General features: G+C 41.6%; 1 protein-coding gene, 1 long non-coding RNA gene and 1 pseudogene across 2 annotated transcripts; 1 reads left to right on the plus strand and 2 right to left on the minus strand.

Annotated features, from left to right (window-relative positions):
* Positions 1-1,252: 1,252 nt before the first annotated feature.
* On the minus strand, positions 1,253-18,721 carry LOC103788359 (ropporin-1B). The gene is made up of 6 exons (XM_078351538.1): positions 18,511-18,721; positions 12,809-12,927; positions 9,898-10,009; positions 8,417-8,578; positions 2,821-2,993; positions 1,253-1,982 (listed from the first exon to the last, which is right to left on the minus strand). The coding sequence occupies exons 2-6, from the start codon at positions 12,922-12,924 to the stop codon at positions 1,916-1,918; spliced, it is 630 nt and encodes a 209-aa protein (XP_078207664.1). The 5' UTR covers positions 12,925-12,927; positions 18,511-18,721; the 3' UTR covers positions 1,253-1,915.
* Positions 18,722-18,870: 149 nt separating this feature from the next.
* Positions 18,871-44,689, plus strand: LOC118148054 (uncharacterized). The gene is made up of 3 exons (XR_004734835.3): positions 18,871-23,123; positions 23,778-30,816; positions 31,209-44,689. It is a non-coding gene; the product is annotated as an uncharacterized LOC118148054 (long non-coding RNA).
* Positions 26,172-26,284, minus strand: LOC118148218 (small nucleolar RNA U13; annotated as a pseudogene).
* Positions 44,690-59,767: the final 15,078 nt, after the last annotated feature.

Below are 59,767 nucleotides of genomic sequence, written 5' to 3' on the forward strand. Positions count from 1 at the left end.
TAGAGGAGGAATATGGTGCACACCAAAGTGGTGGCTTAAAAGAAGAGCAATTGGCATTGCAACAATGGTATTGCCAATTGTGCTTAGTCTTGGTAAGCACAGATAGCTACAGCACCAGTAACTTCGTGTCTGTGTCCAGTATACACTTTGTTGGAATTTTATTAGCTTCACTCTTGAGTGGTTGTGTTCCAAGACTACCAGGACTTAGTTTCTGATTTCAACCTGTTTTCCCAAATGCACAAAGGACTCTTTTGCTTTTGTTACATTTATGATCCTAATTTGTTATTTTACGGTATTTCAAATTGGACTGTCTCTTCATACCCCGTCATTCCCTATTTGCAGACAAGACCATATGTCAGTTCTTTGGCCACAGTGAAGGAGAAACTGACAGACACCAAGAATCTGAGGCAGGTTAAAGGATTTCACTCATTCTCTAATCCTGATTTATTATAGTGCCAGGTTTCACCTGTAGTGCTTCAGCCTTCTCAAACAGCCTCAGGTTCCAGAGTAGATAGAAATGATGGGCCGCTTTGGCTAGGAAGTTAGACGGCCAGTAGGATTAGTTGTTGCCCATCCCCTGCAGGTGCAGCCCAGTGCTGTGGGGGAAGAGTTTGTTTCACTCCCTTTTGTTGTTTCACTCTAGTCAGAAATCGAGGACCATGGTAACATCTAATCACAATCTCCTCTCACCTTTAGACACTAATAGACAAATTTCCCCTCAATTGATGTAGAGAGATATATGCATATAACATAACATGATTTTTGAGCAAAAGCAACTTTTAAGAGGGGACAGTGTTATAAATAGAAGGAACTGACCCAGCCACTTTGGCACACCTGACATTAAGAACCATAATCACAGCTGTTAATCTCATCTGTTTCCTTTGAGAAAGGAAAATCAGACATTGTCAGAAGGTCTTAGGCTCATGTAGGGGATCTTCTCCGGTGGGTTCCATGACATCTGTATATGGTTTCAGAAAAGTCCATTGACACTGACACTTTCTGGAATACTGTTAGTTCTTCTCAAAGCCATTTGCATGAAAGTGATTTATGTTACATGTCTTTTTTTTTTTTCCTTTTTTTTTATTGCATTTTAGGTTTTGGGGTACATGTGCAGAGCATGCAATACAGTTGCATAGGTACACACATGGCAGTGTGTTCTGTTTGCTTTCACCCCTTCACCCACATTTGGCGTTTCTCCCCAGGCTATCCCTCCCCACCTCCCCCTCCCACTGGCCCTCCCTATGTTCATGTCTTATGTTAGCATTAGACTGTGAGCTCCCTGAAGGCAGAATTCAGATATTATTTATCTGTATGTGCTCAGAAGCCTGCATAGTTCCTGGAATATTGCCAGGTTTAGCAAAAACCAAAACAAAACATATTTGTTGTTTGTCTGAAATTCAAGTTTAACTGGGTGTCCTGTATTTTTTCTCACAAGCCTATTCCTGGCACATAGCTAACTCAATAAATGTTGATGAGTGAGAGGATGAATGAATGACTAGCACAGTACCAACAAATGGAGAAATAAACTGGTAAAAACTTCAATTGGCCGCATAAAAGACACTCATCTAAATGATGCCTAACAATCACGGAATAACGCACTGTGTCTGGTTAACAGTCTACCTTTTAAAATCGGACTGTCTGGCTTTGATTGGAGACGCATCTTCTATCCATGCTTTGTCAGCCCCTTTTACTCAGTATCCACGTGGGAGGAATACTAATCTCCTGGGAATGAAGAGGTTTTGTTCCAACCATTTCATGTTAATTCCACACATTTCTGATTTCATATGTTTGTTTAATTGTTTATTCATGTGTACCAGTTGTACAAGAAAATTGATTTTGGAGGGTTTATGAGTTTCAGTCATTCTGAAGTACAATCATCTCTGCATCTTCCTTTAAAACTGCCAAAATTGTGCTTTTACTCCAGCTGAACCCTAGGGTTTTGGGTAAAGTCATTCACTCTGATGATACCATCAGGACCAATTCTGTTTGGAAAAAGGTTTATCTGCAGTTAGTTCATTGACAATGAATCTTAAGAAAGACAATATACAAACAATTCTCTCATTTCAAATTCTGCTGTTGATCTTTTTTCTCTTAACTTTGTTTTTTCTGAGTCAGGCTCTGGCTCTGTCATCCAGGCTGGAGTAAGTGGTGCAATCTTGGCTCACTGCAGTTTCCACCTCCTGGGCTCAAGCCATCCTCCCAATGAAATGCTACAGGCACACACCACCACACCCAGCTAATCTTTGTATTTTTATTAAAGACCAGGTTTCACCATATTGCTCAGGCTGGTCTTGAACTCCTGAGCTCAAGCCATCCACCCATCTTAGGATTACAGGTGTGAGCCACCGTGCCTGGCCTCTTTTTCTCTTAACCCTTGACTCCCTGCTGCTGCTCCTCCTCATCATCATCATCCTCTTCCTCCTCCTCCTCCATTTCTGTTCCACTGGTCATAGCAAAGCATGAGTCAGAGTTACTAGGGAGGCTTATAAAGACACAGGTTTCTAGGCCCCACCCCTAGAGTTTATTATTCCATAGGTCCAGCGTGTAGCCTACAATTCTGCATTTCTAACATGTTCTCACAGGTGCTGCTGCTGTCACTACTGTTAGTCTCAGTAGCACTCAAAGAATTATTGTCCTATATAATTCTTTTCCTTCCTCTTCTCCTTCCCTTTCCCCTTTTGTTTCAGATCCATGTTTCATGTTCCTCACAATACTTTTCTGTTCCCAGAGCAGAATAATATAATAATCTCACTCTATCTTGGGCTGTTAGATTTGTTATCCTGGTATTCTTTCACCTCTCCTTTGTAAAAGTTAACTTACGCTTCCTGCTCAATGTAGCTTAGCATTCTGCTGACGTGTGATGCAGAGATCTCACCACGCACTTTGGCAATATACGTGTAGAGAAACCGGAATGTGCTGAAAGGTATCCGGGGTGGCCCACCATCATGTTCACATAAGACCTCACACAGTAACGTGAGAGTGTCGGTGATAGTCTATAAAAGTTAGATAAAATGAGGAGAAAGTTACTCTTCCAGGCAATAGTCCTGAGATCTGTTTAGATACAAGAAAGAAAACAAAAATATTGCTCTTATAAAATGAGGTGGAACAATTTAAGATTCTAGAAAGCTTGAAATTTTTACATTCAAATGTCACTAATTCATTCTAAAAAATATTAAGTATTGGGTGTCTTTACTTTTTTCACTCCTTTGTTGGAAGACTACTCAAGGAATTAAATTTATAAATTCCTAAGCACTTTAAGATATTTGTTACTTTAGTCCAAATAAACTCACTAAAGGAGGGAAGTTGATTTGCATTCTATATAATTAGAATTATTTCTTATTATTACCCTCCAATCTTATCTCTAAAGGGCTGAGATAAATAGCCTAGCCTATATACTCCAGCAAGATACTTGTGGCAACGCCACAGTAGAGGAGAAGAAGGTAAGAAAGAGAAGGGTAATTTCCCCAGTAAGAGAGAGTCCCAGGAAGATACTGGAAAAATGGTCTTCAACATCAAGATAAATGTTCTTCTAAAACACATGGGTCTATCTAAATAGAATCACCTAGTGCTTTATTTTATATTACATAATACTAACCCTTTTGTTGCTGGGGAAATACTAGTAGACAATGAGTGCCAGGAATTTTAATAGAAGGGTTACTACAGAAGCAAACCCTCCTTACAATGAAACTTGAACATTAAAAGGTCATGCTCAGAACTAATCTCATGTCTTTAAATAAACCCACCCTTGGAATAAATTTTACAGGTGAAAGAGTTGTGAAATGAAGGTCAGCATATAGATCTTGGTGGTTTACTGAAATTGAAGATGTACAGATCATCTCGACACATACTCTTCCAGGAATCAGTGAAAGAGCAGGCCTGAGTGGTGACTCAGGTGTGACTGGGTGAATGAAAAAGCAGCTGCTGTATCTTCCCACATGATTGCTAGAGGACACTTGTCCTGCCTTAGCAGTTGATGTTTGCTGTTCTCTCACCCACTCCCAGAATAGAATGATTGCCTAGACGGTGCTTCTCTAACTGTGGTGTGTAATAATTATTAATTTTAAATGAGTTAATATTTAAATTTTGTTGATTTGCATTTAATAAGCATGGTTATTTTATAAATAGATTATTCAGTAAACCACATGATGTCAAAAAAATTGGGAGTTTGCAGCAGGCCACCTTCCTTTCCTCTCCCCTGGCCCTGGGGGTGCTCTCATGGAAAGTGTTGTGTTACACTGCATCTTCTAGGCACTTCCACTTAATTCAGAGTGGGTGAGAGGGCAGGCTTGGGGCTATCTAGTATATATGAGGCTGTCTGGGAGGATGGTAAGTCATGCATGTGAGATGAGGTCAGCCGGACAATGGTTTGGAGCAGATTTGGAAGCACACTCTGAACTTCATTATTTCCACCCAGCTCACCCTCTCTGTTTCTGTTTTTAAAAAAATCTGCACACCTAGTGCTTTGTTCTGTTGCCCTGTCCCATGGGGTCTTGGTATGGGCTGAAGTGTTCACCCTAAAATTCAGATTCCTTAACCCCAGAATCTGAGAATGTGATTGTATTTGAACATATGACCTTTAAAAAGATAGGTTAAAATGAAGTCAGTAGAGTGTCTTTATATGAAGAGGAGTTAGGACATGAAGAGAGAGCCACCAGACATGTAGGCACAGAGGGAAACCGTTCGAGAAGCTGGCCAGTTTTAAGCCAAGGAGAAACGCCTCCAAAGAAAGCGATCCTGCTGACAGCTTGTTCTCAGAACTTCTGTGCTCCAGCACAGTGAGACAGCAAATTTCTGTTGTTTAAGCCACCAAGTCATGGCAGCCCTAACAAACTAACATAGGTGCTTTCTCAACACTAAACATCATCATCTTTTATTGATTATTCAAACAACAAACCTTCAAATTCTATTGCTCTCATAAGATTTTTAGATATTTTTAAGATTTAATAAATGAATGAGTGGATAAATAACTCTTTGGACTGGAGCTATTTGGTAAACTGACATAAATCTAAAGTAAACAGATCTTCATTCTCCTGCACAATATTTTTTTGGGATCCACTTCACAGAGGTAGTCTTTAAGCATCTTGCGAGCTTCATTTTCAGTTGGAGGTGAAAGCCTTGAAATGTGAATCATTTGCTAACAAAATATGTCATTCCTTCCAGTGAACATGATTATTTGCTACATATGTGATCTCTTCCTTTTAAATCAGTTCAGTGGAATAGGAGGTGGCATAGACCAGTCCAGAGGAAGGAGTGCTGAAGGGAAGAGGAATACAGGTCTGCATGCCATCACATTCTGAATAATGTCTATTAGACCCAGAGAGCTAAAGAAGAGTAAATGTGCCTATTACCGATCAGAGTAAAAAATTCCTGCCACTAGACTCTTCTATAAGGAACAAACTGGCTTTTCTAGATGGCGCAGAGATCCTGTCTTGCTGTTGAATTGGCAAAGGAAAGATAAATTCTTAGCTTTCCTCTAAGGATATATGAATTGACTAGGAGGCAAGATCTCCACCAGATGGTGACCCCTGACTTGGTCTCAGCTATAACAAAATACCTTAGACTGGGTAATGTATAAACAACAGAAATTTATTGCTCACAGTTTTGAAGTCTGGAAACTCCAAGACCAAGGTGCCAGCAGATTTGCTGTCTGGTGAGGGCCTGCTCTTCATAAATGATGCTTTCTATGTGTCCTCACTTGGTGGAGGGGGGAACTTTTATAAAGGCATTATTCCCATTCATTCGGCTCCACCCTCATGACCTAATCAACTCCCACAGGCCCTACTTTTAAGGCCATCATCTTGGAAGTTGAGATTCCAACATATGAATTTTGGGAGGACACAAATATTCAGACCATACCACTGACCAGCCCCACATTTAAGATCCCAGAAACAGTCCAATGCAATGCAAATTAATATAATGATTACTAGTTTCGTAGGGCACCCTTTATTTACAGACTTAACTTCCAGGCTGACTTTATTTCTAGGGGTTCTTTTTTTTGGATGGAGTTTCGTTCTTGTTGTCCAGGTGGGAGTACAATGGCATGATGTCTGCTCACTGCAACCTCTACCTCCCGGGTTCAAGTGATTCTCTGCCTTAACCTCCCAAGTACTTGGAATTACAGGCATGCACTACCACACCTGGCCAATTTTTTGTATTTTTAGTAGAGATTGGAGTTTCTCGATGTTGGTCAGGCTGGTCTCGAATTCCCTACCTCAGGTGATCAACCCCCCTCGACCTCCCAAAGTGCTGGGATTACAGGCATGAGCCACTGTGCCCTGCCACTTCTAGGGGTTCTTTGACATGGGGATGATGAGGAGCAAAGTCAGATATCTCAAGGCCTCTTGGAATTGAAAGAGCTAACTGTTATTCAGAGGTAGGCCTTAGGGTATCTCAGAGGAAGCAGAGAATTGAGGATAGAATCACAGAATGTCAGAGGTAGAAGAACCTCATGTAACATTTAATCCCACCTTCCTGTTTTAGAAGAAAAGTAAAAAGATACAATTCACCTCATGGTTTCCCCTTTCCAGTCTGGGAGACAGGTACATCAGAGGAAACTTAGAATCTACACAGTGGGCTAAGCAGAGGGAGGGTTAGAATTGACTTTCCAAAGTCACTCTTTGTTACTGTGAGGTATGGGGATAAGGGAAGGATTCAGACACATCACTAACTAGTGAGGGCTGTAAAGTAAACCACCAGAGCCAGGGAGCAGATAGGTGAGTCTGGCAGAGACTCAAGGAGGCCCTGGACACCACTGAGAACTGAAATGAGCTGGTGGGGGAGGCATCGTCAGATTTTCACCAATCTGGGAGAGATGAGACCAAACACTTAAGCTACAAGTAGCTAGCGACCAAACAGATGGGCATTGCCATGGAGACCAGAGATGCCAGAGAAGACTGAGGATGTGAGAAACCCTTCACTTAACTGCTCTGTGGTCCTAGAGTCACCTCTCTCTATCTACATTCAGCTGCCATCTTGGAGAAGAGAGCATGGTGAAGAAAAACCTGAGACACCGGGAAATTTACCTTTAGGCTGTTTCAGTTACTGCATTAGACTAAAGTTTCAGGACTGGACTGAATTTATTTATTTTTTTATTTGACCCTTTGTAGGTGAGGTAGATCAAAAAGATCAGAATTAACTACAGATAAAATTTTAAAGGTACATTTCCCCTAAAACGTCTCCAAATGTTGTGTGAAAAAAAATCTGTAACCCTATGAGAATTTAATAAAATATGTCCACTTTTTTATCTTCCTGTTTGTGATTTTCCCCAGTCCTGATTGAAAACTCACAGGCCTCTGCTGCTTACTTTCCTTTCCTCCTTGGAGGATAGTGATTTATTCATTATATAAATGCTATAAAGAACAATGAAGAAAAAAAGAGCCACAATGTCCTCTTGCTATTCCTCTCTAAAGAAATGATTATGATGAAGGCTGGAGGGGAATCTATAGGAAAAGTTGGGCTACAAGATTTCTGCTAAATTTTCTCAAGAACAAACTGTCAAATATGCAATCCAAGCATATTTGAGAAGAACAAGATGATGTTTAGAAATGCTGAATGATTCGAACTACCTTTATATACCATTTGGTTTTGGCAGAGATAATTATTTTCTCAATAATTTTTAAACTTGTATGTATCTCAGGGGTTCTTTTACAAAAACATGTTTTTGATTCATTTTGTTATTTTAACAATGTCTAACAATGTAAGTCTACATCTAAGATACCCAAGCTTTAAATATCTATACATATAAACTAATTTCAGCATATTTTGCTTCAAAACAGTAAAATGGCTTTTCCAATATCAAACAAGTCAAATTTGAAAAAGGCGTGAATCTGTATGAACATCCTGCATCCATGGAGATGTCAGGACTAAATTCAGAAATCGTCTCATCTCTCCTGTTTTTGCTTCCTTATGTCTGAGTTTTGCATACAATTCTGTTTATTACACAGTAGCTTTCTATAAGATTGTACCCCTTTTAAAAAGTGTCTATTAATATATATTCTAGGTGTCTGGAAGTCTTTTTCTAAAGCTGGCTCTTGGTTGTCTTTGGGAATATGAATGGAGGGAGTGGAGTTAAAATACATCTGAGGGCAAAAAGTATAAAAAAATAAAAAAAACAAAACAGAAGATAAAACAAAGAAAAAGAAAAAAAGACATTTGAGGGCAATATTGATAAATAATCCAAAAGTTACACTGTAGTCAGTTTTCCCCAGAGCCTGTTTCCCCCTCTCTCTCCTCCTCTTAAACGCTGCTTCTGCCTGACGAGCACTAAAATGACCTTGATTTAGAGAGAAGGACAAGATGAGAAAAGGCGTGTTTATAATCAGCTCTGGAGAGTAGACCGTGTGTACAGATGCACTGCCCTTCCAGGCCTAGAGGGAGTTTTCCCCTTCAGGAACAAAAATCAGTCAAGCTAACTTACAACTCCCAGAGCATTGGAAGTGAGGGCTAAAAACTTCAGCCACTCGATCTCCTCCGTGAAGCGACCCATGTTCATCACACTCTTAAACAGATGTGTTGGGAGATTCAGCGCCTTCCACATCTGGGCCAGCTCATCTGCACGGACGATCAGTCTGCCAGCAACCTGCAGGGCAGGGGACAGATACAACACAGTGGATGTGGGAGAAGTTGAGGCAAGACCCTGGGGAACACCCTGCCGCCAGGCCAGGTCCACATCTCCCAGCACATGGCAAGGGGCGGGAAGGGGGTGTTAGGAAGGTACAAGATGGCTCTGTGTGGCAGTTATCTTTGCAAATCCTAGTGCTGAAATATAATTTATTGATTTTTAAACTTTAGGCATTAGAATTATGCAAAAGATATACATTTATATTATATTTTGATTTCCTGTGATGCTTTTATCTCTTACTGTATTCCTAAATTGTTTTATTCCTTATATGACAGATAGAACAGCCTGAAAACAAAACCAAGAGGTAGAGTGCTTATCTGAGACCACTAACTAATGGTAAAACCAGAACAAGGCATAGGTCTCTTTCTTCCCAATTGCGCTGAGTTCTTAGCTCTAGACTTCAAGTGCATCCCTCATGCTTTCCCAGGAATGATATGGGGTATGTGGCTGACCCACGGGGATCTGGTCTGGATGCCTTTTGTTGCTTGATCCCAGGTACTTTACAGTTCTGTCATGTTCACTGCACAAGGTACTTGGTGGATAAAGAGCAGGAGGATGAGTGGCTGTTGGCCACCAATGCAAAAAGGGCACAGATGCCCCAGTGACGTGCTCCAACAACTTTCCTGACCCTCTGATTCTAGTGAAATGCTAAGCCTCTGGGACTAAGGCAGTTAGTCAAGCTAGTCCTAAATCACTCCAAACCTCTCTGTCCTGGATCATAAAGCAGGGTATGGTGATGCTCAACCATATTTTCTGGGAATTGGCCAAACCACAAACTTTCTCAAGCCAGACCCTCCTCATGCATCCATTCAACAGGCAGCTCCTAGGATGATGTGGCTGTGAAGAGGCTCACAGCCTCTCCCTAAAAGCTAAAAACTATGTCTGGACCTGGGATAGCTGGGGAGCTAAAATATGCCCTTCCCTAAACTGTGGCTGGCATCATATCTTGGTCTTGATCAGGAAGGGAGACACTGTCGAGTGACTGAGGACCTATACTTTTCTGGAGAGGTGGGATTAGCATTGCATTGAACCCCTGTACATTCTCCCAGGCTTCAAGGAAATCTGGGATGACCCCACCAACGACTCAGCCAACAGCCTATTTCAAAATTATTCCCATTTCTCTAAGGGAAGATTTACTTTCAGTCCATGGTTTAGTGTATTTTATGGTGGTTCTAAGTGGTCAGCTGACTGGCAGAACAACAGTGGGCTTTCATCTGTACCCACCCAGCCTCAGCACTGTCCCTACATTCCCCTCAGTGCTGCAGCAGGGCCCTTACCTGACAATGCAGGATCTTTAAAAGCTCCGGTGTTAATTGTGCCCAGTTACCGACTTGCTCAGACTGGTCTCTCACCGGAGGACTCTCTCCACGGCACAGGGCCCCAAAATAACTACAAGAAAAAAAGTCGGAGAGTAGGAAGAGCATCCTGTATGCCAGTGGCCTCTGGCTGTTCTAGCAATCCTTCCCCCTTTTTCTGAGGGAATGAGGTAGAGAAGGGAACCCTTGTTAAGTGGCTTCTATGTGTCAGTGTGTTTAGTTCATTTATATCTGGGAAAAGCCTGAATATGTTACTTTCCACTTAGGGCATAGAGAATTCTTTGAGAATACAGAGCTTTGTTCTTCTCTAAGGATGAGGAAGAATCAAAAGTTTGGGTATGTAATTCCTGGAGCATATTGGGGTCAAGTTTTTTTTTTTTCAGTCATTTCTGAGTGTTTTCTACACACAAATAGATAATATATTATATATGTCTATGTAATCTTGGGAAGAGAAGTTGGAAGAGAACTAAAGTAATGTACATAAGAAAGGGGAAGACAGCACAGGAATGGTGGTGAGGGCCTGTAATCCGGTGACTCTGAGGCTGAAGCTGGAGGACCACTTGAGCCCAGGAGTTTGAGGCTGCTGCAAACTGTAATTGTGCCACTACACTCCAGCCTGGGTGACACAGTGAGACCTCCATCTCTGAAGAAACAAAAAAGGAGGGAAGGGGAAGAGATGGAAGTGTCCTAGGGGTGAATCAGGAAGGGTTTCTGGCTGGAGATGATGAGACTCGGGGCTTCAAGAGGGAAGGGAGACAGGGTTGGTAGGGCACTGTGTGAGGCTCAGGAGAGAAGACAAGCCAAAGAAGGTTTGAGACAATCTTAAGTTACGTGGGTCCTATGAAATAAAACTATTTATCTTCCCTCAAAACTTTCAGTCAAATCTGCCTGCTCCTCAATATTTTGTGGAGTGGACTTTGTTTTGGGGCAATGTGGAACAAATACTGAATTCTGTTCATTGACGTAAGATGAAAAGAGGTTTCCTGCAGCAGGGAACAGACATGAGCCGTTAACATGGGTCACCAGTGTTGTATGGCAGGGTCTGTCTCTATCAAAAGCCTGGTTATTGACGATCCGTGAACCACACATGCCCACCAGAGGACAAATAAGTACATGTTCTGCCGATGGCTGATCGGAGGTTTCTTCATTGACAACATATATGTAGGGAAATTCTTACTTGCAATCAATTAAATACATATTTTGTCTTGGAAATACTTTGTAGAGTTTTATTCTCTAAAATGCTACAGGTTTTAAGTAACTCACCTAAAACCATCTGAGAGGTGCTTTTCATGTCTGTATAGAATGGAGGGGCTCTTAGGTCATGCTCTCCTTTTTCATTGTGGTTAAACTACAAATGAAGTTTTCATAGATGTCTAAAAAATGTATAGCACATGATACAATATGCGGGCAAGCAAGCTACAATAGTGGAATGCCTTCTTACATCAATGTCAGGGACAATACTAAGCAATGTCGTTTTGTTTACTATAAAACAGCAGCACAAGAACAATGAAATAGATTTGAAACTAATGGATAAGATAAAGTCTGTCTATCTGACTATGCCAAAATAAATTAGTCTTCTGATGCTAAAGTTCAATCTTAGAGGCAATATATAAAATTTAGAAAGGAAAACTAAACAGGGCTCATTACTAGGCAAAGCAACCCCCAGTTAGGTTTCTTTTTATGAGCACCACTGGCTTGGTTTCCTTCTGATTGCAAAGCTGCCTCCTAATCCAACCCAGGAACACAACAGCACTGGCTCAGAGACTCTGAAAGGCCCCTCTGAGGTGACATTTTGTGTCTTCTCAAAGGTATCCACACTTTCTCCCTACCATCTGCGCAGTGCACCCACTCACAACCTCAGGCTGAGGGCATCTTCACTTCCCCAACTCACTGGCTTTCTCTCAACAGCCTCCCTTACTCTCCCTTTCCCACTGAAACCCCACTAAGCAGGGAATCATCAAACAGTAAAAACAGCCTGAAAATGGTCCGTGAGGTCTAGTGATCTTCCGACTACTATCTCAAGTCCTTGTTCCCCAGTTTCAAGCAAGCAAGTTTGTCTAAGAAGCAGTTTCACAGCTGAGAAGCCTTCTGCACAAAGCTGCTTCAAGCCAGGCCTGTAGCAACTGTTGTGTAAGCTCCATTTGCTAAGCAACCTTTGGAGGTCTCTCCTGAAATAAGGCACCCATGTTTGAGGCACACTGTTTTCAGCCATGCCTGAGGACCTCAAAACTCTGCTTGGCCTTTCTCCAGAATGCAACGAGTACTGTGTGAACATCTTGATGTTGGCAGAACAAATCAGTTGAGAGAAACACTAAATAGCAATAATTTCCTCAAAGACAAGATTCAAAGTGTCTTTGGTTGGGTCCAAGTATAACAGCAGGGGAAGAAACGTCTCCTTAAAAGGGTGAACTAGCTGGACTGGTCCCACTCAATCCACCTATCGCTGTCGCTTCCCTTCCCAGGCTTCACTGCTGCCATCCAGTGGTGAGAGGAGAATGAAGAAAGGCAGATTAAGCATTGGAGATTCCAGCCCTTCTTTCCACCGGGACTGGGAAAAGGAGAGCAGGGAGGAAGTGGGTGTGCATATGCTGGTGTGAAACGGTCATATAACTCTTGCTGCTTGCCCCAGGACACGGCCTATTGACCTGGAGTCCTACTGCTCAATCTGGCTCGCTTAGAGGATGCATCCCATCCTCAACCAGTTAGATGTAGTGGATTTTAAGGCATCAAAGCAATGCAAGACCTAAAACCCACAAAGATGATGCCAGTTAGTCCCAACCCTAGGCTGCAGCCATGACAACCTCCGCGGTTGTCCAGGACCCTTTTTCCTGGCCGGTCCTCTAAGGAGTGAAGGAGAGAAAGGAGCACTTACTCAACCCCAAACTGGAGGAGGTCCTGCGGCTGCGCCAGGATGGCGGCTCTGGCAAACTTCTTCAGCATTTCTGGCAGCTCCCGCGGGATGCATCTTTGCTCCTCTGCCTGAGCCATTTTCTTTCATTTGGAGGAAAAGGAGGATACCATAATGATTAATTTTAGACTTTGCAAAGTATTAGAAAAGTTATAACAGTAATATAACCACTAAATCTATAGAGGAAAAAATGAATTTTTTAAAAACACAAACAAAAAACCTTAAAAAGAAGGCAAGAAAGGAGCAGAGAAAACATAGGAAAAGTGGACAAATAACACAGTAGAAAATAATGCATGCATACATATCAGTAATCACACTAAAAATAAACGGGCTTAAATGTGCCAGTTTAAATATAGGTATAGGTACGCCTGAAAAAAACAAAGACACAGAAAGACTCAAGGTAAAAAGGGTATAAATAAGTAAATAATAACCAAAAAAAGTTTAGGTGACATACTAATACCAGGCAAAAATACTTTAAGGCAAAATGCACAATTAGGAATAAAGAGGGTCACTACAGCATGATGAAAGCTTTAAGTGTTAAGACAATAGCAACAGTTCTCAATGAGTAATGCCACAGACATCCCTGTGGAGGAGTCTAACCATGTGGAAAAGCAATATTTTGTTTATGGTGACATATGTATAATATTATGAAAAAGAGTAAGGAATGATAAATACAAATCAGAAAGGTGGTTGTCATTAGGGAGATACAAGGGTCTCAGGACTAGTAGTAATGTTCTGTGTTTTAAGCTGGATGGTTGCTGTCTAGATGTTTGTTTTATTATTTTTATACATATACTTACATCGTTTATCTAATTTTGTAGGCACGAAATATTTCATAATTTAAAAAGTTACTCGTTTGTTTCTGATGACTTTTCAACCCATTTTATCTGTCAAAGTGCAGTGCTTTATTTGCTCATATTGTCTGCACATATATAAATGTATATTCTTTGACTGTGTTAGAAATACATAACATTTACCATTTTAACCATTTTAAGTGTATAGTTCAGTGGCATTATAGCACATTCACATTGTTGTGCAACCATGACCACCATCCATCTCCAGATCTTCTTCATCTTCACCAGCTGAAACTCTGTACCTGTTAAGTACTAACTTCCTATTCTCCTTCCCCACAGTTCCCGGCAACCACCATTCTTCTAGCTCCATGAATTTGACTACTCTACATATAGAATCATATGGCATACAGTATTTGTCCTTTTGTGTGTGGTTCATTTCACTTAGCACAATGTCTTCAAGGTTCATTCATGTGATAGCATGTGTCAGAATTTCCTTTTTCTTCTGATCCATCATCAGATGTGTTATCTATTGCACCCCCAGTCCTGAGCTGAGAATTTCTTTATTCTTAAGCTAAATAATATTTTTTTAGATGTACCACATTTTATCCATTCATAGGTCAATGGACATTTGGATCGTTTCCACATTTTAGCTATTGTGAATAATGCTGCTATGAACATAGGTGTACAAATGTGTTCAAGTCCTGGATTTAAATCGTGTTGGGTATATATACACCCAGAAGTGGAATGGATGGATCATATGGTAATTGTATTTTGAGTTTTTGAGGAACTACCATACTGTTTTCCAAAGTGGCTGCACCATTTTTTGTGTCCATGTATTTTGGCAGGATCTTTTAGTTGTTGTGCAATTGTTTAATTTCTCTCCTGGAGTCTCAGATAATCTCATATAAATGAAAAGATGCCCCAATCCTAATTAAAACACCTTCCATGACAACAATAACAAAGTTAACCCTTGGTCATATAACCTTGCTTATGTATCATGCTAGTGTTACCTCTTGAAAGCATGAGTTCTACATGTGTATTATTTAACAAATGAATAGGTACCTCTTTTGACTTAACTTAGCCATGCTCATATTTCAAAGATTTCCCCCACGTTTACCTCATCGTCCACAATTCTAGGAACATATGGCTTATTTACAGACTGGCATGTAAACTATGTCCCATAAAGTTGCACAACATGATTCCCTGATTTGGAGATGTGGTGTACACAATTGGGGGTCACCTTAGCCCTGTCTTATATAAGTGTATGAAAGTCTTTATTAAGAGTGTCATAATAGCCTACACCATTTTCATCTTTTACTTGTCCTTCCCACTTTTTTTTTTTTTAATGGAGTTTCGTTTGTCACCCAGGCTGGAATGCAATGGTATGATCTTGGCTCACTGCAACCTCCACCTCCTGGGTTCAAGCAATTCTGCCTCAGCCTCCTGAGTATCTGGGACTACAGGTGCATGCTGCCACACGTGGCTAGTTTTTGTATTTTTAGTAGAGATGAGTTTTCATCATGTTGGTCAGGCTGGTTGTCCTTCCTACTTCTGATTTCATTGTAGCACTCCCATGATTCAGAGATTCAAAACATACAAACAAGGGCTCTGAGGGGTGAATCCACCATAGTTTCCAATATAAGATTAGGGCTGTGTTTCTCTTGAGTTTCCACTACCATTCCTGATGATATTCAACATTGCGCTGGCCTTTTCCAAAATAAAACACAGAGCTGCTATCCTTCATAGCTAGTTATGGCATAACATCCAGAGGGCAGATGAAGCTATAGTGAAGAAGCACTCCTGACTGTGAGGCTGGAGTCCAGAATTTTGTCCTTGGGTCTATTTTTGACTAATCATGTGATCCTTAGGAAATCATTAATCCAACAAAACCTATGTGTTTTATTGGAATTGTGTTGAATACTGGGATATCTAAATAAATAAGTCACATACTCTGCTTCATGGAGCTCACAGTCTAGTGGAAGAGAGTGACAGGAAAATCAGTAATTCAGATATCAAGAAGCCTACACTAGATATAGAAGAACACAAGAAAAACTCTTGGATGAGGTATCTAACATCTGGAGGTAGGAAGAGGTCAGAAAATACTTTTCAGAGAGTGGTGATATCCGAACTGAGACCTGGAAAAACCTGGTTTGTTCATTGCTGTATTCAAGCACCCAGAAAAGTGCCAGGTACAAGGTAGGTATTCAATAAGCATATGCTATATGCTTGCTTGTGAGAGTAAGGAGCTAATTCCATGAAGCTAGAAAGACTTAGGCAAAGACGTGTGGTTGTCAGAAACGTGACGAGTTCAGGGAACTGTAATTATGGAGTTCTAAAGTGGGCAAAGCAGGAGTGGTTGGGCCTAAGGCTGGAAATACAGCTCAAGGCTTGGGCTTTGGAACTTTTTTTGAAGGCAATGGGGAGCCACTAGAAAATTTAAGCACAAGAGTCACACAATCAGTGTTAGCTTGAGGGGCCAGTTATCAATTTTTGCCTCTCAGCTCCAAATTCACGTTGTGTTGCCTCCTCTGCAAAAATTGAACTAGATCCTTTAATATTTTTCCCTTGCCAGCCACCACAATGATAAGCTTTGTTAGTACAGGGCACTGGAAGGACTGGAGGAGGAAGAGGTTTCTCTTGGGAATTTAGGAGTGTTCTTCTTGCTAGGATCCAGGAACTTGTAGTTTCTCCCGCGCTGGGATTCTGTGGCACACAGCTTTTCCAGCATCTGGTTCATGCAGTCTATGATCTCCTGAGTACCTAACTGCTGCAGTACACAGTGGCCAACAGTGCTCCGTGGCTAGCAGTGCACCCAGCACCTCTTGGGTAGCTCTGTAGCAGAGTGCTGCCAGTGAGTCACCTTTGTGTGAGTGGCTTCTCTGGTGTTTCAGAGAGTAAATTTTGCCTGCCTGGCACCTCAGCAATTTCTCTGCTCCCCAGTCAGCTGTGGCCATATCCTTTGCACCAAGCTCTGGGAAATGTTTCCTCCTTGGGTAATCTTCTTAGGGGGAGGGATTGCTCCTTATATCTGTGATTCCCATATATTTTAGATCTCTTCTGACATATTAACCAATCCTTCATTACTCCACTCCCATCATTAACAATGCTTTTTTTTTTTTTAACCAGGAGAAGCTAGTCTTTCAGGATCAAACAATTCTTTATATTGAGGTTGTTAAAATTACTATATGCTCAAAAATTACTGCATGATTTATTTCTCTTTGTTGAACTTTGAAACATAAGTTGACTGATAGCTGTGTGGATAGGCTGAAGAGAGGGTGGTGAAGCTTCAGGCAGGGAGCCAGGTTAGGAGAATATGGCAGCACTTTTGACAACTCTCAGGAGCTTCACTGCCTTGAAAAGTAGTTGTCATAGAGAGAGATAAAAGAGACAGGTATTTAGGAGATAGGATCTACAGGATTTGGTAACTATGGAGGGAGGAGGAGGAAGAGAAGATGGAAGAGGAGAAGAAAAAGAAAGTGGAGGAGGTGGTAAAGGACAGAAGAGTCTAGAGTGACTATCAGTTTTCAAGCTTGGATGACTGGGTGCATGGTAGTGCCACCCTTGTAGTAATGGAAAACATTGAAGTGGGGCCAGGTCAAATTATCCTCCCACATTCCCATTTACTTTCAGGAGTTCCATGCACTTTTCAATCACTATGAATTGGAATCATAGATTCTCTAAGTTAAAGAGGCATCAAAGCCCAGCTTTTCTGCCTTTAGGCAGTATGGGCCACTTGTTCACCTCAAAGAAGTGGGAGAAAGATCCATTCTAAACATTCCTCAATTCTAACATTTCTTAAAGTTCTTTTCCATTTTTAAATCTCTTGGATGGTAGGCCTTTTTCAATTACACAGAGCTCATCCATACCCCCAACTCTTCCAATTCAATAAATTTCCTCTTAAGTGGAAACTACATGCCTCCCAATGTGAAATGACAGGCCAACATATACCTGCCAAGTGCTGAAGAATGCAGGTCTTAAAATAGACTATAATCTTGTTTCTGGAATATCTCACTTGGTTTTATTGGTATGGGCTAAACAGGGCTTCTGTTTCATAAATGAAAGTCTCCAGTTACATGAATGAAAGGCTCCAGGCCAGAATTTCAGAGGCAGTTTCTATGAGCAGCACTTGGAACCAAGCACCAGGCAGCTGCACATCCCTGTTTGGGTTTGGGATGCGGTTGCTCTTGTTTGGAATGCATTCTCCTCCTCTTAACAGGTTAATTCTTCCTTTGGAGGGCTGCACAGCCTTCCCTGACCACCCTGTCAGTTCCACTGTACATACCCTATCAGAGCATCACTTACCTATTGTTGGTGTGATTCTTTGAGTAACATGTGCCTCCCCCAGTAAACTCCATGGCAGGAAGGGTCAGTTTTTGCTCATTACACCATCCCAATGCCTGACCCAGTGCCTGGAACTCAGTGTTCAATAGATACTAGTAAAAATGAACGTGTGATAGCAGTCTATGAAGTGCTAGCTATAAAATGTATCAGTGATAGTAGTCTATGAAGTGCTAGGTATGCCCACTGGTCCTCATGACAATTCCCCCAAAGCTATTTCTATATCCATGTTTCTGATGAATACGCAGAGGCGTGGCTCCTCTGTGTAGGGCTCTGTTTCCAGACTCTTGAGTCTCCCAATCAGTGTCCTCCGGTTAAGAAACCGTATAATAGTAATCTAGGTACAAAATACGCACACAATTTGACCAGAAAGCCATAATCCCCCAGTCACATTCTCTTAAAGATCTCCTTGCCTTCCCTCCCCCTGCTCTGTGAACAGGGAGAGGCTTAGAATCCAGGGGCGTTGGGCAGGACTCCTCCCTCAAACCCGCTCAGAGCCCTGCCCTCCCTCCAGTTCCCCTCCGTGGTGGCTACCTCAGACTCGTTCCCAAACCGGCTGTCTGGCTTCAGGGGACACCTGGCGCCTGGCCTCAAGGGAGAGATGTGGGGAGAGATCCAGTGCCTACCACCCTTGGCAGAAGACCAGTAGAAGCTAGGCGGGGAGGGCAACAAACGGCCGGGGGGACAGCAGCGGGGGGGTACGACGGCCGTTAGCGTTAGGACCGTTAGCGCTCCGCCTTCTCCTGGCAACCCCCACGCGGGCTCCGCGGCCAGGTCTCCGGGGGCGCGCCGGGTGTGGCGTCACAGAGCCGCCCCGCCCCCTCAGCAGAGGCGCGTGCCCAGGGTCGTCACAGAGCCGCCCCGCCCCCTCAGCAGAGGCGCGTTCCCAGGGTCGTCACGGAGCCGCCCCGCCCCCTCAGCAGAGGCGCGTTCCCAGGGTCGTCACGGAGCCGTCCCGCCCCCTCAGCAGAGGCTCATTCCCAGGGTCGCGCTACGGCGCTGCTGGGGAAGCGGAAAGCTGCTTTGGGCTTTGCTGGCGGTGGAAGGACCAGATGGCCTGGAGGGTGTAGGATAGGGCTGGGGGCGTTAGGTAACCCGGGCTGGGGGCGTTCGGGGTGGGGCGGAATGTGTAGCCATATACTGTGAGCTTCTGTAGGTGAGAGAGGGGAAGTGGAGCTTAACTTGATCTTTTGGCTTGTGGAAAGTGGACAGGTGAGAAGTCCTCGAGAAACATAGTAACAAAGACTTCTTAAAACGCATTTTTTGGTGCCAGGAATTGTTCTGATTGCATTACACACATGAACTCATTTCATCCTTACTGTCATGCCATGAGGCAAGTACTATTGTTATCCCCATTTTTACAGATGAGGGAACTGAGCACAGAGAGGTTAAACTTGTCCAAGATGACAGTCAGCACGTGATAGAGTCAGGATTTGAACCTGGGTTGTGTGGTCCCAGATTCCTCACTCTTGATGGTAAGTAAGGGGGATGGAGTGGGAAGGAACAGAGCCTGAGATACTTCCTGGGAACAACAGGGAAAGACAGAAAATATTTACTGGGTAGAATGTGGTCACTGTGCTGGGCACTTTTACCAACATGATGAGAAAGTCTCACAGTAACTCTGAAGGTAGGTATTACCTTCCTTTTAGAAACAAAAAGCAGGCTCAAGGCTTTGAGTAATTTTGCCTGTGATCAAACAGCTGGCAGTAGGGCCCAGGGCCCAGCCTGACTCCAGGGCTTCTGATTTTAAGACTGGGGTGTGTGTGTGTGTGTGTGTGTGTGTGTGTGTGTGTGTTTCTGAGACAGGGTCTCGCTCTGTCACTCAGGCTCACTGCAGCCTCAACCTCCCAGGTCTAAGCAATCCTCCCATCTCAGCCTCCCAAGTAGCTGAGACTACAGGTGCATGCCACCATGCCAGGCTAATTTCTATATTATATCTTTATAAATGGGATTTTGCCACGTTGCCCAGTCTGGTCTTGAACCCCTGGGCTCAAGTGATCCACCTGTGTTGGTCTACCAAAGTATTGGAATTACAGGTGTGAGTCACTGCACCCGGCCTCAGAACTGTTCTTTTTAAGCACCCAAGGAGACAAGAAAAGCCCCATCTTTCTCTGCTACAACTCTTGTCACTTCACACCCATTTAAAGGTGCCCATTGCATCATCAAATCCTTCAGTCCTTTTATACAACAGTGTGTATTAGTCTAAATCAATTAGTTCACCCAGGGCCTTCAGAGCTTTTTCTGGTTATGAGATGAAAGCCTTTGTCTCTCCTTAAAGCAATTTTAAGCATCAGTGAACAAGTGGGGGAACTAGATTTTTGGTTTATGCATGCAGAAAGCTTTTCACAGCCTGCTGCTATTCATTTGTAAAGAGACCACTCTGCTGGCATTTGTCAAAATCCTGCAGTCCTTGCACACCTGGAGAATCCTGGATGATCTGGGGATGGCCACTGTCCACAGGCAAGATCTGGGGATGAAGGAATTCTAGTCACTGGCTTTCAGCTGCCTGTCTGAGGCCTCTGTGGAGGGGCTGCCAGGTGTTGGTGTAGGCACCGACCAACAGGGTGTGCCTTAGGATGGGAGGGGGAGGCTGGAGGCCTGAGGGCTGCAGGTGCATCTTCCAGGATAACAAGAATGCTCTGGCCACTGAGGTCTGTTCTGTGTATGCACATGGGACGAAGGTGTGCCAGTCTATTGCTGCTTTCGTGCAGAGTAAATAATATCAACAGGAATGAATAATAATGATCTTTGGGTAGAAGAAGGGGTTTTCAGACAAAGCACTAGCAGCTGGAGATAGAAGATGAAATAAAATAGAATGTTAATGTAGCAAGTTAAACACAAGCGAGGAATTTCCTGACACTGTCTGACTGCGGTGGTTTGAGTAGGAGGCAGGTCGAGAGGCATAGGTTAGATTATCCTGGATCTATCAGTCAATAAATATAACAGATACAATCGAGAGAATAAAATTATATTGATTGTATCCTGAAATGATAATGACACAATTCAAGAAAGTTGCTTTCTTCTAAAAGAGCGGTAAGAGTAGGAAAGGGAGGAGCACATAGACGTTACTGGTAGTGGTCTAGCCCTTGGGGTGGATGGTGGTTACATGGGTGTTTATTATATTTCAGTAAAAAAAACCTGACTTAAATACTACAATAAAATCTTTTATTGCATAAAATCTTTTATCAAGTAGGTTACATTGTTTTCTGCTATTTTCTTGTACAAATAAAAATTGACTATATCCTTTCTCATCATTTCCTTTTTTCTACTGGATAATTCCCATCAGCATACAAACATTTTCCTCTTCACCTTTGACCCATTTCTCTGCTACCCTTTATTGCAAAGTTCTTTAAAAAGAGTTGCCCACACCTGCCATCTCTAATTTCTCCCAAATCTCTCTTGAATATACTTGAAACAGGCTTTCATCCCCATCATTCCACTGAAATGACTTGTGTCCGGGTCCCCAGTTACATGCTGTTAAATCCAACATCATCTCTCAGTCTCAGCTCAACCTATCAGCAGCATTTGACTCTGTTGATAACTTTCAAATAATTGAAACACTTCCTTTCCTTGGATTCTAGGATGTCACACTCTTGGTTTTTCTCCTTCCTCATTGGCTGTTCTTTCTTAGTCTCTTTTGCTTGTTCTTCCTCCTCTCCCTGACATTTTGATCTTGGAGTGCCCCAGGATTTACACTTGGACTTCTCTATCTATATGCACTCTCTTTTTGATCTCATCCAGTCTCATGTTTTGGATATCAAATTTTTTATGTCTTCAGCCCTAATCCTTTCCTAAACACCACAATATAACATCCAACTGTCTACTTTGCACCATCGCATGTCTAATAGGCTTCTCAGGCTGAATACCCCACTACTGCACTCCAAGATTCCTCTCCAAACCAGCTCCTCCAGGCTTCCCTGCAGCAGCAAATGACAACTGTAAATTCCAGTTGCTCAGGCTAAATAACCTTGGCATTATCCTGGACTTCTTCTTCTCCCACACCTTAAATCCAATCAGAGCAAATGCTATTGGCTCCATTTCCAAAAGGCATTCAGAATTAGAGCACTTCTCTCCACTTCCATCACCTTGGTCCAAGGAAATCTCATCTCTCACCTGGACCATTACAGTGGCTTCCTAACCCATCTCCTGTTTCTGCCCTTTCCCTCCTGTGGCCTGTTCTCATCAAAGCTGCCTGATCACTTTTTTGGAAACCTAAAACTGATCATGTCATTCCTCTATTTAGAACTCTCAGTGGCTCCCACCTTATGCAAGTAAAAGTGGAAGTAACCCACAAGCCCTTAAACTCTCTGAACACATCATTTTCTCTTTTCTCCTTCTTCACTACCCTCCAGCCAGCTGGCCATCTTGCTATCCCTCAGAAAGGCCAGACTTCTCCCACCTCAAGACTTACACTTGCGTTTCCTCTTCCTGGAACATGATTTCCTCAGATATCCACATGGTTTACTCCTTAGCACCTTTGGTTTGTATCCAAATATGACCTTCTGAGGGAGTTTTATCTGACTCTTTTAAGTGGAACACCAGTATCCCTTCCGATGCCTCCCTTGCTTTACAATCATTACATACTATGTATTTTTAAATTTTTGTTTTATTAATTTCTCTATATTTCTTCACTGGAGGGCATGGGGTTTTGTTTGTTTTAGTCACTGCTATATTTCTGGAGCTAGAACAGAACTATGCACATAATGGGCACCATAAATATTTGTTTACTGAATTAAATTCTCTTTTTTATTCTCTCTTTCCGCCTTGCTTCCCCTATCTTCCTTATTCCAAGAGGCCCTTCTGAAAAATTATGTGTTCTTTCAGCTTTGCATGTTCAGTGTCTTAGAGACTAAAGTTCTATTTGACCAAATAATGACAGGTGTGGCACCAGAGAGTGGGAATCCTGATTGCCATCTCTACTATCTCAGCCTTATAATAAATATCAACTGTCTCATACCAGCTATGAGATCAGAAAGTCACTCTCCCTATCCCATGTGGCTTATACTGTGGCTCACTTTCCCCAGATCTTCAGTATGCCGTTTCATAGGTGGAAACAAGAGCAACCCCGTCCCAGCTGCTGCTTGGATCATGATGAGGCTGGGCTGAGCAGTGATGGTGGTTATGCCACAGTCGGGACCTTGGCTCAGGTTCAGCACAATTCTGGGATTTAGCTGTGGGGTGTGGTTGTTAGGCTCCCCATGGAGCCAATCTACCTGTGTACACAAACTCCTTTCACATATATATTTGTGGGGTTTTTCTGCTGTGTAGCAAATTACCACATACTTAGCAGCTTAAAGCAACACAGATTTATTATCTCAATTTCCATGGGGCAGGAGTCTGTGTAGGCTAGCTGGGTCCTGCGCTAAGGGTCTTGTGAGCCTAAAATCTAAGTGTTGGTTAGGGCTGTCCTCTCATATGAGCTCTAGGGTTCTCTTCCATATTCATTGGTTGCTGGCAAAATTCAGTTCCTTGTGGATGTAGGACTGAAGTCTCTGTTTTCTTGCTGTCTTTTGGCCAGGGACTGCTTTCACCACCTAGAAGCCACCTTCAGGTCCTAGTCCTATTGCCCTGTTATGGCAGTTAACAACATTAATGTTTGCTTTCTTCCAGGACAGCAGAGGTATCTGTTGTTTCTTTTGTCTGTTTTTTAAGGCTCACCTGATTAAGTCAGATCCACCCAGGATAATCTCCCTTTTGACTAACTCAAAGTCAACTGATTAGGAACCTTAATTACATCTCAAAGTTCTCTTTTGCCACATAATACTAATCACAGGAATAATCATACCTCCTCATATTTGCAGGTCTCACCCACACAGAGAAGATGAGCTTATACAGGGCACGTACAACATGGGGTGGAAATGTTGGAGGCCGTCTTAGAGTCCTGTCTACCACAATATGCCTCTTTGTGAGAGAAAATGATAAGAAGGTCCATCATCTGTCTTCAGAGTTGGAACCAGTGAGGTGACAAGCACAGCCACTCATTGTGGTTGTAGATTCCCACCTCTTCCTGCGACCTCTGTATGTAGTCTTTTTCCAGAATTTAGGAGAGGAACACCTCCTATAACTCAATTATGAAGAACAAACCACAAAATTCCACAAAAATGAAAATGTCTACCCAATCAAAGTCTACTTCTTTTTCTTTTTTTTTTTTTCTTTTTTTTCAAAGTCTACTTCTTTAAGGACTTGAGTGATTGGGGGAAGAAAAGAGAATATTTACCACTGGGAGGTGGGGTGAGTTGTGTGGACAAGATTCCTCCCTTCTTAACACCTGTGTCTTCTATGGCTGCTCTGCTTCTCCTTAGTACTGCCCTGCCCCTTTTGCATACATTAGCAAAGGGTGGTTGCTCAGGGGTAGATGTAGCCCCTTGGTCATATGACCTGACAAGTAGGGTAGGAGCTGAACTTCAGCCCACTCTCACCCTCAGAAAATTGCTTGGTTTTCCTGCCTCCTGAGCCTTCTATTTCTATCACACACTATTCATCTTCTAAATATGCACAACACTCCCTTGCTCCCCACCATCACCAAAGGAAAAAGAAAACCTCAGTCCTTGGTTTTCTCTCTTATCTTCCCTTCATGAGAATTTCTATCCTCCTATCAATGGAAGTTTTCCTGCTGGCTCTCTGTGTGGATGACTCCAATCTACACCTAAAGTCTCAACCTCCCTGCTCAACTCAGTCCCTTGTCCAAATGTCCTGGACCTCATTCAAACAAGCTCACAATGGGCACATTATTTTCCCCAAGGCTGGCCCCATAGTGCTGTCATTGGGGACATCCTCCTCCCTGTTATTTCACTACAAACCTAAGAATCACCCTTAGCCATTCCCTTCTGCCTCTTCTCACACAGTCCATCTGCTTCTCACCTGCAGGCCCCGTGCCTTTGTCTGTTTCTTGCCAGTCTCACTGCTCCACACTGATCTAAGCCCTTAGTATCTGACATTCACCTTGTGTTTCAACGATTTTCTGATCATGGTCTCCTCCGTTTCCTCTCCTACTAGTTCTCAACCTGGGGGTAGTTTTGCAACCCTAGGGTACATTTGGCAATACGTGATGACATTTTTTATCAACACAACTGGGAGTGGGCTGCTGTTAGCATATAGAAGGTAGGGACCAGGGCTGTTGCTAAACATCCTACAAAGGAGAGGACAGTGCCCCAAACAAATAATTATTCTACTCCAAATGTCAGTTGTGCTATGACAAAGAAACTCTGACCTATGCCAATTCCTACAAGCTTCTTGAATGTTACAGCCTTACTCTTCTTAAGAAAATGCACTGTGTACATATTGCCTCCTCACTGGAAAAAAAAAATATTTCCCATTTCCTATATCCACATGTCTACTTCTGCTTAAGATGATCTCCCCCTTCCTTTTCTACGCTGGTGTGTCCTCCCTTTCTCTTAAGGCCCATAGCAAGCTCTCTGGCCTGTGTGCTGGGCTAGTCTCCATTTGTCTTGCTAGGTCCACTCTCTAGTCTCCCTTCTCTAGCCTGGTGTCTGCACCAGAATTGTATCCCCTGGGCTTCCTTGCTCTCTAGTAGCTGGTTGGATTTGGCCTTTTGGCGGTATCAGCAGGTGATTATACATTGGGTATGTATTTCCCAGCTCCCAAACTGAGCTTCTTGCTTTGCCTCCATAGCCTCAGCTACTGTCTAGCACTCTGTCTTCCATGGAACCAGTTCTCATGTGGCTCCAATAACATCATTCCCTCCCTTGCCTTGTGGGTAACGGCTTCCCACAATTGCTAGTCCCTAAGTCCACCACTATGATTGGTTCACTCAACTCTGCCAATTCTCTGGTAAATATTTCCATAGTCAAACTCTTTTGAGTATGCCATCTGCTTCCTGCCAGATCCTCAATGATGCTCAGTCACTTAAGAATTCTCTCTTCTCTTGGCTCTCATACAAAACTTACAGTTGGGACCACTCCTCTCTCATTCAGCATGTATACCTTGATACTGCTGTGATCCACTTACATCTAGTATTTTCATGGTTTCTAACCATGTTGCAAACTCCTGTAGGTCAGGGCTATCTAATACAACATTTCCACTCTCCTCACATAGTGTCTGCTCAATCAATGTTTACCAATGAAAATTATAATTAAAATATGTTGGAAAATTACATTATTTTATAAACAAAGTGACTTTACATGATTTATTTTCTTTTGTACCACAGTTATTTGAGGTGATTCTTTTTCTTCTCATGTCAGATGGGTAATGTGACATGAGAAGAAAAAGTTATAACAAGGTTTGAGGATGTCACATCTCATACACGTATGTGAACACCCAATCAGCACGCTTAAAACTACAAGAGGAATGAAGTGATTTTGAACACAGTAACTTTTCCATGACATTTGTAAACCGGCATGTGCTTTGGGACTTGAGTTCCGCTGCTCCAATGCTCTGTTTTGCTTACTTCCTGGTTCTTGATGGCATGCTGTGTATTTGTGGCGGCTGCATAAGGAACTCTGAGTAAAACTGGTAATTTCTCTACTGGCTTCCTTCATTGAAACCAGTATTCTCTCCCTTCAAAGCCCCTTGCTGCGTTATGCTATACCTAGTCTGCAGGGAGCAGATATTCCATGTGCTTCCTATGTCTAAAGGCTGCTGCTGCACCATGCCCAAACATGTGCTTCGTAATGCCTTTCTGTCCCATGATTCACTTCAATGAGTTTTTATTTAAATATTTAATGATGTAAAAAGTGGTGTAAGTGCCCCCTTAGGGAATCTTGGTAAAGTACAGGGATGTAATCAAATGGTTTGCAAATTGTTCTTATTTCTTTATAACTCTAATTTTAAAAGGACCAGAGTTATAAAAGGGATGTTCACATTTCACAGAAATGTTATCCTAAGGAATGAGGGACAATTATTCCTAGGAAAAGGGGGCAATGCCAGATCATTTCCTAGAGTTATTGTGCCTTATCCATCAGTGTTGTAACAGTTTTTGTGGGAGTGATTTGAAAAGCTTTTCCTTTTGCTCTCTGCAAAGATGTCTCTGTCTGCTTAATTCTGCTGTGAGGGTCTCAGTTTAACCTCATGGCTCTGGTTATTTTCATGCCAAAATGTACACCCAAAATCTGTTTGCTCTTTACCAGAATGATGAAGACGATGATTAGAGAGGAATAGTAGGCATTCTGGTTCACAATCCGCCTTGATAATTTCATGGAAGGGCTTGGAAAATATGAAGCTGAAATAGAGGCTAAGTGCCCAGGGCCATGCTGTGATTTTTGTGGGCAGTAGGAACTTTTGCCTTTTTGGACCCCTTCCTCCATTAAAAATATGAAAAATTTATATTTTATGACTGTGTTGGCATAATGGTAAATACATGAATATAATATGTTAAAACATTTTTTATACCCCAACAGTATTTTGGTCCTTAGGTACTGTGTCTCCTGTGCCTAATGAATGAGTTGGCCCTGTTTGTGAGCAATGGGAAAAGAATGTATCTTAACTCCTTTTTTAGGGTTCAAAGATACAAGGTTCCAGTCTGTTCGGAATGATGGCTGAGTTGGGAGGTTATAATCAAAAATAAGGCAAATTCCTGTTCTTCCTCTGAGCGGCTTTGGAGGGCTTTGAAGGAGTGGGCATCTGTGGACCACAAAGCTTGGCCACTTCCCAGATATGGGCTGCTCTTCACCTTGTCCTAGAGTGACATCACCTTCTCCATAGGTGACAGATAGTGTGATAGTCTCTACTCTGGGAGGGTCCAGGGTGACTGTCTCCATCCCTTAGATGGAGAGCCTCAAGCATGGTGAGATGAGCCTGGGTAGCTTACTCTTCTTCCTCTGAATCAGATTCTAATGCCTTGCTGCTTCCTTGGCAGCAAGAAGGAAACATCTTTAAAATGTTTTTTTTTTTCCTGACAATAAAAGTGATACTAGTTTATTATGAAATTTTTAAAAATATAAGAATTTGAGAGATTTTTTAAAAAAGAACAACTCCTTTGATCCTGCCTCCCAGAGCCAACCACTGCTAACTGCTTCATGAGGTTGTATAAATGGGTACACCATACCACAGGTGGGACAGCACTATTTAAGCTTCCGGGAGCCAGCCAGAAGTACCTGTCATTGCTGCTATTTCTGATGTCTCTCTCAACTGTAAAATGGCTGGATTTTATAATATTCTCCCTTCAAATCCCTACAAGCTACAATGTTAGCTGGAAAAAGCAGATTGCAAAATTTTTATACAGTGAGATACAAGTATGGAGAAACATGCATAAAAAATTGAGGAAGGTAATAGGTAATTGTATCAACAGTGGTATTAGCTGTCCCTCAGCCATGAGAGCTCCTATGTGGGTGAGGAACAGCTTTTTTGGGGGATGGTAGCTTTTCAGCGCCACGTAACATCCCCCAGAAGACAATTTCCTCATTTTCCTTTGAATAAAATTGCTCCTGTTTGCACTCCTCAGAAGAGGGCAAAAGGAACTGTGATCTCTCCATGCCTGAACTTCAGACCTTTGGAGGTCGTTGTCCTCTTTCATTTCCTCTTCCTTGTGCCCACCCATGAAACAGCAGTTTCTTCAGGCTTCTATTTGTGTTCGAGGCTGGCAGTGGGTTTTCCCAGACATCTTCCTGGGAACATCAATCTATTCTCTACATAAAAGCAAAGATACAATTAAAGCTACACGTCAGAGAGCAATGAAAGGAACTAACAACTCCACATTACCATGGAGAGGATGCTACTGAATAAGGTCAGTTTCTGCTAGAAGACACTTCTTACTGTTGCCACAAATGCAGAAAAGCAGCTCCTGGTGCCTATGCAGCCAATCAAGCCTAGCTTATCTGAGAGACACAGGCATCTGCAGACAAAAGTATTTTGTTTTCCTCAGTGGCTTGATCCAGTGTTTTACCATGTTTCCCTTAGCTCTTACCTAATCTTGCCTACTTAAGTCATCATTGCATGTCTATTTTTCCTGATGAAGACAAGACAGAGAACATTGGCTTGTGCATCCTGACACAATAACCTTTGAAGCTTGATGCTGGGTTTTCTTCTAAAGTGTCTATATCATACCCTGAATATTAGAATACCACCAGATTAAGGAACTTTGAGTCTAGATGGTACATTCAATAATTTAATTCAACACTATTTGTTTGAGCATACTGTGTGCTCAGCAGGAAAGAAATAGTCAAGGGGAACACAGTCTGCACCAGAAGTCATTAGCATGTGCTACATCAGATGCTGGGCGCCAAGATCCCAAGTCCTCTTTTGGTTTTCAAAGTGAGCTTTGAAGTCAGATAAACTTGGGTCTAATTCATTTTTTGCCACTTCCTTCTTCTGTTACCTAGGCTAAGCTACTCAACTTGCATGAGTCTCAGTTTTGCTACCCACAAAGTGGGGACAATAATACCTATTTCACACGTTGTAGAATAAGTGAAATTATTTAAGCAAAGCACAATTCCTAAAGTGTAAGTTACTCTGTAAATGTTGCTTCTTCCTTGAGGTTTTATGATGATTTGGTGATGGGGACATCAGAGATATTGAGTATCATACAAAATTAGTTTTTAATTTGAAAATGTAAATTTGTACATGTATTGTCTACTTTGTGGATTAACTACAAATCCAAATGGGCTTCCCACAAACTCAGGTTATAACTTATCATTTAATATGCCAGCATTCATTTGTTTATCCAACTAATATTTAAATATCTTTTATGACACAGTCAATGTATGTGTGGGGAATAAATGCTGCCTTTAATATAAGCTTAGTCCAGACATAATCAGGAAAGGAAATCTGCCATAAAGAAAATCCTGTATGGAAGGCATTTTTGGGACAGTGGAGCATAGGTTCAGAAAAGCACAGCTACCAGCAGAGACACTCCTCAAATGCTCGCAGAAAAGAATGCTAACAAATGCCTGACTGCAGAAGAATCTTGGGAGCCTGGACTTGCCTCTCACTCTTGAATTGCATTTATTCTGGGAACTAAGCTGAGTGCTGTGTCAATCTGCTATGACGGAGGCAGAATTATAAATAGAATATGTGCTAGAAATAGAAAATAAGGTAAAAGATGGCATTTTTGGGCTTTCACAGCTTCCCTCGCCCATCTCCTTCAGCAGAGGGAGAAAAGTCATCCAGTTTTGGTGAAGGCATAAAATTCAGAAGCCATCATTCCAAGAGTAGTGGAAGGGAGGGGGGAACTAGAAAGTATGAAAGTGGTGAAAAGTATAGAACTGGGAAGAGTTGAGTGATATGTGAACAGAAGGGTGGGAGGGTAAATTGGCCTCCTGGGCAGATGAGAGAAAATCAGAGAGAAGAACCCAGGGCTAGGACACAAAATGAAGATTTACCCAGCTGGAGAGAAACTTGAAATAGCAAGATAGTAATAACACATGGCCAGACAGGGATTGGGTTGGAAAAAAGCTTAAGCCCTAAAAATGGAATTAGGTGGGAAGGCTAATATGACTGTGACATAAAAGACCCAGGCCTGATCAGTAGCATTTCCAGGTAGCTCCATTTACCCTTTTCCCCAAAGCAGACCTTGACCTTCAGCTTTCAAGGTCAATATCTTCAAAGGTATTTTTGAATCTGTAATGAGGTGTCATTCCATCAGGTATGGGGAAGGGTGTTCTAGCTATGGTTGAGGAAAGCTTAGTGGGAAAAAGTCTTGAAGTCAGAGGTGGGTTCTGGTCCTAGCATTGCCATCAGCTAGACATGTGACCTCAAATAAGTCACCTGACTAGCCTCTGTGAGCTGGTTTTGGATATCATCTCTACCATGAACTACCTGTTTGATTTTGATCTATTTACTTCCCTTATCTTTGAGCTGTCATAGCTTTCTTTCCTTCAGCAGAGGAAGAAAAACCATCCATCCAGTTTTGGTGGAGGCAAGAAATTCAGGAACCATCATCCCAAGGTAAGTGGAAGGAAAGGAAGAAATTAAAAGTATAAAAGTGGTAAAAAGTATAGAGATGGGAGTGAGACATAAACATAAGGGTAGGTGGGTAAGTTTGTTTCCTGGGCCTTTCTAGCTAGTCTTCATTTTTTACAAATCCATAAAATGATGGGTATTAGACTCTATGTCTTAAAAGCTGCTACCTGATGAAATTGTACTCTTTAATACTTGAATGAATACTTAGGGTGAGAGAGAATAGTGATCCCTAACTTGTTCTGCAATAGGAACAGCTCTCATAGAGGTCAGTCAGCTGAGATGCTGCATGAATGACAGCTTTAAGTCCTGCTATAGTCAGAATATGTCTCCTCTTCACCTGGCAGAGATCCATGCCTTCCACCATTGCTCTGTTGCAGGGGTACCAACTTTGGATTTGTGCTGCTTGAGTGGGGGAGCTCCCACAGTGTCTGTTCATACAAGAGGGCTTTTAGCAGCTACTCACCCAGAATAATTTGGGAAGAAGTCCTATAGATGCCATAAAATGGAGGTTTCTCCAGGAATCCTCAGGAGAAATGTTATAACAGCACTCTGCTAAGGATATGAGATGCACCTAGTTATTCTGTAAGTAGAAGGTATGGAATTGCAGGTATGGTTCTGCTTTTTGCCCCAAAGTGATCAAAGTTTTGCAGCCCAAACAAGTTGCAGTTCAGAGAACACGCAAGTACATTAATGTTCAAAAGTATAGTATGAAGTGGTACTGCCCAAATTCATTAATCAGGAAGAGCCACGTGGTATATATAGGAACTTGCATTCTTTTATCTTACAAATTACATTATCAATTCACCTTGATGCAATAATGTGTCCTCCCATTGATCCTTGAGCTTTACTAAGGTAGTTTCTTTGGCCAGAGTTCCTTTGAGGTCGCTATAAATGGAATCCAACCTACCTATGGAGATGCTATGGCTTCTGCTCTGTTTTCTTCTCATCTATTTCTCAGCCCTGAAGGAACTAGTATGCAAAATCCCATCCCCACTAGAGAGATAATGTTGAACCTTATCAGCCTTTATGACTTTATCTAGTAAGATACTTCTCAAATAGCTCAGATAATCTGTCCCAATGTATTCCTGATTTTGCCCAATCAAATACACTTCTGACAATATATATAAATTTAGACACTGGGCCAGTGGGTCACACTGTCTGGGAGGCATCAGTATTGGAGGCTAGGAGTCCTGGCCAGGGGAAACAGGAGACTTGCTGTTTTATTAAGGATTGTATACAGCACACTTATATCTGGGAATGAATGTGGGTCTTGGTCAGAAACCATCTTTGTGGGAAACCGAGGGCATTTCCAGTATGCAGTGTCCTCTCTGCTGGGGTATTTTGTCACAGTGACAAAGTGTGGTGTTTTGCGAAGCTGATCAACTACCATCACCTCTTAGAAGGAGGTAAATCCATTATAAAGATTGATTGATAGCAGGGTCAGACTGACTATGGCTTGCAATTGGAGCCCTGTTTGGGTTAAGGTCTTGCTCCCTAACTCAAACAGAAGTGCAGCCCTGGACAGGTAGCATTAGCATCATCTGAAAGTTTGTGAAAAAGCAGTCAAAGGCTTCATGCCAATCCTGCTGGATCCAAACTCCATTTGACAAGATTCCCAGGCAATTTGTATGCCCATTAAAGTTTAAGAGGCCCTGGGTTAGGGTGCTTCTTTTGAAAAGAATGTAAATATCTCTTCTAGAGGCCAGTCATTTATATTGTAATAAGACAGCTTAATCAGAATACTTCTCATTTTTCCCTTAGCTAAAATACACCAGAATGGGAATTTTTGTTGCAAGGAACAGAGTATCACCAAACTCCCAACTTCTGACCACTACTGTAACTTCAGCTTTTACCATGGGGATCTAGCAAGTAGTAGGATCAACTCTTATTTTGCCATTTGGCTGAATAACTGATTTGCCATCAGAAAAAATGTTTTGCTCAGGTGTGGTGGGCAGAATAACAGGTCACCAAATGTCCATGTCCTAATCCCTAGAATCTGTGAATGTTACCTTACATGACAAAGGGGAGTAGAGGTTGCAGAAAAAAATTAAGGTGGCCAAGCTGCTGATTTTAAGATAGAGAGATTGTCCTGGACAATCTATCCAGGTGGGCCCCATATAATCACAAGAGGCCTGAAAAGTGGAAGAGGGAGGCAGAAGAAAAGGTCAGAGTTAGAGTAGGAGATGTGAGAAGGACTAGCCCTGCCCTTGCTAGCTTTGAAGACAGGAGAGCCATGAGTTGAGAAACGTGGGCGATCTCTAGAAGCTGGAGAAGGCAATGAAACTCCCCTAGAGCCCTCAGAAAAGAACACAGTCCTACCAACACTTTGATTTTTGCCCAATAAGACATGTGGTAGATTTCTTACCTACAGAACTGTATGACAATACATTTATGTTTTAAGCTATTAAGTGTATAATAATTTGTTAGGGCAACAATAGAAAACCCATAATGCAGGAAACAGTTCATTTGTTTTGAATATGAAAAACAGACAAAATGCTAGAATTATATCTAGTTTTTTCCTTGTTTATATCTTTTGGAATTCAGATGCACATGTTTGAGGTAATCCTCCTTCTCAATTTGTGGAATATTATCACCTATTCATAGAAGAACTAACCTTTCTCTGAAAACATGTTTTAAAGGTTTATTGTTTTTTCTCCTTCATCTATCATTCCTAATCCCACTGCCCTCCTCCCATAGGCATCCACTCTAATACATTTAATGTAATTCTTCCAATCCATCCAACATATGTTTATTTAGGTACATGAGTGCCCCTACAAAAATATACAAGGCTGCTTTATGTGTGTGTTTGATACATGAATGGAATTGTGCAATAAATCCCATTCTGTTTTTGCTTTTTTCCTCTGAACTCAATTTCTGAGATCAATCCAGGTTTCTAAATTAAAACATAATTCATTATCCTATTGTATACACATACTACATCTTACCTGTACATTCCTTAGAGATGGACACTTAGGTCACCTCCAGCAGGGTGGTAGTGAAGCTTGTTAGGAACATCTTGTGTTCCCAGGGAAGAATTTCCCCAGATGTATACCCAGGAGTGGGTTTGGTGGATTCAAGGTGCACAATTGTCCTTCAGAATGGCTGCACCTGCAGTGGGTGAGGATTCTCTTTCCCCACCTTTTTTGCCAATGCTTGGTAATATCTGACTTAAAAAGTGATATGCAATGGCAACAACTACCTATGAAAGGAAGTGCTACATAAGTGACTTAGTAGAAATCATGTCATAAATGCAGAATGAGCAGGGAAAAGTTTAAAAATAATTCTTAGAGGAAGAGAGTCTTACAAGCAGGACAGATGTGGCTGGGAAGAGGAAAGCCCTCCAGGCAAAAAGGATGTATGTGTGGCTCACCATTGAGTGGTCTTTATCACCACTGAGATCACCCTTCTTCTGACTACAGCTATATGGAACTGTCTAGTCTATTTCCAGCCTGAGATTTTTGCCTAACTTCCCTGGGCACATGAGGAGCTCTCTTGACTCAGCTTCCAACTCCTTCTCTGCTTTAACTTCCTCTTTGCCACTTTACAAATTTGTGTGATTTAATGACTTTTAACAGATGCATACCCCTGGGAAACCACCATTATTAACACGTGAAACATTTCCATCATTCCAAAAAGTTCCCTTGTATATGTTTGCAGTTCATCTTGCCTCCTGCACTTAGCATCACATAACTACTGATTTGCTTTCTGTTACTTCAGAGAAGTTTATATTTTCCAGAATTTTATATAAATGGAATTGTTTAGTATGTACTCTTTTGTGTCTGGCTTTTTCTACTCAGCATAATTATTTTGAGATCTATTCATTTTATTGGCATATCAATAATTCATTTATTTTTATTGCTGAATAGTATTCCATTGCATGAATATATGGCATTTTGTTTATCTTGTTGAGGGATGTTTTGGGCTATTATTAAAGCTTCTATGGATATTCATGTATAAGCTTTTGTGTGGACATATGTTTTTATTTTCTTAGATAAATACTTAGGAGTTCAATGTCTGGGTCATATGACAGGTGTATGTTTAACATTGCAAGAAACTACCAGCTGGGTGTGGTGGCTCATGCCTTTAATCCCAGCCCTTTGGGAGGATGAGACAGGTGGATCACCTGAGATGAGGAGTTCTAGAACACCCTGGCCAACATGGCAAAACCCTGTCTTTACTAGCCATACCCTTTTTCAAAGTGATCATTCCATTTTACATTCTCAACAGCATTGTAGGAGAATTCCAGTGGCTTCCACATTCGTGTCAAGGGTTGGTATGGTCAGTCTTTTAAATTTCTTGCCATTTTAGTGACTGTGCATTGGTATTTCTTTGTGGTTTATTTGCATGATGATTAATGCTCAACATCAACTAATCATGTTGAGCATTTTTAATGTTCTTATTTGCCATTCATATATCTTCTTTGGTGAAGTTTCTCTTCAAATATTTTGCCCGTTTTAAAATTGTGTTGTGTTCTTATTATTGAATTGTAAGAATTCTTTCTATTCAGATATAAATCCTTTGCCAGATATGTGTATTACAAATGTTTTAAGCAGCTGGGAATGCAGGTGTGCACCACTACTCCAGGCTTTCTTGTTTTTTTTTTTTTTTTTTTTTTTTACTGTAGAGACAGGGTTTTGCCATGCTGCCAAGGCTGCTCCCAAACTCCTGGGCTCAAGCAATCCTCCTGCCTCAGCCTCCCGAAGTGCTGACATTAGAAGTACGAGCCACTGTTTCTGCCTAACTTTTCATCTTTTAAAGTAGTATCTTGCAAAGAACAACATTTAAAAATTTTAATGAAGTCAAATTTATCAACTTTTTGATTCATTATCCATGCTTTTTGCATAGTAAGAAGTCTTTCCCTACCTCAAAATTGCAAAGCTTTTCTACTATGTTACCTTCTAGAAATACTATTAGATTTTTACATCACTTGTGCTTATTCTTAACTTCCTCATTTGGTGTCTTGGATCCTTGGGTCCATGGAGCGATTCTGGAAGGGTTAGTAATATGTCTTTTTGCTTGCAATGGGAGCAAACTTTAGGACCTAACTGAAGACCTTTGATTACATGATCAGCCATTTGGGCTTGCAATTACATAAACATAACGAAGAAAATTTCAGTAGGAGAGTTCTCTCCTACTTAGGTACTGTAATAGAGAATATGACTAGTTGTCCTTTTGGGAACCTAAATTGAATCTATATCCCTCTGAATAAAAGTGGGTGGGATGCAAGGAGCTGATTTGGAAGATGTTCTTGCTGAAATACCTGGGGAGAAAAGGGGGCCCAGGAGGGAACAATGTGTCTGTCCTGGATATTCATGATGAGCCCAATTCTAGCAAGTCAAGCAGAAGCTGAAGGATGTGATTTCATAACTGATGTGAGACAGAAGAGTACAGAGGCACTGCATTGGCACCTGGGAGGAAAGTGTCTTAAGGGGGAGGAAGAAGACACTTTTCCCCACTTCAAGTAGACTCAGCATGGTTTTAGCCAGAAAACACCCTGGGAAGTCTAGGGCCACTTTGGCATTGTGGGAGTTTGCAGCTCTGTTTCTTCCAAGAGCACAGATATTAATGTAGCACAGATATTAATATTAATATTAATTAGCACAGATATTAATGTCATCACAGAAAGCAAAAGAGATGAAAAAAAGACAGGTTATTCAGTGCAGGAGAGATTCCCTTTGGGATTTCTCAAAAATGCAGAAGCAGAGGCTGTAGCCCAAGCTTGGAATATTGCCAGGAGCAAGGCAGAAAATGAGGCTTGGGTAAGCTGAAGGTATACTTACAATGGAAATGACTGGCCCAAAGGAGTGATACAGATTACATAGAAGAGGGACAGGCAAATGGAGTAGGCAAGACATGTTCTCTGAGTGTTGCAGCCACCGAAAAGCCAAGGTACAAAGGCAGGGAGTTATCTGAATTGCCTTCCTGGAGGGTCACGCATTTAGGATCTGACTCACTGATTCTTTTCCTTAATTTTGCTCTGTAGGTTTCTCTAAGAGGGCTAATCTGTGTCAAGGTTTGATAATATCTGAAAAAGCATTCTGGTGCCAAAGTATCATCTCACAAATTATTTAGAAATTGCAAAGAGACAGTGTACTTTATAATCCAGATATCTGGCAGTTAACCACATGATCAAATTTAGCATCACTAACAGTAGGACAACTAGATATTATATAGCTCTTGCTGTGATAGATTATGAAGTACACAACATCAACTATGAAGTATTCTTTTTTTTTTTGATAGGGTCATGCTCTGTCACCCAGTTTATAGTGCAGCAGCACAATCATAGCTCACTGCAGCTTTGACCTCTGAGTATCTTTTCTCAGAGTCAAACGTAGACAGATTGAAGCCCTTAGATAGTAACTATGAGATGGCCACCCTCCCACCCCTGTAAGCATTTTGAGCACTGCTATAAATGATGTGGAAACCATTGTTTTCAGAGGATCTGCAAAAAGGAGAAGCTCCAACTTGGAGAAGTTAGTACTCGATAAAGCAGTATTGTTGCTGACCTCGCTAAGGCTGTGTCCAGCAACCAAGACCTCAGCTAGAAGTGGAGGTGTTGTGAGCTATAATAAAATGCTTAGGCACTCAGAGGAAAAATTACAAGTACCAATGATGGCTTTCATTAACAGCCAAAGAATCACATGATGAAAAGTTAAAAGAAGCACAGCTTACCTGGAGGAATCATCTACTACCTTTCCTTCTGTTTAACTCGTTTTTTTTAACCTGACAAAACAGAGGTTCAGATCATAGGCATAATTCAGGTCCTGTAATTTGGAGTGTTATGGAGACAAAGTAACTGAGATTGCTTTGGCATTATCACTCCCAATTTAACCACTCTGTAAACATTTTATAATACAGATGAGCTCAGGGAAGGGCCAGGGTAGAGGTGAGACTTGGGGATAAAGAGAACAGAAAGTAGTAATCTCTTGAAGTAAAACAGAAACCTCTGGCTTCCGACTTAACTGGATGTTGGATGAGTCTCATGCTGAACCAACAGAAGCTGAGCCACTTGCAACTTTGCAGCTTCTCCTGAACTCTGGTCTTTGGCCAACTTCCTGAAATAATCAAACCATCCTTGGCACATAGTTAAAACTATTTCCTTTGATGCCTCACTGTATCTTTTCAAAAAGGTTTAGAAAAGAGGCATGGCCTTTAGCTGAATAGTTGTTTGTTTCAGAGGATATTGACCTACTGCATCTGATCAGGAATTAGTTTATCCTATATTCCTATTACCACTCATTACAATAACCTAGTGTTAAGGGACTTAGCATGATGAGGGAGTGAGGTAGTTGTAAATATGTATTTTAAATATAGACTTTGTCCTTACATTTGGATTCTCATCTATCCCCTAGAGTCTTTAAGGAAATACAGCTTCTCCAATACTTTCTCAAACAGTTGTTGAGAATCATTCTTTGCAGTGAGAAATATTACTGATGTGGATCCAGAAAACAGTCTGATAGCCACTGCAGTAGGGGTATGAGGAGGAGGTGGTGGTTGTGTGTGCTCTCAGCTCAGTTATCTGCTTAGCCTGGACTGTAAACTCAAGCTCATGTGCAACACAACCTTGCACCTCAAAAATACCTGGGACAGTTGCTCAGTGAGTGGTGGTACATTTAACTTCCTTCCAATTTGGATTTTCTCATCTGGAAATATGGAGCAAGTATGACAAACACTGAATGCACATCCTTCAGGCTGCCTTACCATTTCGGTGTTTTCCAGACATCTCCCATCTGCCCGCATTTGCATCTCGGTGCTTGAGGACCTTACCTGGACCCCTGGAGGGTCACAAGGTTTTAAGATACATGGCAGTAAAGAAGCGCTGGAAAATTAACTGCTCTGTCCCCCAGGAACATCCCTCAACCAATGAATGGTGGGATTTGACATACAAATATCCCAACAACCTCATCCCTTGGGTGGAATAATTCTGAGGTGTGTGTCTTATACTGTTTCCCAGAGTTTCTCTGCAGGATTAAGCTATAGTTGTCCTCTGTAGTTGGCTTAATAATTCACATTTTATTGGCTGTCTTCTGTTCCCTGACTTGCTTACTCACTCTCTTGCTGGTATTTCCTTGGATTATCTCCCAAACAAACTACTTGTTCTCAAATCCTTGTTTCAAAGTCAGCTTCTGGAAGACCCCAAACTAAGACTCCAGTATAAGTTAGCATCATTAAACACACATTGCTGGAGAGCTGCTAAGGGAGAGAGATACTTTCTCCTCTTCTTACTTCTCCCTCCTCACATCCAAGGCAGTGGGGCTTGTGCTGAGATCTGTGAGCTGTACTGGACGTTCTCTCCCCCATGTAATCTCTGCCCTGTGAAGACAGACCTTAGGGAGGCTTTTCCTCTTTGTTATACTTCAGGCACCATACTCATCACATGACCCAGCAATTGCCAGGCCTTTGCAGTCTCGAGATGGCCTTTTCACATGTTAACCCTCACAACAACCCCAAAGACAGGTCTTATAGGTCCCTATTCAGTAGGTAAGGAAACTAAAGTTCCAATGTTTTCCCAGGATCACTTGGTGGTATATCCCTGCAGGCCAACTGGAATTTGAAGCAAGTGACACAAGCTGGAGACTCTTATTTTCTCTACATGGACTGAAGTTTCAGTAAAGACTCAGTAAACACAGTAGATTTTTCTGCGTTTGGGTTTTGAAAGGTCACTGGACCAGGCCAGAAAAGAGGAAGCAGAGAACACATCAATTCTCAGAGTGTTCAGATATGTGGGATTCTTCCAAGTTCTCTCTGGACTGGGTCTATTGCCCCACAGAACATAGATGGCATCCTGAATAAGATCAGGTCTTCCAAAGCAGACTCGGGGTTGGAATTTTTGCTCCATCATTACCAGCCATGCTACTTTGGGTGAATTACTTAAGCAGTCTGAACCTTAGCTTCCTCATCTATAAAACAGAGATAATATTTCTCATGGGGCTGCTGTGAGGATAAAATTAGATTATGTACCCAAAACTCTTCATACAGAAAAGCTTTCCCCCCTGGATCTCTCATGCACTCCCTGGATTTTCTAGGGGAGTCTGGCTTCTCCAATACCTCCTTAAACAGCTGTTGAGAATCACTGTTTCTAATGAGAAATATTATGACTGTGGAGCCAGAAAAAATCTGACAGCCTTTGCAGCAGGGGATGAGGAGGAGGTGGTTGTGTGTGTCCTCAGCTCAGTGGTAGGTGCCTGGCATGTAGTAGGAACAAAAAAGAAAAGAGAAAAAGTAGCTATTATTAGAATAGTATTCATAACTTCATTTTTTTGGCATAAATTAACAATTTAACAAAAAACAGACATTATTTTTGTTGGTGCTTTACCAGAAACATTGCTGTTTTCTAATTGCTTCTGGTAGTAGTTTGTTATTATTTTTTTCTTTTTGGTTTATTTTGCGTAAAAGGACTAAGTGAGATGGGTCTTTGCAATGTTTTTTCTTTCCCACTGACTAGCTGGTCAATGCTCCTTTGAACCCCAGCCCACCCCCCTGACAAAAAAAGGAAAAAGAACAAATTGAGAACTTATAAAACCACAACCGAGAGACCTGAATGTTTTTCATTTTAGCTTTTCTTGGAAAAACTTGATGAAAAGCCTGTGCTGTGGTTTTAAATGGCATTGGGATGCCCATCTCCTATCCCTACCCCTAAGCTCCTGAACGTGACTTATATTTCCCTATTTAAAGCTTCTGCAGATTTATGAGACTTTAAACACCATGGTTGGAGTTACTGGAGGTTTAAAGGGATTAGGCAGGTCCAGCAGCACCTGGAGGTGTATAAGTTGTTTAAAGGATCTATCCGATTTTGCATGTTAAAATTCCCTTCTCAAGGATTCTCATATCCTGGATCTGAATCTATTTTGGGCAGAGGAGTACATTTTTAGGAGGTCTCATAAATGGAGAAAAAAACCCTCCCTCAATTGCTTCTTGCTTTGTTTTTCGGGCTATGCCTCTGCCCCCTCACCTCTCTATCTTGCATGTCTAGGTAGTTCTGACTCTGGGGTTTCCCTTCTCTCTGTTCTGTCCTTTCTCAAGCAGTTGATCTCTTGGTGTTCCTCTGTGTTCACAAACTCAGCCTCTGACCCATGAGCCTAACAGCAGCCAGAGACAACTGAAGCTTTCTTGCCTGCCCTTGGCTCCTTTCAGTCTAGGGAGGGGCACGGTGGGTGGGAATGCCTCATGACACAGGGTGACAAATCTCTGTGTTTACACCAGAGGGAGCAATGACTCCATGGCTGAGAGGGGCTGGCTAGAGTCTGGAGTTTCCAAATGTCCATTCAAGGCAAAACACACACAATTCCTGGGCAGTTAAACTTAGGGGACTCTGTATTGAATGACCTTGAAAATAGGTTCAGGGCACAACATGGGCACACACACTTTGTCATATTCTACAGACACTGGCAAGAGCCAACATTCTTCTCATTGCCAATAATTATGCTCACCAGCCTCCACGTCTTGCCTCTCACGTCTCTTCCACGTACCAGCTCTGCCCACCCTGTTAAATCAGGGTAGATGTAGGGAATGTGAGCACATTTTAATATCAGCCTGAACCAGACATCACTGGGAAGGAAATTGGAGAAACCATTCCAAAGTCAAGTAAAAATAACTTTTGTGAATACATTCTCATGGTTCCATTTATGTGACATCCTAGAAAAGACAAATCTAATCTATAGTGACAGAAAGCAGACTAGTGGTTGCTAGGGGCCAAGGTAGCGGCAGATTGGCAGAGATGGCACAAGAAGACTTTTTGTGATGTTGCAAGTATGCTATGCCTTGATTGTTGTGATGGTTGCACAGGTATATAAAGTTATAAACACTCACTAAAATGTACAATGAAAATGGGCGTGAACTATACCTTGGTTTTTAAATGTCTCTGTTGTACATCCACCCCACCCTTTACCTCCATTAGCACAGACGATAGGGAGCTGTGTGTGAATCTTAGAACACTTCCCAGTCCAGGGGTGGTTGTTCAACCAGCCTATGCTGTGTATCCATAGAGGGCACAGATAACGCAAAGCAGCAGATAAAACACCTAATTAGTTATAATTGACTCTGGACTTTTTCTGTGCATTTGCATTCCTGAATACAACCTGACTGACAGGAGCAGGGAGAGTAGGCAGCCAAAAACCGTGGCAGGGGAGGCCAGATCAAACAATTACAAGGAAGGAACAACAAAAGGTGACTGACCTCACAGATGATAAAGAATTGTTGACTCTGTAATGTGAACTGCATATCGCGCAAAGCAATTGGTGAGGTGGAGCAGGTGCACATTAGAAATCAAACCAACCACATGGAATAGTCAAGGCTTCTGAATGACAGGAGAGCTTCATCATCTCCATCTTTTCCACATCTCTAATTAAAATGTGGATATTACTTAAGTCAGGCACACTGCTCTATTGATTCCGACATCCAACTATCCATTTTAAAGTTGGCTAGGCTCACCCAGAGGATGATATGAATAGATTCAGAGATGGAGTGAGGGTTTAGAACACTGGATTTTTGTCCCTGTTTGTGTGACCTTCTGGAAAATCACTTGTTTCCTTTATTTGTTCCTTTATTCCCTTATTCAATAAAATTATTAAGGACCTATTATAAACCAGGCAGTTGGCAAGACATTGATGATATATCATTGTAGGCTTCATTTTCATCATCTGTAAATGCTCATTCTGGGATCCATGGATTATCTTGACCACTGTGCTAACGGTGGATAGTGATGGGGCCAGGCTCTGAGACCTTCAGTGCTGTGCCTCAGTGTTGAGCCTGTCTCAATATAAAAGGTAAGATTCTCCAACTTCCTTGGTCTGTATCTTTTTAGAGTGGCTCCAGATCACTTAAAGCATCTTTGCCATAAAAATTTCATGGAAATGAAATTAAGCATTTTAGTTTCATTTGTTGAAAACCGTTAAAAACCTCCTAAAACCATCTTAAAATTACATTCTTATTGCTTCAAGCTACAAGCTCACATAGAGGTATGAACTAACATTTGATCTAGGCAGTAAACCAGGGTTTTTGTCAGGCCTTTCTCCCTGATTTGCACTGTTCCCTGGCACACCCACCCCCTCACTAAGCAAAATTTAGAAGTCAACAGACACAAAATTGCTTCTCCCTTGAAATCATCCGCACACTTATTTTCAAGCATTCAAGATGTACAGGCTCTTTTCAAGCATACAAGATCTGTTCCCTTCCAGGTCATCAAATCAACTCTCAGAAAAGAGTCTGATAGAGTGAGATTCAATTTCTACCCCATCCATTTATAATGTGTGACCAAGGAAAGATCCCTAATTTCTTTGTCCCTCAGTTTCTTCATCCGGAAGTGGGTATAACAGTATCTACTTTGAGTTGTTGTGCAGGTTAAATAAAACGAACACCAAATGGATATAAAAATGCCTAGCCAATAGTAGAAAAGCAATGGTGGCTATTATGAAAGCCTAGCAGAGGTGAAGGCTGGAGATTAAAGAGGAAAGTCTGTGGTAGAGTAAGAAGCACTCCACTTATTCTTGGAATGAGGAATGAGGACCTACCTTCAGTCTTTGTTGAGTAGGTGACTCCTATGGAAGGGCAGGATCTTCAGATTATTAAGCTCAGAGGTAGGTATTATCTACCCGGGAGGACTGGCATTCTAAAAGGGGAAATATGTCATTCATATGTTAAAAATGGGAGGGCCCAGCACCCAGCTATAGGAAGAATGAATATGGAAGAATGGTGAAGAAAAAGCTCCAACCAGCTGTAGTGGCCTTATCAGCAGATGCCACCTTCAGATTACCTCCACATTCCCCTAGGAAAAGTTGACATCTCCTGGTCCTTTCCAAAGAAGGCACAGTCCCACCAACAGATGAAAATTAGTATCACAAAGAGGGCTGAGAACCTGAAGATGGAGCATGCCTGCTGATCCAAGACCAACAGACAACTGGCTCAGGCGGTGATTAAAGTTGGTTGGAATTCACAGCCAGTAGAACAATGACCCCAATAACGAACTGAACTTCAGCTAACCCTCCTGTTTCAAAGTCCGTCTTCTTCCCTCAACACGCACAGACAACTGTACTATGGAGATTTATGGTGTCGGCACCTGGAAGTGTTGGATTTCCTTGATTGCTGTTTAATAAACTCTAACATGTATGATTTGAACATGTAGGATACAAATTTACTTTTATATGCTAGGAACCCCAAATAAAAACCAACCAACAATATTGTAGAGCAGCGACAACATCTATCATTTTTACTGCTTTATATGAAGCATGAAGCACGGAGCTTCCTGAGTGTCTAACCATCCTGGTTTGCCTGGAACTCTCCTGGTTTTAGCCATGAAAATTTCTGTGTCTCAGGAAACTGCTCAGTCACAGATAACCTGAGATGACTGGTCACCTGGACTTGGCACATAACAGATAGTCAATAAATTTTTGCCAACCAAAACAAATGCATTAAATAAGCAATAGACGTGTAACTGGAATTACACGGCAATAAGCTATATTATCTACTTTGGATATGAATCCGCTTCTAATAGATACTGGTTCGAAGTTGAGTTTGATGAAACCAGCATACTAATTTGATGATATATAGACCAGTTTTCGACTTTCTATACCTTCTCATTTCTGCTCCTTTTTTTGACCTTAGTGTGTATATCTGGGCAATTAGCAACAGGGCCACACAGTTTCATACTGTCAAAACATAGTCAAACATGACTAAGATTTCTCAAGTTTATTTTCCTAATTATTAACTTTCCCATCCCATCTACATAGAAGCCGGGTGTTTTAATATGATCCATAACATACACTTGGTAAGGAAGGAATATTTGTGCAATCAAAGAAATTCAACAATCCTTTACTGAGTGACTGCCCTGGGCACTGTGCCGGGTGTTGCAGGGCATTCAAAATGAGTGAAAAAGGATCCTTGCCCTTAGCAGCTCTCAGCCAAGGGAGAGGACGTATGAATAAACAGACATGAATATTTATGATATGAAGCAGGTGGGTATACTATTTTAATGACTTTAATTGTGCCCCATATGACTATAGGAAAGAGGGAAATTGATTTTGAGGCATTATGGAATGTCCACTTGAAGGACATGGGATTTAGAGTGAGCTTTGAAGGAAGTACAGGACTTCAAAAGTTGGCTATTGGGTGGGGAGAATTTCTTTCCAGGTAGAAGGGAGAATAAGGGCATGGGAGTTAGTTGCATTAGGCCACTCACCACATAAACCTGACTACAGGGACTTAGCTAAACAGAGACATGCGTACAAGAAGCCCAAGGCTAATGCAGGATATTAAGGAGCCATCCATGTCCTGGGCTTCTTTTCTCTTTCTGCTCCACCATCCTTAGCCTGTGGCTTTGTTAATCTGTGTTCCCAGGGTGGTTGTTCCACCTCAAACCTCATTTGTGCACAAAGCAGGAAAAAGGAGAAAGAAAAAAGCGTAGGAAAGAAAGTGAAGAAGGAAAGAAAGGAAGGAATGGTGGGAGAAGGTGGAGCCTGTGTGAGGAGGGCAAAAATTTTCCCCAAATCCCTAGCAGACATTTTCTTCAGTCATATATCATGATAAGAAACAGGTTACATGGCCAGCCCTAGCTGCGAAGGATTCTGGGCAGGTGAGCATCATAGCTGCACATATTGCCCTCCTGAATATTATTATAGTTCTGTTAGTAGCAAGGGGGGAAGAATAGATTTGGGATAGGTGCTAAGCAGAGTTTGTGCCTTTGAGCAGAAGCCTAGAGATGAAGACAGGGCAGGGATTACTGGATAAATGGGAGAATGAAGAGCAGAATCTTGTGCATGGAATGGAGCAGGGGTATGTGTGTGTGCATGTCTGTGTGCGTGTGTGTGTTGAGGAGAGGACAGGACAGGACAAGATGGCATGGGATGGATTTATAGGTGTGGGGAGAAGTATCTGAAGAAAATAGTGGAAAAACATGTGTCAAATGCTAGAGATATGTGGCTTTAACCTGTCTTTTGAATTTCTCTGCAAAAGCTCCAGATCAGCCTGTTTCCTGTTTGATGGGATGGTGTGCATCCTTTACTCCCATCCTCTTCCCTCCTTGGTCTCATGTTATCAAGAACCTTGGATAGGCTGGGTGTGGTGCTCATGCCTGTATACAAGCACTTTGGGAGATTGAGGCAGGAGGACTGCTTGAGCCCAGGAGTTTGAGACCAGCCTAGGCAACATAGGGAGACTGTTTCTACAGTGTGGGGTAGGGGGAAGAACTTTGGATAGTTGTATTAAAAATGCCACTGTCAAACCTGTACCTTCATGTCAGTATCAGAAGATGATGGAAACACATCCTTTTCTTTCCCTCAAATTTACCTCTTATCTATATTTCAATTTTACATTATTATGCATATATTATACTGGTTGACTCTTTTATTTCCCTTTAGTGCCATACAATATCAACAGCATAAAACAATTGCGATTTTAGTTTTGTTAACTTCTAATCAGGAGAAAAAAATATATATACAGAAACATAATTCTAATCAGAAATATACAATATATATTTTTCTATATATATCTGATTAGTATTTATCAATCTAAAATCATATTTTATACATACGCACATACTCCCTCCTCCCCTGCATATATTTTCCAACTATAACAGTCTTTTTTTTTTTGGATAGATTTTGAGACTCTATTTTATTGTCAGCATTGTAGTTTTCTCTTTTTTTTATTATTACACTTTAAGTTCTGGGATACATGCACAGAATGTGCAGGTTTGTTACATAGGTATACATGTGCCACGATGGTTTGCTGCACCCATCAACATTAGATATTTCTCCTAATGCTATCCCTCTCCTAGTCCTCCATCCCCAACAGTCCTCAGTGGGTGTAATGTTCCCCTCCCTGTGTCCATGTGTTCTCATTGTTCAACGCCCACTTTTGAGCAAGAACATGTGGTGTTTGGTTTTCTGTTCCTGTGTTAGTTTGCTGAGAATGATGGTTTCCAGCCTCATCCATGTCCCTGCAAAGGACATGAACTAATTTTTTTAATGGCTGCATAGTATTCCAGGGTATATATGTCTATCACTGATGGGCATTTGGGTTGGTTCCAAGTCTTTATAGCAGTCTTTTCGAGAGTCAGATTTGTTCTTTAGCTTGGCAATTTCTTTTGTATCTCAGAGCAATTTTACTTTGGTCACTCTCTAAGCTACAGCTCTGTTTTTCCCATTGCTTGGCTCAAATTTTGGGTTCCTTCAGGCAATAGTTTCTGAAGATAACTATTCTGAAGAATAGTTGAAGAACCACAGAGAGCCTATCAGTATTAAGGGAAGTTACAAGCTTGTTATTACTCTTAAGTCGGGGATCAGCAAACTTTTTTTTTAAAGTGCCAGATAACAAATATTTTTGACTTGGCAGGTCAAATGGTCTTTGTTGCAACTATTCAACTCTGCTCTTGTAACAGAAAAGTAGCCATAAGCATTAAGTAAGTAAATGGGCACAACTATGTTCTGATAAAACTTTATTATTATTTTTTGTTTATTTATTTGTTTGTTTATTTTTGAGATGGAGTCTTGCTCTGTTGCCCAGGCTGGAGTACAGTGGCAAGATCTTGGCTTACTGCAGGTTCAAGCGACTCTCCTGTCTCAGCCTCCTGAATAACTGGAACTACAGGCACATGCCACCACTCCTGGCTAATTTTTTGTATTTTTAGTAGAGATGGGGTTTCACTGTGTTAGCCAGGATGATCTCCATTTCCTGCCCTAGTGATCCACTCACCTTGGCCTCTAAAGTGTTGGTATTGCAGGCATAATCTACCGCGCCCAGCCCTGATAAAACTTTATTTATAAGACCCCTGCTCTAAGTGAACAGCAGAACGAGCTTCTCTCCCTTGAGCATGCTCTTTGCCTCAGTTTCTTCTTTTTGTCTTCATATCACCATCTTTCCTCCACATTTGTCTTTATTCCTTTTTCATCATAACTTGTTTCTTACTTCCTTTTCCACATCTTGATTCTTTTCTTGTCACTTGCTGCAAGACATATCCTCCAGGATGCCTGGCAGATCCTCCTAGACTCATGGGATGACATCGGAAAGGAAACCTCAATCCTCCTTGGGTCTACTTGGTGACAGAGTTTCCTGGGATGACCAAATTGCGTGTCTGGCCATTTCTTAAGTAGACCTAACTCTTTGTGGGTAGCTTAAGATATGTTTTAGTTTATTAGCTGCATAATTCCTCTGGTTTCCTGGGACCTGCCTCTCTGAGATGACTAAGGGGATCTTTGTTTTGAAATGCCAGTGGAAACTGAAGCATATTTGAATGTTCTTTAGTTTGTTGTGTTCCCCCATCTCATCTGCATAGGTGAAGGCTGTTAGGGAACATGGGTGTGGAGTCTGTAAGAGAAACTTCCTGAGGATCTGTCGGAAATTGACATAATTTTACCTCCTGCAGATTTCCTCATTCAGGCAGGTTTTTTGGTCACCACATGCTTCCCCCAAAGACAGGATGAGAGTGAATGAGCTTCCGCGGAAGCAGGAAAGACTAAGAGTAGAGGTCAGGAAGAACTTTGGGGCTGTCACAACTGTATAGCAAGCAAGGCCAAGACCAGGGGATGTTTTGGTGTTCCCTAGGAATTGTTAAAAGAAGAGGACAGATTACTTCCTGTCCTCACTCTAAACAGAAAAATCGTGTGACAAAGGAAACAGCTTTCTGTTAGAAATTTCCTGTGCAGTATGGACTGAGGGCTGGGGATCAAGATTTGAGGCCCAAATGTCTCCCACTAGCTTCCTCTATGCAGACCCTTCAGGGTGCTGGCTGCTCACTTCAGCAGGGAAGACAACCACCTTTCCACGTTCTGAGTGAGGCTGATATTCTTCTGTCTTCAGAATTCTCTATTCCTCTCTTTTTCTCCCTGCTATGTTTTCTCTTAGCTTTTTAGCTATGCACAGCTGCTCCATTTTGAAAACAACAGAACAAAATAAACATTTGGAAACTTGACCAGCCTGTCTAGCTACTGTCTTATTTTCTTTTTCACTGCCCACACTTCATGAAGAGATGATTCCTCTCTGCGATTCCATCCCTTCACCACCCACTGGCCCCTGTCCTGCCTGTGATGTGGTTCTATCCTCTGCTTTGCTCCCTCACCACACACTGTCTCCCATAACCCAGTTCTGTGCTCCTCTTCCTCTGCTGAAGATCACTTAAAACCCACCACTTACCCAAATTTTGTATCCATGTCTTAATCCTCTCCGCCCCTCACTTCCCTGTGGCATCTGATATGTTTCACTCCTGTCTCCCTCCTGACACCCTCTCTCCTAGTCTCCATGGCCAACATATTCCCATGAGTTGTCTCTCTGGCCTATTGTTACTTTAAATCATTGGCTTCACTTCCCCACTTTGCCTGGGAAAGCCAGTTGGCAAGCTGTTGTAGAAATTCAAGATCATAGAGCTGAAGGTTGGGCTAGGATGGCATTAGAGGGAAAAGAGGGCAACGGGGGCAACGGCTGTTCTTTCTAAAGAAAACACAGGGTTAATGATAGCATGCATGCGGGGAGTAGAGGAAGGATAGGAACCCCACAAGTCTCTCAGATTCTAGTCTGTGACATTAGAATAAAGAATTCAGAAAAGTGGGAAGAGGTGCTGGTTCTAAGGCACATTTGATTTGAGTAGAACAGGACATAGATAATTCATCCAAAGAGGAAAGTTAATGGGAGTGGATAGAAAATCTTTTATCTCGGCCGGGCGCGGTGGCTCAAGCCTGTAATCCAGCACTTTGGGAGGCCGAGGCGGGTGGATCACGAGGTCAAGAGATCAAGACCATCCTGGTCAACAAGGTGAAACCCCATGCCTGTAATCCCAGCTACTCAGGAAGCTGAGGCAGAAGAATTGCCTGAACCCATGAGGTGGAGGTTGCAGTGAGCCAAGATTGCGCCATTGCACTCCAGCCTGGGTAACGAGAGCAACACTTCATCTCAAAAAAAAAAAAAAAAATCTTTTATCTCATTCATTCTTGGTGCTTCAGCCAGCTCCTAGCCCCTTAATCAATATTTCCAGCTGTCAAGCCCTCTCTCAGGTCCTCTGCCAACTGGACATAACCATAGTAATTGGACATTACTAATTGCTGATTGGACATTACCACCTGAATGCCCATCATCACTTCAGGCTCCTAACGTAGGAGAGGAAATGTGTGTGATAGGGAAATGGCATGGGAACTGGCCTAGGACTCATGAATTCCTGGGTCTGCTGTGGGAATTCGGGCAAGTCACTTTACTCTCTTCTTTTCAGTCTTCTCATTGTTGAAAAGAGGGGTTTGATTAAGTAATATCTTAATCACTTTCCCTAGATTGGTTTCTCTCCTCTCTCTCTAGAGGAAAAATTTCTCCTCTAGAAACAAATTTTTTCTGTTATGCCATTGTTCTCTCTGTTACGTAGCTAGGTAGCCTAGGAGGCTTCTTGGACTCCTGCTCACCCCCACTCCTTCTTTCCTGCCCACACCTGTTTCTCTCCATATATAAGGCATCAACACATGCTATTGTTTACTTTCTCATTGCCTTCCACAGCTTTCCATTTCAGTCACTCCCACACCCTCTTTGAAGCACTTCTACACTATGCTATGAACTCCGAACTCCTTCTTCCAGTATTCTAGCTCACCTACCTTCTGAAAACACTTCTTCCATCTTGTCCCATCCTGTCCCTTCCTTCCTTTAGGTCTTTGAGTAGGGGCAGAGGAAAGGGGGTATCTGTCAAGACGGCTTGGGAGCTTTTTCTAAATACATAGACCTGAACATAGCGCTTCTTTCCTCCACTCTGGCATTCTTAAGCATCATGTGAAAAAGTTTCTCCAGGTGATGATTTTCTCTCTGTCTCACTCTCTCACACACATCATTGTAACAAATCCACATTATGAAAATTTAAATATTTTATAGACTATAAAAATCCCCTCAAGATAACAGGTATTTCCTTGTAAGCACATATAGCTTTATCCCATTTACCTTAAAAATTGCTTTTAAAACAGTTTTATTGCAGTATAATTGACGTTTGGCAAATTGCATGTATTTAAAGTGTGAAATTTGATCAGTTTTGACATAATTTTACAGCTATAAAAACCATCACTGCAGTCAAGAACATATCCATCACCTCCAAAAGTTACATCATTCCCATTTTTAATTCCCCCCTCTCTTCCCTCAGCTCCCAGTTCCCAATTCTGGTCATCTCCAGACAATCACTGATCTGCTTTCTGTCAGTGTAGGTTACTTTGCATTTCCTAGAATTTTATAGAAATGGAATCATCTAGAATATACTCTTTGTTGTCTGGCCTCTTTGATTCTCCATAATTATTCTGAGATTCATCCAAGTCCTGCGTAGTATCCCATTGTATCAATATATCATAATTTGTTTATCTGATTGCTTGTTGATGGATTTTTTGATCACTTCCTGGTGTTGCTTATTATAAATGAAGTTGCTTTGAAGATTTGTGTACAAATCTTTACATGGATATGTGCTTTTATTTTTCTTGGGTAAATACCAAGAGTGGAATGACTGTGTCACATGGTAAGTGTATGTTTACCTAGTTAAGAAACTGCCAAACTGTTTTTTGAAGTAATTGTATCATTTTACTTTCAAAGTGTAGGGGAGTTCCATTTTGCATCCTCTCCTCATCCCCATCAACACTTGATATGTTTGGGCATTTGGATTTTAGACATTCCAATAAATCATGGCATCTCATTGTGCTTTAGTTTGCATTTTTCTCATGACTAATAGTATTGAGCATTATAAATCCTTATAGCTGTCTGTATATCTGCTAAAGTGAGTGTCTAGACAAACTTTTTGCCCAATTTTTAAAAGTTAGGTTGGCACTGTGGCTCACACCTGTAATCCCAGCAGTTTGGGAGGCTGAGGTGGGCAGATCACCTGAGGTCAGGAGTTCGAAACCAGCCTGACCAACATGGAGAAACCCCATCTCTGATGAAAATACAAATTAGCCAGGTGTGGTGGTGCATTTCTCTAATCCCAGCTACTCCGGAGGCTGAGGCAGGAGAATCGCTTGAACCCGGGAGGCAGAGGTTGCAGTGAGGCGAGATAGCACCACTGCACTCCACCCTCCAGCCTGGTCAACAAGAGCAAAACTCCATCTCCAAAAAAAAAAGGTTAGATTGTTTGTTTTCTTATCATGAAGGTCTGAGAGTTTTTTATATATTCTGAACACAGAGTGATGGCAGTGTGAGATGGATGGACTTGGCCCATCATTGTTGGTTTTGAAGATGGAGAAAGGGGACACAAGCTAAAAAATGCAGGTGGCCTCTAAAAGCTAGAAAAAGTAAAGAAATGGATTCTCCCCTTGATCTTCCAGAAATGACACATGCCTGCTAACATCTTGATTTTAGCCCAGTGGGACTCATTTCAGACTTCTGACTTCTAGAACTCTAAGGTAATAAAATTGTGTGGTTTTAAGCTACAAATTTTGTGGTAAATTTTACAGTAGTCATAGAAAGGTAATAGAGATTTTCAATTGTTCAAGCACTACTTGAAAAGACTATCTTTTCTTTTTTTTTTTTTTTTGAGACGGAGTTTCACTGTTGTTACCCAGGCTGGAGTGCAGTGGCGCGATCTTGGCTCACCGCAACCTCTGCCTCCTGGGTTCAGGCAATTCTCCTGACTCAGCCTCCCGAGTAGCTGGGATTACAGGCACACGCCACCATGCCCAGCTAATATTTTTTTATATTTTTAGTAGAGACGGGGTTTCACCATGTTGACCAGGATTGTCTCGATCTTTTGACCTCGTGATCCACCCGCCTTGGCCTCCCAAAGTGCTGGGATTATAGGCTTGAGCCACCACGCCCAGCCCAAGACTATAATTTTTATACTGAATTCCCTTTGATTTTTTTTATTCTTGAAAATCAACAATAGCAATTGATGATATATGTATGGGTCTGTTTCAGGACACCCCTCAATCTGTTTGTCTAGCTTTACACTAATACCACATTGTCTGTATTATGATAGCCTTATAAAAAGTCTTGTGATTGGGTAGTGTAAGTCCTCCAACTCTCTTCTTTTTAGTTATTTTGGCTTTTCTAGGTTCTGTTCATTGAATCAACTTGCAAATTTCTACAAAAAAGCCTATTGGGATTTCCTTCAATCTACAGATCAATTTGGGAAAAATGAATGTCTTAAGGATTTTGAGTGTTCTCATAATTCCATGACACAGTATTTCTCTCCATTTACTTAGATCTTCTTTAATTTCCTTCAGCAGTGTATTTTATCTTTGAGTGTATGGTTCTTACATGTTTTACAAATTAAACTAAGCCTTCAATTTTCGTATTTTCATGCCAATATAGTGATGTTTTAAAATTTCAAGTTCTAAATCTTCATTGCTAGATTATAGAAATATAATTTAATTTTTATATTGATCTTATATGCTGAAATCTTGCTAAACTTATTAGATCTAGTAGTTTTTAAAAATATATTTCATAGAATTTTCTAAGTAGCAATCATATCATCTTTGAATACAGTTTTACCTCTTCCTGTCCCATTTAGATGCCTTTAATTTATTTTTCTTATAACATTGTACATCTAGTACATTGAATAGGGGTAAGAGTAGACATCTTGCCTCCTTCTGATCTTAGGGAAAAAGCTTGCTGTTAACTATAGATTTTTGTTAGTTGCCCTTTATTAACCTAAGAGAGCCTCTTCTATTCCTAGTTTGCTGAGAATTTTGGTCAGAAATGGATATTGGATTTGCCAAATTATTTTCCTGCATCTAGTTAGATGATCATATGGTATTGCTTTTTAAAATTTTAGTTTAATTTTTATTTTTTGAGACAGGATCTGACTCTTGTGCCACCATGCTTGGCTACCTTTTTTTTGTAGAAATAGGTTATGCCATGTTGCACAGACTGGTCTCTATCTCCTGGGATCAAGTGATCTGCCCAACTTGGTCTCCCAAAGTGCTAGGATTATAGGTGTGTGCCCCATGCTTGGACTGGTATTGCTTTTTAAATATGGAATATTAATTTCCTACGGCTGCTGTAACAAAGTTGTACAAACTGGGTGGCTTAAAGTAATAGAAATTTATTCTGTCACAGTTCTGGAGACAAGAAGTCTGAAATCAAGTGTTATCACAGTCATGCTCCCTCTGAGACTCTGGGTAGAGTCTTTCTTTGCCTATTCCTAGCTTCTGGTGGTGGCTGTCAATTCTTGGTATCTGCTGCTGCGTCACTCCAATCTCTGCCTTTGCCATTACATGGCATTTTTCCCTATGTGTCTCTGTCTTCATATGAAGTTTTCTTTTTTTTTTTCCTTATCAGGACACCAGTCATATTGAATTAGAGTTTATCCTAGTGACCTCATCCAAACTTGATTATATCTGCAAACACCTTATTTCCAAATAAGGCCACATTCACAGCTACGAGGGGTTAGGACTTTAACAGATCTTTTTTGGGAATACAATTCAACCCATAACATATGGTAAGTTACATTGAATAATTTTCCAAATGTTAAACCAACTTCGTATACTTGGGATAAACCCACTTGGTCATGATGTATTATCCTTTTTCTATATTGTGGATTTGATTTGCTAAAATTTTATTAAGAATTTTGCATTTGGGGGGACTCAAGATGGCGTGGTGAGAACAACCCAGGATTGAAGCTCTCAGTGAATGCACGGAGAGGGTGAGTCAGGGCCGCATTTCCAGACTGATCTTTGTTGCCCACAGAACGGGGAAATTCCCAGGTATAAAAGAGATGCAGGACACCAGGCAGAGGTTTTGGCCGGTGCTGTAGCGCAGCGGCGCTACACAGCGTTCCGCACAAAGAGCACTGGTCTGGGTGCCCTGTTAAACCGGCAATCTGAGACTTGAGAGGGTTGAACTTGAGACTGAACGGGACTTGGACAGTGAGCCAGCCCAGGATATTCCAGGGAAGCAGCATTTGGGGTAGCGCAGTGGGACAAACAAAACGGCGATTCCAAACGCTCCGGGTGCGGGCACAGCTGAACCCAGGATGGTGCAGCTCCGTGGGGGAGGAGCATCCACCATTACCGAGGCAATCAGCCCCTACTGAGATACACGCCCATTGCTGATGCAGCCTGCTGTTGCCAAGGCAACCCGCTACAACAGAGAGACTCCACCACAGGGTGTAGCCTGTGGCAGCAGGGCAGAGACCGCAGCAGCACGGCAGAGCCTGCAGCAACAGGGCAAACCTCACACCAGCAGGGCAGAGCCTCGGCAGGCAAATAGTGACTAGACTGCCTCCTAGCTGGGTAGGACAGCACAACGGACACTCACAAAGAAAGCCCCAACCCCACCCCGAGACAGAGCATCTGAGAAAAAAGAAGGGGTTTTTTATGAGTTCAGCTGCAGCAGAATTAAACATAGCAGCCTAACAGCCCTGAATGAACAACAGAGCTCACAGCCCAGCACTTGAGCTCCTATAAAGTACAGACTGTCTCCTCAAGCAGCTCCCTGACCCCTCTATATCCAAAAGACTGACATTTGGCAGGCATCATTCTGGGACAAAGATAGCAGAAAAAGAAACTGGTAGCATCCCTCACTGTTCCGTAGCTGCTATAGGTGCACCCCAGACAAGCAGGGCCTGGAGTGGACCTCAGAAGTTGTACAGTGGAGGGGCTAGACTGGTAGAAGGAAAACCAAGTAACAGAAATACTTCGTCATCAACAATCTGGGTGTCTACTCAGAGACCCAACCAAAAAGTCAGCAACTACACAGACAACAGGTGGATAAATCCACAAAGATGGGAAGAAACCAGCGCAAAAAGGAGGAAAACACCCAAAACCAGAACACCCTGCCTCCTAGAAAGGACCAAAACTCCTCACCAGCAAGGGAACAAAGCTGGACGGAGAATGACTGTGACGAAATGACAGAATTAGACTTCAGAAGGTGGATAATGAGAAACTTTTGTGAGCTAAAAGAACATGTTTTAAATCAATGCAAAGAAACTAAGAACCTTGAAAAAAGATATGAGGAAATGATAACAAGAATGGATAACTTAGAGAGGAATATGAATGAATTAAAGGAGATGAAAATCACAATACGAGAACTTTGCAAAGCATGCACAAGTTTCAACAGCCGAATTGACCAAGCAGAAGAAAGAATATCAGAAGTCAAAGATCAACTCAATGAAATAAAACGAGAAACCAAGATTAGAGAAAAAAAGCGCAAAAAGGAATGAACAAAGTCTCCAAGAAATGTGGGACTATGTGAAGAGACCTAACCTACGTTTGATAGGTGTACCAGAATGTGATGAAGAGAATAATCCAAGCTGGAAAATACTCTTCAGGACATTATCCAGGAAAATTTCCCCCACCTAGCAAGACAGGCCAACACTCAAATGCAGGAAATACAGAGAACACCACAAAGATATTCCGCAAGAAGAGCAACCCCAAGGCACATAATCGTCAGATTCAACAAGGTTGAAATAAAGGAGAAAATACTAAGGGCAGCCAGAGAGAAAGATCGGGTCACCCACAAAGGGAAGCCCATCAGACTCACAGCAGATCTCTCAGCAGAAACACTACAAGCCAGAAGAGAGTGGGGGCCAATATTCAACATCCTTAAAGAAAAGAACTTTCAACCCAGAATTTCATATCCAGCCAAACTGAGCTTCAGAAGTGAAGGAAAAATAAAATCCTTTGTGAACAAGCGAGTACTCAGAGATTTTGTCACCACCAGGCCTGCTTTACAAGAGCTCCTGAAAGAGGCACTACACATAGAAAGGAACAACCAGTACCACCCATTCCAAAATCACACTAAATGGTAAAGAGCATCAACATAATGAAGAATCTACAACAACTAATGGGCAAAACAGCCAGCTAGCATCAAAATGGCAGTATCAAATTCACACATAACAATATTAACCCCAAATGTAAATGGACTAAATGCACCAATCAAAAGACACAGACTGGCAAATTGGATAAAAATCCAAAACCCATCAGTGTGCTGTATCCAGGAAACCCATCTCACATGCAAGGATACACAAAGGCTCAAAATAAAGGGATGGAGGAAGATTTACCAAGCAAATGGAGAGCAAAAAAAAGCAGGAGCTGCAATTCTCATCTCTGATAAAATGGACTTTAAAGCAACAAAAATCAAAAGAGACAAAGAAGGCCATTATATAATGGTAAAAGCATCGATACAACAAGAAGAGCTAACGATCCTAAACATATATAGACCCAATACAGGAGCACCCAGATACATAAGGCAAGTTCTTAATGATTTACAAAGAGACTTAGACTCCCACACAATAATAGTGGGAGACTTTAACACTCCATTGTCAATATTAGACAGATCAACCAGTCAGAAAAATCAACAAGGATATCCAGGGCTTGAACTCAGACCTGGAGCAAGCAAACCTGATAGACATTTATAGAACTCTTCACCCCAAATCCACAGAATATACATTCTTCTCAGCCTCACATCACACCTACTCTAAAATTGACCACATAATTGGAAGTAAATCACTCCTCAGCAAATGCAAAACAACTGAAATCATAACAAACAGTCTCTCAGACCATAGTGCAATCAAGTTAGAACTCAGAATTCAGAAACCGACCCAGAACCGCACAGCTTCATGGAAACTGAACAACTGGCTCTTGAATGTTGACTGTATAAACAATGAAATGAAGGCAGAAATAAAGAAGTTCTCCAAAACCAATGAGAACAAAGACACAACTTGCCAGAATCTCTGGGACACACTTAAAGCAGTCTCTAGAGGAAAATATATAGCAATAAGTGCCCATATGAGGAGAATGGAGAGATCCAAAATTGACACCCTATCGTCAAAATGGAAAGAGCTAGAGGAGCAAGATCAAAAAAACTCAAAACCCAGCAGAAGACAAGAAATAACTAAGATTAGAGCTGAACTGAAGGAGATAGAGACATGAAAAACCCTTCAAAAAAATCAATAAATCCAAGAGCTGGTTTTTTGAAAAGATCAACAAAATAGACCACTAGCCAGATTGATTAAAAAGAAAAGAGAGAACAATCAAATAGATGCAATAAAAAATGATAAAGGGGAAATCACCACAGATTCCACAGAAATTCAAACCATCATCAGAGAATATTACAAACAACTCTATGCCCATAAACTAGTAAACCTGGAAGAAATGGGTAAATTCCTGGACTCCTGCATCCTCCCAAGCCTAAACCAGGAGGAAGCTGAAACTATGAATAGACCAATAACAAGGTCAGAAGTCGAGGCAGCAATTAAGAGCCTACCACACAAAAAAAGCCCAGGTCCAGATGGGTTCACAGCTGAATTCTACCAGACACACAAAGAGGAGCTGGTGCCATTCCTTCTGAAACTATTCCAAATAATCCAAAAAGAGGGAATCCTTCCCAAATCATTTTATGAGACCAATATCATCCTGATACCAAAACCCGGCAGAGACCCAACAAGAAAAGAAAACTTTAGGCCAATATCCATGATGAACATAGATGCAAAAATCTTCAATAAAATATTGGCAAGCCGATTGCAACAGCAAATCAAAAAACTTATCCATCATGATCAAGTAGGATTCATCCCGGGGATGCAAGGCTGGTTCAACATATGCAAGTCTATCACCGTAATTCACCACATCAACAGAACCAAAAACAAAAACCACATGATTATCTCAATTGACGCAGAGAAGGCCTTTGACAAAATTCAACAGCCCTTTATGCTAAAAACCCTCAATAAACTCGGTATCGATGGAACATATCTCAAAGTAATAAAAGCTATGTACGACAAACCAACAGCCAATATCATGCTGAATGGGCAAAAACTGGAAGCATTCCCTTTGAAATCTGGCACTAGACAAGGATGCCCTCTTTCACCACTCCTATTCAATATAGTACTGGAAGTTCTAGCCAGAGCAATCAGGCAAGAAAAAGAAATAAAGGGTATTCAAATAGGAAAGGAGGAAGCCAAATTGTCTCTGTTTGCAGACGACATGATAGTATACCTAGAAGACCCCATCACCTCAGCCCAAAAACTCCTGAAACTGATAAGCAACTTCAGCAAAGTCTCAGGATATAAAATCAATGTGCAAAAATTACAAGCATTCCTCTACACCAATAACAGACTTAAAGAAAGCCAAATCAAGAACGAAGTGCCATTCACAATTGCTACAAAAAGAATAAAATACCTAGGAATCAACTCAGAAGAAACGTAAGGGACCTCTTCAAGGAGAACTACAAACCACTGCTCAACGAAATAAGAAAGGACACAAACAGATGGAGAAACATTCCATGATCATGGTTAGGAAGAATTAATATCGTGAAAATGGCTATACTGCCCAAAGTAATTTACAGAATCAACGCTATCCCCATCAAGCTACCATTGACTTTCTTCACAGAACTGGAAAAAACCACCATGAACTTCATATGGAACCAAAAGAGAGCCCGCATAGCCAAGTCAATTCTAAGCAAAAAGAACACAGCGGGGGGCATCACACTACCAGATTTCAAACTATACTACAAGGCTACAGTAATCAAAACAGCATTTGGTACTGGTACCAAAACAGAGATATAGACCAATGGAACAAAACAGAGGCATCGGAGGCAACACAACATATCTACAACCATACAGTCTTTGATAAACCTGACAAAAACAAGCAATGGGGAAAGGATTCCCTGTTTAACAAATGGTGTTGGGAAAACTGGCTAGCCATGTGCAGAAAGCAGAAACTGGACCCCTTCCTGAAACCTTACACTAAAATTAACTCCAGATGGATTAAAGACTTAAACATAAGACCTGGCACCATAAAAACCCTAGAAGGAAATCTAGGCAAAACCATCCAGGACATAGGAGTAGGCAAGGACTTCATGAACAAAACACCAAAAGCATTGGCAACAAAACTCCACAGCTTCTGCACGGCAAAAGAAACAGTCACTAGAGTGAATCAGCAACCAACAGAATGGGAAAAAATTTTTGCAGTTTACCCATCTGACAAAGGGCTGATATCCAGAATTTACAAAGAACTCAAACAGATTTACAGGAAAAAAACAAACAAGCCCATTCAAAAATGGGCAAAGGATATGA

This window comes from Callithrix jacchus, chromosome 15 (assembly GCF_049354715.1).
Source record: "Callithrix jacchus isolate 240 chromosome 15, calJac240_pri, whole genome shotgun sequence".
NCBI classification, from domain to species: Eukaryota; Metazoa; Chordata; class Mammalia; order Primates; family Cebidae; genus Callithrix; species Callithrix jacchus.

Bases quoted from the DNA above. Each gene is read 5' to 3' on its own strand.
- LOC103788359 (XM_078351538.1), bottom strand. From the start codon at position 12,924: ATGGCTCAGGCAGAGGAGCAAAGATGCATCCCGCGGGAGCTGCCAGAA. The intron at 8,579-9,897 runs GTAAGGGCCCTG...CCTGCCCTGCAG, and splicing joins TAAAGATCCTGCATTGTCAG to GTTGCTGGCAGACTGATCGT. The intron at 1,983-2,820 runs GTAAGTTAACTT...TTTTCCAAACAG, and splicing joins AGCTACATTGAGCAGGAAGC to AATTGGTCCTGATGGTATCA.